The sequence below is a fragment of the Ailuropoda melanoleuca genome, chromosome 9, assembly GCF_002007445.2.
Source record: "Ailuropoda melanoleuca isolate Jingjing chromosome 9, ASM200744v2, whole genome shotgun sequence".
Lineage (NCBI taxonomy): Eukaryota > Metazoa > Chordata > Mammalia > Carnivora > Ursidae > Ailuropoda > Ailuropoda melanoleuca.
In genome coordinates, this window is record NC_048226.1 from 69814792 (window position 1) to 69886880 (window position 72089).

General features: G+C 44.3%; 1 protein-coding gene and 1 pseudogene across 1 annotated transcript in view; both read left to right on the forward strand.

Annotated features, from left to right (window-relative positions):
• The first annotated feature begins 16132 nt into the window (after positions 1-16132).
• On the forward strand, positions 16133-21634 carry LOC117803797 (annotated as a pseudogene).
• Positions 21635-65627: 43993 nt separating this feature from the next.
• Positions 65628-72089, forward strand: part of ODF1 (outer dense fiber of sperm tails 1) — an 8698-nt gene continuing 2236 nt past the window's right edge. Inside the window, exon 1 of the mRNA XM_002922605.3 lies at positions 65628-66069. Coding sequence (XP_002922651.1) covers positions 65753-66069 — 317 coding nt within the window. The 5' untranslated portion in view covers positions 65628-65752. The remainder of the gene's footprint in view (positions 66070-72089) is intronic.

Sequence of the window (72089 nt, forward strand, 5' to 3'; positions counted from 1 at the left end):
TAAAGATTTTATTTATATATGTGACAGAGAGACAGCCAGCGAGAGAGGGAACACAAGCAGGGGGAGTGGGAGAGGAAGAAGCAGGCTCCCAGCAGAGGAGCCCGATGTGGGACTCGATACCGGAATGCCGGGATCACGCCCTGAGCCGAAGGCAGACGCTCAATGACTGTGCTACCCAGGCGCCCCAGCATTATAGATTTTTATTATTGTCAGTCCCAGTGACAGAAATTGTTATTTACCCCCCATATTCGTTTTCCCTTCCCTTCTGAGTAATGGAATGGAGAGTTATGTGGGCACTTAGCTACTCAGAATAGGAACAACCTTACCCAGCCTCCCCTGCCACTAACTGTAAGCCTGTAACCCAGAGCAGGCCAGTGGGAAGAGGCAGTCCTGACTTTGAGGAAGTCTTATTACAGGAAAGGGTGTGTCCTACTTCTCTCTGAACCACAACCTGAAAGCCATATGTTGAGCAAGAAGATGAAAGGTGTGTGAGTCCCTTCAGCAGACTGCCACTACACCAGCTCTGAACTGCCCTTTCCGATTTTTATATAAAAGAGAAATAAATTACTATCTTGTTAAAACCACTCTCTCTCTGATTTTTGTCTCATTTGCAGCTTAGTCGAATCCTCTGATAAAGTTCCCATCTTTAGAATGAATATTCTGGATGAGGCAGAAAGAGCTCTTCTCCCTTTCTTTCTAATGCAGAGTCTATCTGCACACGAGATCGGAATGGGGAGGTTAGAGCCAAGACCTTCAATGCGATCAATGACTGGCTGAGATCTACTTAAAACTCTCTCTTTGAGGCCACTCACTAATGAATTGTTGATAACCAAAAATCAGTTCTACGTGCAGAGGGTCCTGGTGAATGTGGCAGATACTCTCCAAATACTTATGCTGACAAAGACTGATGATATACATGTGATTAAAATATCATCAGATTTGAAGCTTATTGTAAGTTTCTCATCATTTAAAAAAATAGAAATTATAAATCCCAGTGGGAGGATGTGGGTCTGGTTGTCAGACACAGTGACGAGTATAGAATCTAAGGACAGTTAGCAAAGATATAAGCTTGATGACTGAGGTCGTGGAGACAAAGATCCTGCTTGAGATGCGGGTGACTCTCACTGATTTACAAAACAAGGTCACTTCTCAGCTCTTTCCCTGACTGGAACCTGGTATTGTACCTCATTTCAAATAGCTGCTCAAAAACTTCGAGCTGAATAAACGCTTGGAGGAAATTTCCAGCCCCCAAAGTTACTTGGAGGACCACCTGGAACAGCTGGCTCAGGTGATTATTAGCCAGGCCACTTTCATGAATCCCATGGATACGCTGCTCTCTGGTATGACCCAGAGTGTGGGTCTCTCTATTTTTCAAAATAGCCATCTAGGAGCTTCTGCTGCTGGGAAGATGGAAAAGATATAGATATACTTCTTCCCACTAAGTCCAACACAAAACCCTGAACATTATGTATAAAATAAACATAAGAAGACTCAAAGGTGGGGAGAAGAAGGCAGACCAGCTAGAAACACTGAGGCCTGAGGAACAGCACAGTTGTGAGTTCTCTGAGCTCTTTGTTTGCCTTGTATATCTCAGATTTGGAGCTAAAGAAGACAGCAACCTAGAAATGCCAACAAACTAAAAAGGAAAAAAAAAAAAGCCCCAACAAAGCCTGCTCTCTCCAGCCAAAGGGACAGAAAAAGGGCAGCCTAGCAAGAACAGAACACTTTTGGCTGGAAACTGCTCTACAGTGGCCAAACACCATAGAAAAACTGTGCCCACCCCCACCAATGCTAGCAAAGGTTGCATGGGGAGCCTAGATGTCCACCCTCATGAGACTGTAATGTAAACTGTGAACGTAAAATGTTAAACTCACAGCCAGGGTGGTGTGAGAGAGGGCAGAATAGAAGCCAGGAATTTCGTCAGCAATGGGCAGTAACCAGACCCCAGGGAGGGAGCCTCACTTACACCTCTGCCTACAACGAGGTGCCACCCCTTTCCTTCTCACTGGAGTGATATTGGGAGAGGCTTAGTGGGGAGTCAGGACTTCTACCACTGCTCAGCTGGAATAAGGCCACATGCAGAGCAGTAACAAGGCACCCCTAACTCTCCCAGCCAGAGAAGTACCAGTGCAGGCCTAGTGAGAAGCTGCGACTCCCATCCCGCTCCAAGCAGTAATGAGGAGCACGCCCCGCCCCCCCATCAGGTGTCAGCAGAGCTGAGACAGAAATCTGGATTTCAACCCCTACTTGGCAGTAATGAGGCAGCACCCTCTTTCCCCATAAAGCACAGTGTCAGAAAAAGCCAGCTAAAACAGAAGTTTTTAATAAGGTCCAAATTCTCATAATATCCCAAATTTCAGGTTTAAATAAAAACTCACCATCCCACCCAAATCCACAAAGAGCACAAACTGAATGGGAAAAGACAATCAAGAGTTGCCAATATCAAGATGACAGAGATGTCAGCTCATCTAAGAAAGATTTTAAATCAGCCATCATAAAAAGGCTTCAATGAGCAATTAAGATCAGCCTTGAAACAAAACAAAAGAGACTCAGCAAAGAAACAGAAAAGTCTCAGCACAGAAAGAGAAGATAGAAAGAAGAACCAAGTAGAAACTTTAGAACTGAAAAATACAATAATGGAAATGAAAAACTCAGTGGATGAGCTCAACAGAACAGAGGAGACAGAGGAACAAACCAGCGAAGTTGAAGACAGAGCAACAGAAAGTACCCAATCTGAACAACAGAGAGAAAGCAGACTAGGAAAGAAGAAGAAGAAGAAAAAGAAGAAGAAGGAGGGGGAGGAGGAAGAAGTGGAGGAGAAAAGGGAGTGGAGGAGAAGGGGGAGAAGAAGAAGAGCAGAGCCTCAGGGACCTGTGGTTCTACATCAAATGACCTGATGATATTTCTGTCATCAGATTCCTGGAAGGAGGAGAGAAAGAGGATATAGTAATGAAAACATACTGGATTTCTTGAAAAACAAAAACAACCTAACTATACCTAGAATGAAAAAGATCACTTGAATAGCATTGTAACTATTAAGGAAACAGAACTTTTAATTAAAAGATCCTATAAAGAGACCTCCAGGCCCATGGACTTTCTTTTTTTCTTTTCTTTTCTTTTTTTTTTTGGAAAGATTTTATTTATTTATTCAACAGAGATAGAGACAGCCAGCGAGAGAGGGAGCACAAGCAGGGGGAGTGGGAGAGGAAGAAGCAGGCTCATAGCGGAGGAGCCTGATGTGGGGCTCGATCCCAGAATGCCGGGATCATGCCCTGAGCCGAAGGCAGACGCTTAACCGCTGTGCCACCCAGACGCCCCCAGGCCCATGGACTTTCACAGGAAAATTCTACCAAACACTTAAGGAAAAATTAACATCAATTCTACACAATCTTTTTCAGAAAATATAACACTTTCCAATTCATTTTATGAAGCTGATATTACTCTGATATCTACGAGGGATTTGAAGGATTTAAGGGATGACCAAGGAAAAAAAGATATAACCACAAAGGAAATAACATGCACACTTCATTGGGCTGTGTTTAGACAGTGTTACATATGAAGGGAAGTCTGTTACAGGATAAGACCATCCAGAAGCTTAGGGCAAAAGGGCCACCATCCAGAAGGGGAGGAGGACAGGGGAACTCCCAGAGAAGTTATATGTCCCTAGACACGTAAGCCTAGGTGATGGTTCTTAGCAGCATGGTAGGGAATCTCTGAGTCAGAGAACTCTGAAAGGCAGCAGCTTGGTATCTTACAACACATGGCTCTATCTTATCAAAGACCAGGAGATGCTGGATTAGGTTTTGTGGAATACACAGGGCAGGCAAACCCAGAATGGCTAAACATTTGCTTGTTGATACTATTGTTAAATAATTAGATTTTGGATGTGCAAAAATTTGAGTGCCAGTGAACTAATGGGTCTCAGTCTGTAGTGAAGAAATAAACAACCTAGAGGCCAATACATAGAGGCTATCTTTGACTCATTTATATAACAGTATACATCTTCTACGGGGTTGTAGTCTCAATAAACCCATTGTAGGGGTGCTTGGGTGGCTCAGTCAGTGAAGCATCTGCCTTCAGCTCAGGTCATCCCAGCGTCCTGGGATGGAAACCTGCATTGGGCTCCCTGCTCAGTGGGGAGCCTGCTTCTTTCTCTCCCTCCACCTGCTGCTCCCCTGGCTTGTGCTCTCTTTGTCAAATAAATAAAATCTTTAAAAAAAAATAAAACCTTAAAAAAAAACCATTGTAAGTTGAAAATATCATAAGTGAAAAATGCATTTAATACACCTAACCTACCAAACATCATAACTTAGCCTAACCTACCTTAAATGTGTTCAGAATACTAACATCTCCCTACAGTTGGGCAAAATTATCTAATACAAAGAGTTAGATATCTCATGTAATTTATTGAATACAGAAAGTGAAAAAACAGAACGGTTGTATGGGTACTGAATGGTTGTAAGTGTATTGGTTGTTTACCCTTGTGATCACATGGCTAACTGGGAGCTGTGGCTTGCTGTTGCAGCCCAGCACCATGGGACAGTATTGTACCATTTTTGCTAGCCCAGGAAAAGAGTAATATTCAAAAATCAAAGTACAGTTTCTATTGGATAGTTATCACTTTTGCACCATTGTAGAGCCAAAAAATCAGAAGTTGAACCATCATTAAGTTGGGGACTGCATGTACAAAACTAGACAAAGACAGTACAAAAAAAGGAAAAAAACCTACAGTGAGATATTCCTCATAAATAGAGTCAAAATTCCTTAACAAAATATTAGTGAAGAGAATGCAGCTATATACAAAAAGAATTATACACCATGGTCAAATGGGGTTATACTAGGAATGCAAGGTTGGTTCAATACCCAAAAATCAATGTAATCTACTATATTAATGGTTTGAAAAAGAAAAACCACTTGATCATATCAGTTCATGAAAAAAAAAATTTGACAAAGTTCAACACCCATCCATGATAAAAAGCATCCAGGAAAAAAAAAGAAAAACAGGAATACAGGGGATCTTTCTCAAACTGATGAAGAACATCAACAAAAGACTTCCAGTTAACATTATACTTAATACTGAAAGACTGAGTGCTTTTCCCCTAAGATAGAAAACAAGGCAAGGACTTCTGCTTTCACCTCTTTTATCCAACATAATGCTGGAAGTTTCAGCCAGAATAATAAGAAAAGGAAAAAGACATACAGATTGAAAAGGAAGAAATAAAACTGTCCCTATTTATAGATAACATGATTGTCTATATAGAAAATCCTGAGAAATTATCCTCACCACACCAAAAAAACCCTAGAAATAATAAGTGAGTTCACTGAAGTTGCCAGGTGAAGATAAACTTGTAAAAATCAATTGTATTTCTATATACGAGTAATGAACTTGTGAACACGAAAATTTAAAAATATGATCCCATTTAAAGTCACTCAAAAAATGAAATTCTTAGGTTATCAATCTAACAAAACATGTATAGGGGCGCCTGGGTGGCTCAGTCAGTTAAGTGTCTGCCTTTAGTTCAGGTCATGATCCCAGCGTCCTGGGATTGAGCCCCGTATTGGGCTCCCTGCTCAGTGGGGAGTCTGCTTCTCCCTCTCCCTCTGCCCCTCCTCCCTGCTCATGCTCTCTCTCTCATGCACATGTGCTCTATCTCAAATAAATAAATAAAATCTTTAAAAAAATACATATAGAACTTGAAAGCTGAAAACTAGAAAATGCTAATAAAAAGATCAAAGAAGATCTAATAAATATAGACATATTGTATTCATGGATTAGAAGACTCAACTTATTAACATTATTAATTCTCAACAAATTGATACATAGGTTTAATGCAATTCCTATAAAAACCCCAAAAAGATTTTGTAGACATTACTAGATTAGATTATTATAACATTTTTATGGAAAGATAGAGGGAACTAAAACAGCTAAAACCATTTTGATAAAGAAGAATAAAGTGGGAAAAATCAGTCTACCCAATTTCAAGACTTAACTATATAACAACAGTAATCAAAACTGTGAGGCACTGCAGAGGAATAGACTTAGATCAACAGAACAGACTAGAGAACCAAAAAATAGAACCAAGGACGCCTGGGTGGCTCAGTCAGTTAAGTATCTGCCGTCGGCTCAGGTCATGATCCTAGCATCCTTGGATCAAGTCCCACATCGGGCTCCTTGCTCAGCAGGGAGCCTGCGTCTCTTTTCCCTCTTCCTACCACTCCCTCTTTTGGTGCTCTCTCTCGCTCTCTCTCTCTCTGCTTTCTCTCTCTGACAAATAAACAAAACCTTTGGGAAAAAGCAAAAGAAAAATAGAGTTGGACAAATATGCAAAAAAAAAAAAAAGCCTCAATCTAAGTATCATACCTTATACAAAAAATTACTCAAAATGGATCACAGACTTAAATGTAAAATGTAAAACTATAAAACTTATAGAATAAAAACAGGAGAAAATCTTCAGAATCTAAAACTAGATAAAAGTACTTAGTCCTGGGGTGGCTGGGTGGCTCAGTTGGTTAAGCAATTGCCTTCGGCTCAGGTCATGATCCCAGGTCCTGGGATCCAGCCCCACATGGGGCTCCCTGCTCAGCAGGGAGCCTGCTTCTCCCACTCCCCCTTCCTGTGCTCTCCTGCTCTCTGTCAAATAAATAAATAAAATCTTTAAAAAAAAAAGAAAACTTAGTTCTGACTGCAAAACCAAGATGCATACAAAGAAAAATTAATAAATTGGACATCAAGGGGTGCCTGGGTGGCTCAGTCGGTTAAACATCCCACTCTTGATTTCAGATCAGATCATGATCTCAGGATTGAGAGAACCAATCCCAGTCAGGCTCTGTGCTCAGCACCCAGGCCGCTTAAGATTCTCTCCCTCTCCCTCCTTCTGCTGCTCCCACCCACTCATGCTCTCTCTCTCTCAAATAAATAAAATCTTAAAAAAAAAATAAAACCGCAATGAGTTATCATTAATACCTATCAAAATGTGTAACAAAAAATAGTGACCATACCAAATGCTGGCAAGAATGTGGGGGAACTGGGTCACTCACATATATTGCTGGTGAGAATGCAAAATGCTACAGTCACTCTAGAAAGCACTTTGGCAATTTATTTAAAACAATGAAACATGCAACTACTGTATGACCCAGCAATTGCACTCCTGGGCATTTACCCCAGATAAACGAAAACTTATGTTCATACAAAATCCTGAACACAAATATTTATAACAGCTCTATTCCGAACAGCCAAACATTGGAAACAACCCATTTGTCCTTCAATGGATGAACAAACAAATTGTGGTACATCCATACCATAGGAAACTTCTCAGCCATTAAAAGGAACTGAATATTGATAGATGCAACAGCCTAGATGAATGTCCAGATTACGTTGCATGAAAAAAACCATGATTCCATTTATATAACACTCTCGAAATGACATAATTACAGAAATGGAGAATCAATTACTGGGTGCCAGGGGTCACAGAGTGATGGGAATGGGAGGGAAGTGGGTGTGGCTATGGAAAGGTTTCATGACAATCCTTGGGGTGATGGAAATGTTTTATATCTTGACTGTATCAATATCAAGATCCAGGTTCTGATCTTGTTCTACAGTTTTACAGCATATTACCACCGGGGGAAACTGGGTAAAGGGGCACAGAATCTCTCTACACTATTTCTTACCATTGCATATGAATCTACAGTTATCTCCAAACAAAATGATTCATTGAAAAAAAATGGAAAACCCTTTCCCTTGCCTGATAACAGATTTATCAACTTATTAGATCTTCTAGGCAAAAGGTGGCCATTTTTTTAAAGAAATCTTTTTTTATTTTTAAAGATTTTATTTATTTATTTGACAGAGCGAGAGAGCACAAGCAGCGGGAGCAGTAGAAGGCGAGTGAGAAGCAGGCTCCCCACCGAGCTGGGAGCCCCATGTGGGGTTTGATCTCTGGACCCTGGGATCATGACCTAAGCCGAAAGCAGGTGCTTAACCATCTGAGCCACCCAGGCACCCCGAAAAGGTGGCCAGTTTTTATGTAATAAAACATAGGTCTGGGTTTGCAGGCCAGTCCTTAACGTGAGCCAGGGGTTTTAGGTATAACTGTTCTACTATAAGCCACTAGTAGATTCTTTGCTACCTTGAAAAGAAATCTGTCCATAACAACATGAATGGTGGTTCCTAACAGGCTTTTCCTTGGGCTGTGACTTTATGGACTTCAAATGGGTCCGGCTACGTTGCACGACCCCTGACCAGTGATACTCGTAAGAACCTACACCATAAACCACCTTGAGCGGCAGAATAGGAAGATCAGGTAAGAATCACTAATGGGATAAAACTGGATTTGCTTTGGCTTCCCCTCCTTTAGCCTTAGACTTCACCTAGATCACAATAATGTTCTTACTACTTTTGGGTCAGCTGGATGCCTAACTTCCTGTAATGGAGAATAGAAACACACGTTCTCTTGTATGCAGCCTACATATGTGGATTTATCGTGATCTAAGGGTGGTCTTAACAGGCATTCGGTCCTAATGGCTAATTACTGACAAATAGAACAGCTTCAGGTCAATTATTCAAAAGCCAAATTCACTGTTTTGTTTTGAGTAGCTATCCCTCAACTTTTTACTAGTTTGTCTCGAATAATCCCGTAAGACCAGTGAGCTCATCTGTGATCTGAGATTTATATAGAAAAGGAAGAGGGACACGATCTGCCCATGTAGAAACGAGAGTGTGCTTTTGCAGGGAAGGTGGTCAGACTGATTCTCAGGAGGTCTCAGGTGACACCTGTTACCTTTGGCAATTTTCCATGGTTTCCTGGGTGGTCCTTGGTCTTATGAGCTTAGAAACCTAGTTTTGTTATGCTCACCGTTACCAGCCATATGAGATTAGATACAAAACCCAAACACCAACGTAGTCATGTATCGAAAGGCGTGTTCCATACATGCTTTCATCAATGCTTTGAGGTTACAAAAAGGGTGTTCTCTAAGAACCATGAAAAAAGGTGTTGCCCGCTGAGACTGAGGCCTACAAAATCAAAACGTAATGGAGACTATAGACTGGAATACCCAAGTGGGCACGAGCAGCCCATTTTCTCTCTGTAGTTAAGTTGTATGAGAAGCCAAGTCTTAAACTGAGTAACAATTAAATTCATTTACCACATCAAAGATAATTGTTATGATGGGAATACATGGTGCCCATATTCTCCATACAAAATTCCTCCATAGGGCCACTGACATGGGAAACCAGAGTAATCAAGACACTGCTCATAAACATGGAAAGAGAACAAGAGCAGTGGGACTAATTGAATGTTTAATGGTGTCAGGCACACCCAGCGTGATCCACCCAGCTCGCATTGGGGAAGTTCTTGTCTAGGAATCTGAACATCTGTGGTCACCTGGTGACAATCTCCTGCTTCTTCCCCCACACGGGAAATGGCCTTTCCAGGCAAAAAAAAAAAAAAAAAAAAAAATCAAGATTCAAAAGTTGTTGACTAAGATTTTCTAGTTTCCTACACAGCGCCCCATGCCTGGGCCATGCTTGTATTTCCCTCCATGCCAACCCCCATCTGGGCAGCATTCTCTGTCAGTGAAAATTTCCACTTCAATCCACTGTGTTTTGATTTTATAGTTTAGCTCTCAGAGGACCATCTTATTCCAGACGCTTGGGATTCAGCTCAGTACCCGACAAATACTGACAAATATTTTGTGACTTGTTTATCTGGGAAACCACCCCAAGAAGTCGTGTGGCTCAGATCAATAAAGATTTCTCTTTTATTGACCCAGGTGGTCATTGGTATAACTTCTCTAAAACCCTTCAAGGTCAAAATCATTTCTGTATCTCTATGGGGGTGGAGGGTTGAGGCTTTTTCCCATGATCTATATTAGACCAGGCCCCAAATAATTTTCTAAGTCATCCTTTCCACCCTCAGTAGGGTGTAAGTAAACAAAATAAGGTAACATTGAATCTAAAGCACGTAGGTCAGTAAGCTAAATATTACTTCAAAATATTCGTAGTCTTTATAAGAACTGATATATATACATGAAAATAGTTCTTTATTCCTCCTTATAAAGAGTCTGCATTTGTCTGTTTTCCACCAGTGGTTCTGATAGCTTACTCTTGTCATGGGGTGACACTGGGTGACAAAGCAATTCATCTGCCAGAAGGAAGCCCTTCTCGTGGCTGGGTTCATAAACATTATCTATTCATGCTGCTGACAGTAATTCCTCTTTTCAGCCGTGACACTGCTAGTGAAAAGTGCTTACATTGACTGTGGAATTTTCAGCCCAGAATTCCTCTAAGTGGAATAATAATGGATCTCGGTTGTTGTACATCCTTAATGGGCAGGTGGCTTTGTTTGAGAGTTTATCGTTGGCGGCGATACACACACACACTGGTCTCTTCACCTGGGTCTCTGGTCCAAATTAGCTTGAATGATGGCACAGTTCTGTACCACATCCTCCACCAGCTGTCATCAGATAAAAGAACCTGGACCGGGGATTCAAGTCCAGGTGCCCTCACCGCCAGAAAGCTGCGGCCAGAGGCATCCGAGCCCGGAACTGAATCAGGGAGAGCCTCAAATTATGGCAGGATTCGGCTCCAGCCGCTCAACCACGTGGAGAAACTGGTGCCCTGAACTGTGCACGTTAACCAACCATCCACTCGCTGGGCCTTTCACAGTGCGCGCACGCCTGGCAGAGACCCCCGCTGCAAATAAAAGCCTACGGAGTTAATATACCCAGCCCTGGCCCTCCACCCCTCCCAGATTCTTAAGGGTCTGTGATGATGAGACAGACCAGGTAGGTGCAGGTGGGCTGTGCGATAAGGGCATTCACATACAAGTTTTTGTCTCATTGTGACCTTCATACTTTCTTTGAAGTTCATCCATCTAAAAACGCTATATTTTTCCTGGAAAGTTATGCTTAGAAACTTGCCCGACTGAAGCTTCTTCACTCTCTGACATTTAGTTTTACTAGCAACTAATCATCAGTTATACTAATATATTAGACCACTTGGCTCTCTATGGAAATGTATCCACATACTTACGTTTTCCTTTTCAACTATCACTAATACATCTCATGGCCTTGCAAAAATAATTTGGCTTTTCTGTTCCAGGTAAGTCCTGTCCAGTGGACATCATTGCATAATGTGGGGTTATAACAATAAAACTAACACCAACCACCATCACCACCAAAATAATAACAGCATTGATGGCTTGTGTTTTCAGCACTGTTCTAGGTACTTTACATATATTAACACATTTCATCTCACAGTCTCATGAAGTAGAAACTTATTATTTCCATTTTATAATGGAGGAAACTGAGGCATAGGGAGGTTAACTAACTTGCCTAAGGTTATACACATGTCAAAAGTAATGTAATTTTTCTTTAGAAAGTAATATTTCTGTTTTTACTCTATAAAAAAGATGCATGCTTATGGGTTTAAAAAAAGAGACTTATTTATTTGAGATAGAGAGACAGAGAGCACAAGCAGGAGGGGGAGAGGGAGAGAGAATCTGAAGGAGACTCTGCACTGAGCACGAAGCCCAATCTGGGGCCCGATTTCACAGCCCTGAGATCATAACCTGAGTGGAAACTAAGAGCCAGACGCTTAACCAACTGCACCACCCACGAACCCCTGCTTATGGTTTAAAAAGTTCTCATAAGACTGAGAATTACACTTTTTAAAAGTAAAAAAAAAAAAAAAAAGCACCAAATTCTACCACCCAGAATTAACCACTGATAATATTTAAGTGAACTTTCTCCAAATATTCCTTCATATATTTATATAATTAGATCATATTGATTTATGGCTATCATGGCATAGATCGGATCAAGCATGCAATATTTCTTCTGTATTTTACTTTTTCGGCTCTATCACATGACCTGGATGTCAGCAGCCCTATATAGGCTTCACAATGTTACGTACATCCCTCCGGGTATTAGAATGATTAAGGCTGATGTGATGGGAGCCTCCCAGGCGGATCGGAAGGGAGGACTCCAGATCAGAGCGTCCCCAATCCCTGAAGGACTCTTGCCTTACTTCATAGCAGATTTTACTTTAGTCTGACGTTAAACATAGCCATCCTTCAGCACGCCACAAAATCCTTTTGAGAATGCAAGCCTAGAAGTCCTGCTGCCCAGCGACTCAGACCCAAGGGCCTGAGCCCCAGCTCTTGGGAGAATAAGGTGGGCTCGGGGCTGATGTCATGGGCCAACGGGCACCAGGGAAGCCCACCATGCAGACACACACCGTTGGTGAAGCTAAGCTGACAGCTGTCGTGGGTTATGTTATCTCAGCAGTACAGTGACATGGAACGGGCTAGTGAGGGGAAAAGTCCGGATCTTTCCAGAAAACCATGTATATTGTATGATGAGGGCTGCTCCCGTGTACCACGTTAGGACACACTATTCTCATTGGTCTATGTGGTCAAAAGCTTGAGTTTACGGTGCTACCACCTTAAGGGTCGGCCCCACAGCCTGTCAGCTGGGGCTGGGCCTGTGCGACCGAGCTCTATCCTGCGGCCAGTTGAAAGAGAATCGTCCTTCTAGAGTTCCCAGTGCAATGCTGATGCCCTACAGAATACCCTCGCAGCTCTGGCTCCCCTTTTACAAAATCTCGCTGAGGGCTCAAGCTAGGAAAGAGGCAGTGTGAGCGGACGTGCCTAAACGGGGAAATAGACGTCTAGGCTGACTTCTGAGGGAGAGAAACCCGTGAGGCAGACACACTCATCTGGTCATTATGCTCTCTTCAGGGCAGTCGGTGTCGGTCGATGTAGGAACGATGCCAGCTCACCAGAAACACTTCTAGCACATTTTAAGAAATGCTTTAAATTCTATCTTCAGACTTAAATGAAGCAAGAAAAGGTGTGAAAAAGAAACACTGTCCATGATTCTTTCACCTTCCCCAAAAAATAACCATGGTTAATATTTAGGTCCATTTCCTTCCAGCTTTTTCTACTCAGCATTGGTTTGTTTGCTTTGGTTTCGGTTTTTTCTATTTAGCATTGTTTTTAAAGAGACACAAATACCTATCCATACAAGTTCACTCAATATTTTATATTTCTCATTATCATTTAAAAATGCTACATAAATATGAAGTGTAAGGGCTACACAATATTCCATTATCCAAAGTTCTTTCCAAAGTTCTATAGCCACCAAAACAGTCCTTTTTTAAAGCAATGGTATTTCTTAAAGAGGATGTCTGGGAACCAATGCTTACTTAGATCATTTCTTCCCAGATTCCTTACACACTTGCCTAAAATATTATCCAAGTAGCTCTGTAGTCTGGGAGGGTGGCGTTAGTGAAAGGACGTTCTTCTTGCTTTCATTTTTAAATATTTTAAATTAGGGACGCCTGGATGGCTCAGTCTGTTGAGCGCCCGACTCTTGGTTTTGGCTCAGGTCGTGATCTCTGGTGGTGAGACAGAGCCCCGCACCAGGCTCCACACTCAGCAGGGAATCTGCTTCTCCCTCTCTCTCCCTCCACCCCTCCCACTTGCACACACTTGCACGCACTCTCTTTCTAAAATAAATAAATCTATAAAAATAGATATTTTAAATTAATTCCTATATTTGGTAAACAAACAACCCCCAACAAACTTCAGAGTGTTAAAAAATATATATATTAAAGAAAAGTTTCAGTTCCCTGTCCCAAATTCTCCTCCCCAGATGTGACATTTCTGTCAGCCTCTTGGGCACTCTTCCAAAGACATACTGTACATATGCAAGCAAGTGTGTAATAGACATGCCCAATTTTTAAAAATTTTATTTATTTGAGAGAGAGAGAGCACGGAGCACGAGTGGGGAGCGGGGGAGGGGAGAGGGGAGGGGCAAAGGGAGAAGGACAAGCAGACTCCCCACTAAGCAGGGAGCCCAATGTGGGGCTTAGTCCCAGGTCCCTGGGATCATGATGTGAGCCGAAGGCAGACCCTTAACCGACCGAGCCACCCAAGCACCGCTAGTCATCCCCAGTTTTGTTCACACGAAGGACAGCACACTCTACACACTGCTCTTGCCTTGCTTTGTGCCTTTAATACAGAGAGTGTGGCCTAGTGGCTAAGAGTACAGGACTTGGCAGCCAGACTTCCTGGGTTTAAATTCACCTTCAATTAGCTGTGTGCTCTTGACCAAATTACCTAACCACTCTGTGCTCCCGTTTCCTCCTCTGCAAAATGGTACTAATAATGGTACCTACCTCACTGGGTTTCTGCATGGTGTTATGGGTTGATGGTGTCTCCCCAAAAAAAGGATATGTCGAAGTCCTAATTCTTAATACCTCAGAATGTGACTTTATTTGGAAATAGGGTATTTTGAGAGGTAATCAAGTTAAAATGAAGTCATCAGGGTGGGCCCTCATCTAAAAGGACTGATGATCTTATAAAATGGGAAATTTGGACACAGACGTGCACACAGAGAGAAAGCCATGTGAAGGTGACAGTGATGCTGCCACAAGCCCAGGAACGTCTGGGGCCACCAGAAGCTGGAAGAGAACAGGAAGGACCCTGCCCTACAGGTTTCAGAGGGAGCAGGGCCCTGCTGACACCTTGATTTCTGACCTCGATCCTGCAGAATTGTGAGAAAACAAATTTCTGTTGTTCCGGCCACCTAGTTTGTCGTACTTTGTTTCGGTGGCCCTAGCCAACAAACTCACGTGGATTAAATGCTTACTATGTGCCCAGACTTTCGACTATGCCTGATACTCATCAAATACCACATAAGTGTCAGCTGTCATTATTGTATAGATCTGCCTCATGCTTTTTAATGACTGCATATTTTTTCCTGTGGTTTTGGCAAAATTTATCATTTAAATATTTATTATCAAGCTCACAGCATTGTTTAAAAAATTAGTACTTAAAGGCTTACAATGAAAAATAATAGCACATTTCTTTACTCATCTTCAAACCCCCAGTCTCACTCCCCAAAGGCAAACATTTTGAATCACTCGGATCTTCCATCTGGTATTTATCTCCACCTATCTTTCTTTCTTTCTTCCTTCCTTCCTTCCTCTCTCTCTCTCTTTCTGTTATGTTAGTCACCATACAGTACCTCATTAGTTTTTGATGTAGTGTTCCGTGATTCATTATTTGTGTGTAACACCCAGTGCTCATTGCAACAGGTGTCCTCCTTAATACCCATCACTAGGCTAACCCATCCCCCCACCCATATCTCCATATTTCTAAGTAATGTGCTTGTACTGTTAATTCTTGATTTATCAGTTTGAAATTCTCTCTTCTGCCTTCCTGTTATGATAAATGAGGATTTTCATTTATGACAACCCCTATCCCTACATACACACACACCCTCTTGTTATCGTCACAATTTGATTATATAACCATTTTTTGTTATGTAATAGGTTGTTAAAATAGATTTTCTAAGTCTCTGAGACTGAACTGAGGCTCCAAAGATGAGCACAATAGGTACAGAGCGCCCACACTCCAACTAGGGATTCTACACAATCCATGCAAGGCTTGCAAATCAGGTGGCCCCAAAGTGATTCTTCCAGCCTTAGCCACTAACCCGCTGCGGTCTCAAGAATTAACTAAGCGGGGGGGGGGGGGGGGGGCCCGNCAGTCGGTAGAGATTGCAACTCTTAAACTTGGGGTCATGAGCCCCACATTGGGTGTAGAGATTACTTAAAAATAAAATCTTTAAAAAAAAGAGAGAGAGAATTAACTAGGGGGTTGAAGTGGCCTGTGTCGGAGGTTACGTTGGATGGAGTCAGCAGCATTGTTTTCCACCACATCCCCAAGGCAGGATGGGAAGACTCCTCCCATTCATCCTAAACTTGGTAAAGGGGATTTCAAGAGGTTCCTCAGAGAGAACCACAGGTGTTCCCTGAAGTTTGAGGAGGTAAGCACATACTTGATGACTGACACCTGAAACAAAGTTGGCAGGCCAGAAGCTGGCAGGAGCAGCCTTCCCAATAGCACGACAAAGTGTCAAGGTTGGCCAGCATTTCTGAGGACTGGTGGAGCAAGGATGCGGTTTTCTGCAGGCCAGACTGGATTCTGTGGAGGAGAGCTGCCAATAGGTGGCTTTCAAAAGTTTCCCACCCAATAGTACCATACGGAAGGATAAAAAAATGACTCCCACAAAGAGTGGACAACCAGAAGCCAGGTGCCAACTGGACAGTTGTCAGTGGTCAAAGATGGAGGTGCTCCCATGGGTAAGCCTTGGACTTAAGACATATGAGGAGGTACCCATCATGGATGACAATCCTGCAGGCCAAGAGTATCCTTCCTGTCCTTTCTACCCCTTCCATGTCTACATCAAACCCTAGAGGAGCCAGAGGCAGCAGAGTGAGCAAGACAGAATAAAGTGATGTCAATCCTCTACCTGGGGAGGCCAGATTTAGCAAATACAAGTACAGAATACCCAGTTAAATCTGACTTTTAGATAAACAATGAATTTTTTTTTTTAGTATAAGTATACCCTATACAATATTTGGGACATAATTTTCCTAAAAGTATTTGTTGCATTCTGGAATTCACATTTAGCTGGGCGTTTTGTGTTTTATTTGGCAGCCCTGCCTATACTTCTTGCCCACTGCAAATTTCAAGGCTGCATCAGGCCCAAGCTGTGGGAGAGGAGAAGTATAAACTGGATAAGAGCTAGCTGTCTGATATCAGATTACACTGGACTTTGGATAACCTGAAAAAAAATTGAGACTTTTCATTAATAACCTAAAAGTACTTAGAAAAGTGATAGAAATTGTCTGATATTCCATCCATGGAGCTTGAAAAAATAAGATAGCAGAGGAGCCTTCCAAGCCCATCTTGTTCAATAAGCTACTTACAAGTATATTAAGTTCAGCATTTAGGTTATTATTTCTATGTAATTTATTGCTGAGCCAAGTTGTGAAGGAAGATTGCATCTCTTGTACAACGTTCTATTTTTTCTTTGAGTTAATAATTGCCTACTTAAAGCATTTTTCCTATTTAAAAGACATTTCTTTCTCTGTGAACTGCACGTTCATGTCTTCTGTTGAATTGTTGTGCTTTCTCTTATCAATTTAGAAAAGTTTATTTATATATTAATAAAATTAACCTAAAAGAATGCTTTTTTTTTTAAAGATTATTTATTTATTTATTCGACAGAGATAGAGACAGCCAGCGAGAGAGGGAACACAAGCAGGAGGAGTGGGAGAGGAAGAAGTAGGCTCATAGTGGAAGAGCCTGATGTGGGGCTCGATACCATAACGCCGGGATCATGCCCTGAGCCGAAGGCAGACGCTCAACTGCTGTGCCACCCAGGCGCCCCTAAAAGAATACTCTTTTACAACATTTGTGTTGGGAAGCTTAGATTTTCACTATGCCCTGTTGTTAATATCTGGTCTTGCTCTTCCAAAACAGTTTTTCTCAAATCAATAGTATGACTTTCAACGCTTCCATGCTCAATTCTTGGTTAAAATTTTCCCAAGGAGATGTATACAATTAAGACACAGCCTATTAGCATTCTTCTCCTTCAGACATGATCATTCATCCTTAGGACTTATTTCCAAGAAGTTAACCCACACCAGGAAAATAGCTCCAAATACCACCTCACGGAAATTACAAAAAATTTCTTTCTAGATACTTTACTATGTGGTTGGAACACAAAACACAAAGATTAAAATCTCAAATTTGTTCCTTCCTCTGTCCATGATTTCATGATTCTGATTCTAATCTCATAACAAATCTAATTATTATTTTCAGTTTCTCATTAGAAAATCAGGACCTTGCTGAGATTTTGTCTCTGAGCTATCTTTGTAGTAATGGGAATTGTATGATAAGGTAAACGTGATATTCTAGACTACCGCCACGGCACAGAAATTTCCATTGTAAATGGTTGCAAACCACTCAGCTAATTTTCACATATAATTCTTTTCCAAGAATTCTTTTGTTCTTCAGGGAAATAAAACATTCTAAAAAAAGTATGTTAAAATATGAATTCAAGGGGCGCCTGGGTGGCACAGCGGTTAAGCGTCTGCCTTCGGCTCAGGGCGTGATCCCGGCGTTATGGGATCGAGCCCCACATCAGGCTCCTGTGCTGTGAGCCTGCTTCTTCTTCTCCCACTCCCCCTGCTTGTGTTCCCTCTCTCGCTGGCTGTCTCTATCTCTGTCGAATAAATAAATAAAATCTTTAAAAAATATGAATTCAAAAATGATTTTAGAAAACAATAGACAGAAAAATTGCATTTCAGATTAGAAGTCAGTGAGTCCCAAATTTATCAATAATTCCTCAGAAGAGCCTAGGATGAGCTCCATTTTCTTATTTTTATTATAAATTCAATTTTAAGACTGCAATGAGGCATGCTCATCCTCCTTTTTCACTGTCTAATTAACTTATTTCTCTAGAATGAATGACAGGCAGGAAGGGCTGGATTCCAGAATCCCTTGGCCCTGGAATAAAAAAATCTTTGCATGTCTTACAGATGCCAGCTCTGTTTAGTCTCAGTGGTATCATCCTCAGCATATGTCATATCTTGCATTCCTGTTCTGCTTTTCTCTCTATATTCAATGTGAAACTAGCTTCTTAAAAACCCCTGTCTTAAAAATTGACAAACGTTTCCTTACTTTGTCCCTTTGCAGCATACAAATTCATCTATCAGGTTTCGTGTTCATTTGACAGAGTAACAAGATAAAAAATCCAATCATGCACAAATCAATCAATCCATCAAATGTGGCTATCAAATGCAGGATAGCCAAAGCATTGTAGGAAAAAACACGAGTGTTTGCTGAGGGACCATCATCTTCCTGGCATATACTTTCATTTTTGCGGTTTTCTTGAACTCTCGCAATGGCTTCCTCAAAATAGAAGAGAAATCTGAAGGTCAAAAAGTCAGTTACTTACTGAATACCTCCAGCTTATAAATGTCAAGGTTTTCCCACTGCTCCCTACCTCACACCCAACACTCCGGCCATGCTGAACTGCAGGCAGTTCCTAAACTGATAATCATTATCCAAATGTCTCTAGTTAGTTCGGGACACAAAAATCATAATAGGAATAACCCTGATTCAGGGTTTCATGAAATTGATGGAAGTGACGTTGGAGAAATGCTAGAATCAGGCAAACACTGATAAATAAAAGTCTTGCAGGGTTAGACCATATAATTAAAGAGGAAAAAATGGACATAATAGGATCATCAAAAGAGAAGCATTTGAAGATCATAGATTAAGGGAGGCAGCTGAGAAAAATGAAGGACTTCAACACATCAAATGTGCTACTAGATATGTTTTGTTTTTAAAAGTAGATTCCCAAGCCCTAAATCAACTAATTTTGTTTATTCTGAAAAATTAGGACAGACTCACAGCCACTACCTAACTTCTGTTAAATATATATGACAGTATAGATTATATTTATAATTTTTCTTTTCACTTTCCAATATCAAGTTCTAATCAAAATTTCCCCTATCTTATATGAAATTTTTATGTTGGGTTCCATTCACATCTTCCTTAGACATTGTCTTTGACTGTGAGACTTCCTGTACTTTGTTTTGCTGTTTCAAGCTCTGAACCTTTGTCCATGGTGTTTCATCTGCCTGAAGGACCTTTCTCTGTTCTGCAAGGAAATACCTCTTCACTGCTCTCAACCTTCTCCAATGTCACCTCTTGTGTGAGAGTTTCCTCTAATCTTTCCTGGCCCCTCAGCCAAATGAATGAATATAGGAAGAAACATATAACTTAACAGAAAAGGTAAGTTACAAATGAACTAATTAATTATTTGGTGTCAGGAGGTAGTTTTCCTATGGTGGTTTAGGGCACAGGCTTAGGCAACAGGTTTCTTGGATTGAGCACAGATAAAGAACATTTCTGCTATCATAGAAAGTTCTACTAGACAGTACTGGAACACAAGCAACAGATTTTAAAAAAACAACAAAACACAAAGAAAGGGATTCTAGATTTCTTTTAAGTAATGGTAGTATTGCAGGAATGACTACAGCCCTGGGACCATGTTGGAGGGGCCCTTACCAATGTGAGAGGCTGGATGAGGAAATGATCTTTAAGTTAAGACTTGAGTAGGAATGTGTGTTTGGGAGGGTGGGGGTACTATGGATTGGTTTGGTAAAACAGTCCCAGGGAGAGGGAACTGTGGGCAGGGAGAACCTGAAGAGAGAGGGCATAGGATACCTTTGAAAGAAGAACACGTACTCATTAGGCTCTAATTCTGCAAACAAATTCATGGGTGACATTGTGCCTATATTGAAAAATAAGAGTATGACCTAAATGTGAATTAAGTGCCATAGGAAATAAACTCTCCTGGCTATACCAGGTCAGGATGATCAGAAAGAATGTGTCAGGAGATTTCCTATTAATTCCTTATTTTCAGTATTTGTTCATTTCACACTTATCACATGTCAAATGGTGGTAAGAATTCTATTAAGAAACTCATTGAGGGGCGCCTGGGTGGCACAGCGGTTAAGCGTCTGCCTTCGACTCAGGGCGTGATCCTGGCGTTATGGGATCGAGCCCCACATCAGGCTCCTCTGCTATGAGCCTGCTTCTTCCTCTCCCACTCACCCTGCTTGTGTTCCCTCTCTCGCTGGCTGTCTCTATCTCTGTCAAATAAATAAATAAATAAAATCTTTAAAAAAAAAAAAAAAAAGAAACTCATTGAATGCCCCAAATAGACTAGAGATGTTACATAATGAATGGAAGTTCATGATCTTTTTATCTTCAGAAGGTTTTTGTTCCAATTGAACTCACATCTTATTGATGGACATAGTAATTATGAGTAGAATATCAGATTTGGTTTCCACTGCAGTGTGTCTAACATGTGGCATTTCAGAAGCCTTTATAATGCTTATTAAAAATGCATATTCCCAGGGTGCCTGGGTGGCGCAGTCGTTAAGCGTCTGCCTTCGGCTCAGGGTGTGATCCCAACATTCTGGGATCGAGCCCCACATCAGGCTCCTCTACTGGGAGCCTGCTTCTTCCTCTCCCACTCCCTCTGCTTGTGTTCCCTCTCTCGCTGGCTGTCTCTCTGTCAAACAAATAAATAAAATCTTTTAAAAAAATGCATATTCCCTCTTTCCCTGCCATCAACAAACTGGGCAGAGGCTAAGGTCCATTCAAGATCTGGCTTCACCCGTAACGCACCGCCATGGTATTGCTACTGGAGGGGTAATGGACAGCAATACTGCTTTATAAGAGGTGCTGAAGACTGCCCTCTTCCACCATGCTCTGGCACATGGAATTTGCGAAGCTGCCCGTGTCTTGGCACCAAGCCCATCTTTGTGTGCTTGCATCCAACTGTGATGAGTCCATGTATGTCAAGTTGGTGGAGGCCCTTCATGGCAAACAACAAATTAGCCTAATTAAGGCTCGTGACAATAAGAAACTAGGGGGATGGACAGGCCTTTGTAAAACTGACAGGGGAAACCCCGAAGAGTGGTTGGTTGCAGTTGTGTGGTGAAGCGCAAAGGCACAAAGAGTCTCAAGGACGTCATGAAGAGTACTTCAAATGCAAAAACGGAACAAATAAACTTGGCACTTGTTTTAAAAAAAATGTCCATCTCAAGCCCACTATGAACCCACTTAGAATTTTTGTGGTGGGATCTACAGAGCTTACAAACTCCCTGGGTGGTTCCACTGCACACCAAGGTCTGAGAACCTCCACCGTACTGGGTAACCCTAAAGTGCGTTACGGCAGCCTGGGGCCAGCTGGCTGAAGAAGAACTGCTTGGAGATTTGTTTTTGTTTTTAATTATTAACTTAATTCTATACTTGATGTGGATTTCACTGGTTTTTCCATCAATATCCTTTTCCTGTTCCGGGATCCTATCCAGGAGACCACATTACATTTAGTCATCGTGTTTTACAGTCTCCTCTGGTCTGTGACAGATTCTTAGGGTTTCCTTGTATTTTTATGACCTTGATAGCTTTGAAGAGTCCTGGCCAGGTATCTTATAGAATGCCCCCAACTTGGGTTTGTCTGATGTTTTTCCCATAGTAATACCGGGCTTATGGGCTGGGGGACGAATAACAGGGGAAGTATCCTTCTTATCATATCACATCAAAGGTACTACTCTCAACAAGACTTATCACTGTTGATGCTAACCTCGATTATCAGACCAACGTAGCGTTTGCCATGTTTCTCCACTGTAAGTACTTCTCTATTCCAACACTGTTCTCTTTGGAGTCACAAAGCACAACCCACAACAAAGGGGGAGGTGGGAATTGAAGTTCACTTGCTGGAATGGAGAGTTGTCTACATATATTATTTGGAACTCTTGAAATTCTTTAGTAAAGGAGATGTATCTTTTCTTCCCCATTTATTTATTTACTTATTTAATAATTTATGTATACCAATATGGGCTCATGGGTATTTACTCTACATTCTAGGTTATAATCCAATACTATGTTATGTATTTTATGCTCAAATTTTCCAGTTTTGGTCACCTGAAGCTTTTTCAGACTGAGTTCTGTGTCCCTTTGACACACCCCACCCTTTGGTTTTTTGCGCATCTTAACAAGGTGCTCCAAGCTCATCTTGTATGTTTCCTACCCCAACTCTAGAATCAGCTATTTCTCCTAGTAGAGTTCCTTTTCTTTTTTTTCAAGATTTTATTTATTTATTTGACAGACAGAAAGCGCAAGCAGGGAGAGCGGCAGAGGGAGAGGGACAAGACTCTCCATCAAGCAGGGACCCTGATGTGGGACTCGATCCTAGGCCCTGGGATCACGACCTGAGCTGAAGGCAGATGCTCAACTGACTGAGCCACCCAGGTGCCCCTAGAGTTCCTTTTCAAAATATAAATTCCTGCCTCCCAACCTCAGAAACTAAAATCCAGTTGGTCTAGGAAGGGAGCTCAAGAATACTTATTTATTTTTTAATTAAATGAAACAGAACACGCTCAAAGTAAAAATTAATTCAAACAATGCAAAGGGTGTGTTTGTGTATGTGTGTGTATGTATATATGTATGTATGTCTATATATAGTGAGAGTCTATCAATCTTCTTACACAAAAGAAACCTAACGCCAGTTTCTTGTAACTCTTTTCAGAATAATCTACACATATTTCTGAATATGCATATATGTATACACATATGAAACACCTATATTTTTACAGAAATGACAGTATGCTACAACACATTAATGCACCTTGCTGTTTTCACCCAACAAAACATCCTGGAGATTGTTACAGGATCACACAACAACATCATCCTTTTCTATAGTGGCAGAGAGCTTTGGGGAATGGCCATGGCATACTTTATTTAACCCATTGTTTATTGATAAACATTTAGATTGCCCCTGCATTTTGCTATCACAAGCAATGCTGCTATGAACGTCCTGTATGTACGCTTTCATTCATGTGTTAAGATGTCACTATGCTGAACTAGTAGCAGCGAAACACTGGGCCAAAGGGTATATGCCTGTCGTATTTTCCTAGACTGACAAACTGCCATCCAAAAAGGTTATAGTAACATGTACTCCCACCAACAATGTATGAGAATGTGTTTTCTTCACATTCTTGGCAATAAATTGTTAATACTGTTAAACATTTTTATCTTTGCCAGTCTGATATGTGAAAAATGGTAATTCAATGTTCATCCTTCATGAGTGATATCAATTGCACTTTCAGGTTAATATTAGAATTTTTGTATATGTATGATCTCCTTAATCATACTTTTTGTCCTTTTTTTTTTCTATCAAGTTTTTAGTATTTTTCTTATTGATTTGTAAGAACTCTTTCTATATTAAGAAAACAAGCATATCCTTACTTTCTGTGTTGTAGGTATTTTTTCAGAATACATATTATTGTATTTCCCTGGGTGATTCTGAGGACAGCCAGGGTGGAACCACAGCTAGGGAATTATATATTAATTAGGGTGAATATGTCATACAAAAGGTAACTGATGCCTACTAGATGTGGTCTAAGGATAACAAAAACCTCTGTGCAAAACCATCTCAGCTACTGAGAGGAGGGATTCCCAGCACTAAATCCACCCTTTGAGGGGTAAGGCAGCAGCTACCAGGGAGATCAACAGCACACTGATCCATTATTGCGGGACAGCAGATGGCCCCTCCCCTTTCCTGGAATTGTCCCTAGGATTGGATACAGTTCAGTCTAAGATAACAGACTCTTTTACCGCAATAACCACGGGTCTTCCATGGCATTGTTAACCGGGCAGCGTGTCAGTTCTGATTATCTTATACACACATCCTGAGGGCAGAAATGATGGGATGCCTCTTCTCCCCTCTTCCGTCTTGTATTCCCCAAGTCCCAAAGCCTTGTGAGACCAAGATGGAAATGAACAAGGCACAGCCGAGCAGAAGAAGTGAACCAAATGAGGGGCCATGTGGAGAAGGGGGACATGACAGGATGTCTAGAAGAAAAGGCTCTTCCTCCAAAGGGAGGGAGCTGCCACCTGGGTGCCTAAGTTTCGTAGGGAGGCCCCTCCTTAGTGAGAGAGTCCCAAGAAGGGCCAGCTGGTGGGCGTGAGCAGAGAGGCTGCTCCAGACTCCCTTTGTGATCTCCAGAATGGATTAGAATGTTCTGCTGAACATAAAATGGAAGAGCTGTTTTATACATAACTTTGGACTCTGTCTGGCTAACCACACCTGCACTGCCCTTCCTTCCAAGACGTTTGTGTAGAGGAGGGCTGTTTGTTGAGGGCTACACTCTGGGACTGGACCCAACCTGAGGAATTAGGGGCACCTCAGACGAAAAGCACACACCAGTGGTTCTCAAAGTGCAGTCCTAGGACCAGCAGCATCAACATCAACTGGGAACTTACTAGAAATGCAAATTTGGGGACCCCATCCCAGACCTACTGGATCAAAAACCCTGGGGATGGGGCCTAATAGCCTCTGTTCTAACAAGCCCTGCAGGTGATTCTGAAGCTAATGTTTGAGAACCATGGCTCTTGCTAGGAGCCGCTGACATCTGCCTTGGCATCCAGGTTAGCAGAACGGAGCCTGTGAGCAAAAAGAAGGCACCACGTGCAGGAGGGGCACTCAGGATCTTCTCTCTGGGGTAGAGGCACATGGGGTACCGCTGCCATCTGGCTCCCGGCACTTCCAGGTGCATGTTTGTTGGGAGTAAATACTTGCCCCGAGAGCTGGCACAGGGCTGTGTGCGTACTTCCCAGATGGGCTTCTGAACTAGAGCCTCCTACACAAGGTTCCAGGGGAGGCCCTGGGGAACCGGAGCTGGTCTACAGGGAAGGAATTCTTTAAAATCCGCCCCCACCTGCGGAGGTGGGGTTCTGAAGGAGAGTCGGTTGCACTAGGGATGGGGAGGCCAATTCTTCTGTTTCAACCAAAGCGAAGTGAGGGCTCTGCGTGAGCGGCCCCAGTCACACTGCTTCTCTGGATTTCAGAGTGGAGCAAACTGGGCTTTATTCACCCAACTCAAGAGAAGTTCGCCTTGGCAAAATGAAAGAACAAGATTTTATGTATATATCTTGATAGATTTTTCATGGCTCCAAAATAATTCTGGGCCTGGACCATCATGCCAGTTGTCTCTGTCAGCAAGTAACCTTAATGAGTACCATCTTGTGATTTATTGCCAAGTCACATTTTTCGCAAATATTTTCCTATAAAATATTTAAGGCTACATCTGACTTTGGGTCTTTGGAAGAGATTAAGTTTCCTCTAAATGTCTAATGCATTCTCTAGTGTTTTGGCCACAGTGATGCCACTGGGAATGCAACTGTCGGGAATCTGCCCTGGGGTGTTGGGGGGGACTGGCACCTTGTCACCCTCCGCTCAACAGACCTTCATATCAACTAGGAAAGATGCAGCAGACCTAAAATTTTCAAATTATTTCTCAATTATAAGCCTCTATTTCAATTCCTTTGCTAGAAGTCAAATTCAGAAACTCCAAATACCAAAATGATTCTTTAAAAAACGTTCAGTTTCAAAAGCCATCTTAGTCCCCGCCTGAGGTCAGGAGGCAAAAGGGGTTGCATGCGCGCTTCATGGGAAGGCTCCATCTCATCAGGGATATTGGGTGAAAGCTGGAGGCCTTCCAGCAAGGGGCAACAGAAGCTGGCCGTGCGGCAAGCTGGACGTTGTGTGGTCCCTGCGGGAAGAACAGACACCACTGAGACCAAACAGGTCTCTCTAACCGTCCTGCTCCAGGGTGAGAGAAGCAAATTCCAAGGCCCCGGATGCTGAGATGCTGGGATGCTGGCATTTACACTGGCATTACACTTCAGGACGCAAACGAAGAGCTCTGGAGGAGCTGTGCGTATTTCCTATAGGGTTTCAGTAGCTTTCACACACACACACACACACACACACACACACACACTCTCTCTCTCTCTCTCTCTCTCTCTCTCTCTCTCTCTCTCCCTCACTTCAAACTGTCTTTCTGCAAAGACAGCGTCATATTTATATATTATGTTAACAAGTCTCTCTGGTCTCCCTGACATGCATTTCTAATAGTGGTTCTGGAGGTCAAAAAAAGCCAACCTCTGGATCTCCCGCAGTAGTGAGGATTCGACCCAAAGCCTCCAGACCCCACAACATGATATGCCAAATTGTGCGTATGAATATTTTTACCCCTACAATCAAGAGGACATAACTTTCATCAGAGAGTCACAAAGGTCCATAGGTATTTAAGTTGTTCACATTTAAATGCCATGGCCATGATTAATTTCTGTTGTCTGCGCGTGGACATTCCTCAAGGACCACGGTGAAAGTTATTCACCAGGACCTCCGCATCCAACACAGCACGACTCACCACACAGAGACCCCATATCAGACTCATTGCCATATCTTTGTTTTCTGAGGAAAAAGGAATACTCTCACTTAGAATAGTGTTCTTATACCCCAAACTTCATTCTAAATTCAGTTGTTAATATTTGTCCTTTAAGGTTTTAAGGTTTTGTTTTTTAATTAAAAAGAGAAAAAAATATTATAGACAAAATTTAAGTCCTCTTGATTCCTGGTCTAATTCCTGTTTCCAAAAGTAACTACAATGATGAGTTCAGCTTGCGTCCCTTCAGCCCATTGTTTAAAGCTTGTACAGATATGTATCCCTGAACAATATATACATCGCTCTTATATATTTAACATTCTGAGCGCATTGTTCTGCAACTTGTTTTCTTCACTCAAAATTATACTTTTGGAACTTATCCATATTGATATACAAAAATCTAGTTCGTGCCTTCCCATTTGCTATTTTCTATTTTAATGTTTAAATGCACATTTTATTTATTCATCATTGATGGATACTCCTGGACTTTATTAACGTCTCCTTGAGCGAGTCTCCTTGTGAGAGCGTCTTCCTAGGGCGGAGACCTAAAAGCGGCACTGCTCCACAGGCATGTGCATCTCCGTATTTAATAAATACTGCCAAATGGATCTCCGAAGTGGAGCATATCAATGTTCCCTCCTCCAGCAGCATCTGAGACTGGGGCTCAGATGGGCATGTACCTGATCTGAGACCTCCTGCCTCCTTCCACTTTCTGTGTTCGGGTAGCTATTTCTCTGAGCACAGAGATGACAGCCCTCCAAATAAAGGCTTGGGAAGGGAATCGTGGCCAAACTGCTTTCAATCCATGAGGCACTGGTAACTTCCTGTGGCCTACACCATCGGGTTGTGTCCCAGCCCAACTGTTGAGATTCTTAGCTCTTATTTTTCCTGACTTGATAAAATAAGTGGAAACTCTTCATCCAGTCATCCCTGTGTTGTAAACTGACCCCACCCAGGGTCCTGATACTGACCAGGAAGGGACCAAGTATCACCTTGGTTTGACCTTAGGTTAGGTAAGGCCCATGTGGCTGCTTGGCTTGGCTTGTCCATTCATTACACAAGTATCTCCTGAGCGCCTGAGTCAGGGGGTGCAAAGGTCAAAAGGACAGTCCTATAGTCGCCCCCTGTAGAGGATGTGCACTAGCAGCTCTGGTTCTTATCTCCACCAGTCCTTCCAACGCGCCTGTAAAGTAGGTACTATTATTATCTCCATCTTACTGGGCAGGAAACTAAGGCTTTGAGTTCAGGATGATCTTGTTTTCCCAGGCAGAGCTAAGGTTCCAGCACATCTCTGTTGTCAGACACAACGTCTAAATAAATTATGTATTTTAATGGGAAATGATGGCGGGAAGGGTAGAGGATGCACAAAGGCATGAGGTGGGAAAGCACAGAACGCGAAAATGAAATTGTAGGAGTGGAGGAGGACATAAAACAGAAAAACCAGTTGGGATCAGATCACGCAGGGCCTTGAATGTCAGGTGAGGGCATTTTAACCTAATTCAGTGGAGAGGATGAGTCATGGGAGGCTTTTAAGCTGCAGAGTGATAATAATCAGAGCCAGAAGCAATGAGGACAATGGAAATTGTGGGCAAGAGCAGGGAAGCCGGAAGTCTAGCTAGGAGGTGAGGGAGACCGTGAGGTCTGGCATGCTCGACATCCATGCTAACCTGTACCCCTAAGGTTGGTAAGCTGGAAACTATAATTTACAGCCCTCTTTGTAGCTGGGCTTCTGGACAAAGATCCATGTTGCGGACATTGATGATACAGAGGGAAGAAGGTGCTGGGATAACCCGCTTTCTAATTTGAGGACTTCTATAGAGCCAGGAGTCACTTTCCAATTGTTGACAGAGGTAGTAGGATTCCAAGGGTTGGGGGTTGTTCTTGGAAGCTCTGTTTCAAATGCCTTCTGCAGATTTTTCGACAATTTGTTAGCTACTTAAACCTGAGATGGTTTTTTTGTTTTTTAAGATTTTATTTATTTATTTGACAAAGAGAGAGAGAGAGAGCACAGGCAGGGGGAGCAGGAGAGGGAGAAGCTGGCTCCCCCACGAAGTAGGGAGCCCGATGTGGGACTCGATCCCAGGACCCAGGGATCATGACCTGAGTCAAAGGCAGACGCTTAACAACTGAGCCACCCAGGCGCCCCTGAACCTGAGTTCTGATCAAACCAGCTTGAGTGGCTTCTATTCTGCAAATCAACCCTAAATGAGGGGGCAACAGAAGGAGTTAGGATTTCAACTTGGTTGGAAGCAACAGGGCTGGAGGGGAGGAGTGGATGCATACATTTCAGAGGTAGAAAAGTGCAGGATGAGGCAGAATTTGGGATGTGGGATGAAGGAAATTGTCACAGCTGATGCTGAGGTCTTACACAGCCATTATGTGGGGGGAAAACAGGGTCATTAATGGGCACAAACAGTGGATTTTGAGAAGCTGGCTTTAATCTAGAAATTTGGGGAAGGCCTACATTTTGAGAGGGGGAGAGAAGAGTCAGTTATGATGCAATTAGCTATCTAGAAGCCTCTTTCCATTGGAAGCCAGGGCTCCATGATGTCAAAGCCTTTGCTAGCTTAGTCACCATCATGAACTCTAGGCCTGGTCAGTGCTTGACATATTGTGGATACTCAAGAAATATCTGTTGAGCAATAAAGTCAGGGGTCCAACATACAAGAAGAATTATAAAAGGAAACACATTTTTAGAGCCAGAGGGTAGCAAATAATGTAGGAGGGATAAAAGAGGTAAAAAGTAAGAGAAAGACTACTAGATATGACAGTTGGTGATAGATAACACAAGACATTTTAAAAGTTTTTCAAAAAATAAGCTTTTGAAAAAATTTGAAGTAAAACATACATAGAGAAAGCATACATATCATACATGTATAGCTTGATGAATTATCAGAGACTGTAACCAACTTCCAGGTAAAAAACCGAATATTCCCAGCTCATCCAAAGCCCCCCCCCCATACCTCCTCTCAGCCATTAAACCCCGCTACCTAAAGGACACCACTCTCCTGACTTGTGGCATGATAGGTTAGTGTTATTCCTTTTGAACTCTATATAGCCACACACTGTATATTCAGTTGTGTCTGGCTTCTTTTGCTCAAAATCATGTTTGTGAAATTCATCTGGGTTTTGCCTGGAACAGGTGTTCATTTCATGGCTGTATAGTATTCCATACATGTACCCACATTTATTTATCTGCTCTTTGTAAAACAATTTTTTTAAAGATTTTTTTTTTAAATCTTTTGAGAGAGAGAAAGCACATGTAAGCAAGAGCACGAGCAGGAGGGTAAGCAGGAAGGCGGGGCAGAGGCAGAGGGAGAAGCAGACTTCCCGCTGAGCAGGGCGCCCGATGCGGGGCTCGATCCCAGGACCTGGGATCACGACCTGAGCTGAAGGCAAACGCTCCACCGACCAAGCCACCCAGACGTCCCTATCTGCTCTTTTGTTAATGGACATTTAGCTTGCTTCCTGGTTTTGACTACTAATAAAGCAGCTATGAACATTCTTAGATAAATACCTTGATAAACCTACACATATATTTATATTGGGTACACATCTAATATAGGATGTGAATATATTCAACTTTAGTAGACACCATCAAACAGCTTTCCAAAGTGGTTGAATTAATTTACACCCCATCCAACAATTGTACTTTACAATTGTTCTGTGTTTTCTTCAAAAGGGATTAGTGCTTTTTGGGTTCTATTTAGGAAATCTTACCCAACTTGGATAACCTGTCATGGAGACAGTCTTCTTTTAAAAAAAATTTTTTTTGCATTTTAATTTTTATTATTATTTTTTTTAAGTTCATGCCCAACATGGGGCTTGAACTCACAACTCTGAGACCAAGAATCACATGCTCTACCAACTGAGCCAGTCAGGCACCCCAATAGTCTCCTATTTTATCTTTTCACAGATTTACTGTTTTATCTTCCACATTCAGATCTATAATGTGCTTAGAATTGATATTTATATATGCTGTGAGATAGAAAGTCAAGATTAATATTTATTCCATTTGAATATCCAATTGGTACAGCACCATTAATCTGAAAGGACTGTCCTTTCCCCCGCTGTTGCACAGAACCATCTCTATCATATATCACGTATCTATACACGTGTGAATCTGATTATGGACTGTCTGCTCTAAAAATCTGACTGTGCCATTCACCCAAATCCTATAACTTCTCCCTCTTTGTTCTTTACTCTTTGTTCCAAGAAGCAGATATTAGCAATCAGCCATTTTTCCAATTTGCAATGAATACTGAGATTCATAATGAATGTTTTGCTGGATTGTTCTACTGGGAACTGTTTCCTAGAATTCCTTTCTCTGTGTGATTCTGGGTTGAGTCGGCCAGAAGTGAAGTGGTACGAGATATAGAAAGCAGAAATGAGGCAGGTAATGTTACAGTCTAACGGTGGTCATTGGTAAGAGGTGGCGAGACGAATAGACATGCTAGCACATTCCAGTTTGCCTTCATCTTTCCCCACTCTGCATCCTTCCTGTCTGCCTGCTCTGCCAGCAGCAACCCCAGGCCTGCCAGCAGATGCTGTGCTGGGAACATACAGAGGAAGCCATCATAAAGAGCCAACAATCCCCTGTAGATTTCTACCCTGGCTCCCCTCCCAATCCTACTCCAGCAGCTGGACTTGCCTGGCTTCCACATTTCCCTGTAAGCCCGGTCTGGTTAGCGACTCTTCTCTGAATCTTCAACTCCTCTTTCCAGACCTTTCCTTCCCTACCTCTTCTCAAAATTATGTAAGGTCTATTTCCTATCATACATTCCTTATCCCATAACTCACAGCAGTTCTGCTTCCCTGATCAAGCCCTGACTGATACACACACGTTGAAATAATCAATACAGTGTAACAGAGGCCCTGAAACTACACCACGGTAAAATCTGCACCAGACGAAAACCTGACAAAAGAACTGCATAATGGTATTCAGGGCTGACAACACCGGCATCACGATCACCCTGCTGACTTTGAACTTAAGACCTTGAAGCTGGCGAGTGCACCTCTTTGCTCGTCCTTCCTCCACCCATTTCTAGCTTCCTTGGGTGACTCCCTTCCTATATGCCCATGTCTGTCTTTCCCTTCCGACTGTAAATTCATTTAGGGGCGTGCCTTATGCATCTGCACACTGTAATTTGCCCAAAGGGAAGTGTAGGTCCAGTGCCACAGGAATGCGTGGAGGAGGGAGTGATTGGAAGGACCCATTAGCTCTGGCTAGGAGAGCTCTATGGGGCTCAAAGTCTCTATGGGGAAGCTGGCACTTGATTTGGGCCTAAATGTCTGAACAGAACCTCAATAAGCAGGAAGAGCGGGAACAAATAAAAGCGGGTGGATCGCGCACCAAGCACTCTGCTAAGGACTTTACGCATTGACTTACTCATTCCCACATCTCCTCTATGAAGCAAGCGCTACAGTGTTCCCATTTAATAGGTGGAGAAACTGGGGATCAGAATAACTCGGACACTAAACCATCACCATATCTCCTACTAACTAATATCCAAACAAAAACTAGCATGGGAATTGATTTGTCTTAGAATTTAAGAAGAGCTTTTCCTTGGGGGTGGTAATTTTAAAACTTTAGTATGGTCCTTGAATATGTACAGGAGGCTCAGAAAATGGGAAGAACTGGGGAGGGGAGGGGTTGCGTAGTTTTGTTTTCTCCTAAGAGAAAAGAAAAAGGAAAAGAGAGAAGGAGAGAGAAGAAGATGGAGAGGAGGATTACATAACCTGGCAGAAGAATTGGTGAAAGGCTGTTTTTTGGTTTTGGTTTTTGATTTTTGTGTTTTTTTTTTTTTTTTTAAGATTTTATTTTATTTATTCGACAGAGATAGAGACAGCCAGCGAGAGGGGGAACACAAGCAGGGGGAGTGGGAGAGGAAGAAGCAGGCTCACTGAGGAGGAGCCTGATGTGGGGCTCGATCCCGTAACGCCGGGATCACGCCCTGAGCCGAAGGCAGACGCTCAACCGCTGTGCCACCCAGGCGCCCCTGTTTTTGTTTTTTTTGTTTTTTGAGAGAGAGAGCATGCAAACTGGGATGGGGGTAGGGGTAGGGAGGGGCAGCAGGAGAAGAAGGAAGAGAGAATCCCAAGCAGGCACCATACCCAGTGCAGAGTCCAATGTGGGGCTCGATCTCACCACCCTGAGAATATAACCTGAGCAAAATCCAGAGCTGGACGCTCAACTGACTGAGGCACCCAGGCGCCCCCATGGATGTTCTTAAGAACATGACCAAGGAGGCCATAAAGAATGAGTAAAGGAACTTGTTTGGCTTTCTGTGACACATAACTTTCCATCTTCCCGAATTTTTAGTAAAAATAAAGTCTGCCATCCATACAAAGATATGTCCATGTGGATTTACAGAAAATAAGGAAACGGCCAAGTCTCATATTTGGGTTCTACAAAACAGCAAGACAAGCCCTGAGGTGAACTAATTCATAGGAACAGAAGGTCAGAACAAGAGGTAAACCAGAATGTAGGTCCCCCAGGAACATGCACAAGGCACCAGGCTTTCCTAAGTCTATGGAATGGGGTACTTGAGACAATCTTCTCTGTGTCTTAAGGGATAAGAAGGCTCCAGCTGATGCATCCATTGTTTATGGAACTGGGCCAGTGTGCTGAGCCCGAAGGCAGGAGGTACTGTGAACCTGAAGAAGGTCAGTAACGGACGGAGAGTAGGGCCAAAGAAGCTGCTGTAGGGGCCTGAGATAGGAAAGATACAGCCCTATTCTCATGGAACTCAACATCTATTGGGGGACTCAAAATGTAGGGGTAAAGGTAAGGGAGAATAATATAAGCCAGTGTCTAATTCAGTGGGTGATGGAACTCCTTCAAAGTCTATTCACCATTCAGTTATTTTGAATGACCTTTGGTAGCAAGGTTTTTGAAAACAGGCCAAAGGATGTCAAAAAGCACTAACCTAAATGTGTGTATATAGCATGGACAGATGCACCAACCCTCCACCATCTTCGCCCACATTCCCCCCAAATCCCACCCTGGGAACTGCCCCCTCTGCCTTCCTGAATCTTGATCAAAATTGGTGAAGAACGAGGAAACTCAGGACCTTTTGATCAGGGGCTTCATTATTCCAAAGTATTTTTACCTTTGGGAATTCTCTAGAACTAGATCCTAATTAATCTCTCAGTGTTAACAATCTCTTGGGAATGCCCGAGTCAACAAATAGTTACAGTGCATAGACCATGTGGAGCACTGGGGTTCCAGGGAGAGCCAGGACCCTCCCTCAGTGGGCACAGTGACTTCTTACAAGAAAGAAGCCAGGCATGACTTTTTTTTTTTTTTAAGATTTATTTATTTGACAGAGATAGAGACAGCCAGCGAGAGAGGGAACACAAGCAGGGGGAGGGGAGAGGAAGAAGCAGGCTCATAGCGGAAGAGCCTGATGTGAGGCTCGATCCCATGACGCTGGGATCACGCCCTGAGCCGAAGGCAGACGCTTAACCGCTGTGCCACCCAGGTGCCCCCAGGCATGACTTTTAAATGTGTAATGACTGGGCCAAATAGAGTCTTGGAGAAATGGTCAACATTTGAGCTGCATGATGGTCTCTCCTCCAATTAATCCTCTTTCCTTTGGTGCCTCTCCTTGTGAAAAGGGTTTTTGTTAAATATCAAAATATGAGGGATGCTCTTCAAGAGCTTTTTCAATAGGGCTTTATGTTTCTCAGAAGAAAGGAGATGTACAAATCCAGTAACTGTAACTACATGAAACAGAATGATGGGCACCATAATGTTGACATCATGCCTGAAGTGGAGTGATACTGAATTTATCTTTCAGGTTTAATTAAGGCTGAAGCCCCCGAAATAGCCCATCTCCAATCATTTTAGAAGAGGGGAGCAGATGACTTGAAATAATGAAGAAAAACTACAAAATGGCATCTCAGGATTTTGTCAGAAACCCTGAATCCTCCCAAGAGAGTTCAGAGCGAAATTAACCCCAAGGAGCTAGTACCCATCCTCTTGCCTGAAGCTGCTCTTGGAAATCAGGACGGGCTCTGCCCTCCCAGGTGAAGCCCTCTCGCTTAGCAACAACTCCAGAGCGTGGCCCGCCTATTGCTTCTTCACATGGCCTCCCTTTCCAAGCTCATGCAAATGTCATTGCTTTGCTCAAGATTTCTGAGAATTCCCAGGGGCCTTCTGGCTTCTAGCATCTGCTTCTGTAACATAGCGTAAATTCACAAATCGGCTTACTGTCCTCAAGTGTGGTCCCTGCTTAGGCTATGAAACTGTTGTTCTATAATCACCATTAAAAGCCTCTCGCGGGGCACCTGGGTGGCTCAGTTGGTTGAGTGTCCCGCTCTTGATTTTGGCTCAAGTCAAGATCTCAGGGTCATGAGATGGAGCCCCGTGTCGGTCTCCGACCTAAGCGCTGAGTCTGCTTGAGATTTTCTATCCCTCTCCCTCCCCCTCAGCCCCTTCACCCCTTCTCGCTCTCTCAAATAAATGAATAAATAAATAAAATCTTTAAAAATAATAATAAAAAAAAGCCTCTCACACAACATGGTGTGTGTGGGACACCTGGGTGGCTCAGTCGGTTAGGTGTCTGCCTTCAGCTCAGGTCACGATCCCAGGGTTTGGGGATTTAGTCCTTTGTTGGGCTCCTTACTCAGGATGGAGTCTGCCTCTCCCTCTGCTTGCCTCTCCCCCTGATTGTGCTCTCTGTCTCTCTGACAAATAAATACAATCTTTAAAAAAAAAAAAGAGATGGTGTGCGTGTGTTTAGAAAAGTTTATTCGTTTGGTCAACATCAAACATATTAGCGAGACCTGTTCTTACAAGTCTTTGCCAGGCTCATGCTCCCTCTCCTCACTTCCTGTCTTTCCTTCTTCCCTTCTTTTGACCTAATGTTCAAATCTTTCCATTTGTTTATGTAGACTAATTTAGCTCTCCTCAGCTCCTTCTCCTAAACCTATGCATAGCTAACTTAGTTTAAATAGCCAGGTTAAGTTCCTCCATGAAGGCCATCTTCCTCTCATGGAGTGTGGTAGTTTTAAATATGGCCACAGATAGGTCTTTCAAAGCTGTAAACACGTCTCTGACATGTCTTTCAAAGGGTGATACCAAATTCGCCTCCCCTTTAGTATGGGCTGAATTTAGGGACTCACTTCCAACAGACTCATGTGGCACAAGTGATGTGTGTGACTTCCCAGGTGAGCACATAAGTGGCACCAAGACTTTCTTCTCTCAGGTCACTCACCCTGGGATAAGCCAGCTGCCATGTCACCAGGACACTCAAGCAGGTGTGGAAACCCAGAGAAGCATCTGGCTTTTCTTTCTCCATTGCTAATTATTCCCACCAAACCCAGTTCTGGGTCGGAGCGCAAAGTGTGGTGGGGTGAGGGGAAGGTGCCGGGTCACAGCAGAGGAGCAGAAAGACAAGCAGCACTGAGGTGATCAAGTGCAATGGAGAGAGGCGCAGGCTCTGCGATCGCAAAAACCATGGTCTGAGGGCCAGCTCCCCTTCTTACGACCATCCCCTCGCCGCTCCTGAACCTGCAGCTTGCTCATCTGTACCGCGGGGTGTCATCTCTTTCACAGAGATGCCGGCAGGAGTACGTGGGGTGAGGCAGAGAGAGGCTTGGTGTCAGGCCTGGCCCAGTGTAAGTATTCTTTCAGTGATAATTATTTTCTCTGGTTGAGCACCTACTGTATGTCAGGCTCTGCGAGAGCCGCACCACGTGTATTATCATATCATTTTTTTAATACTCACACAGCAACTCAACAAGGTCGACAGGTTGTAATCGTGGCAGGGGGCCCCCAAAAGATATGCCCGAGTCATAATCCCAAGTCCCTGTGAATATGATCTTATTTGGAAACAGGGTCTTTGCAGATATAATTAAGTTAAGGATCTAGGGATGAGATCATCATGGATTTAGAGGAGGCCCTAAATTGGATGACTTGGCGACCTTAGGAGAGAAAGGAGGACACGAGACAGGAGAGACACAGGAAAGGCCACGTGAAGCTGGAGGCAGACCGTGGGAGTTATGTTGCCACAAACCGAGGAAGACCAGAGCTGGAAGGACTCTCCTCCAGAGCCTTTGGTGGGTCTGACCTTGCTAACACCTTCATTCTGTACTTCCTGTCTCTAAAATTATGAAAAGAATCAATTTCTATTATTTTAAGCCACCGTGTTTGTGGTCATTTGTTACAGGAGCCCTGGGAAACCAATACATATGCTTTTATCCCCACTTTATAGGTAAGGAAATGAAAGTGAACTCACTTGCTTGGGGTCTGTTTTTATGCAAAGAACCGATTTATGCTACATAAACATAAAGCTACTGAGTGCCCATAAGAGAAATGATCAGGAACCAAAACAGGAAAATTAGGACAAACACATAGCTCCAGGTATCTACAGGAGAAAAGGAAAATGAGTGCACATCATTTCACTCAATGTGCAACTTTGTGCAAATACCAGAGCTCACTTAATTAGGCCAGGAGAAACCCTCTTGGAAGGAAAAAGCCAGTAAAACAGAACTCAGGGTAACGTGTAAAACAGCTCAGCACAAGTCTGTGGAAGAGACCAGACCAGCTAGAACCAGCCAGAACCAGCCCTGAGGACCTATGATTTAGACTCGGGGGAGACTTTGAACAGATTAAATTAATAGAGCAATTAGGGGGCAGGAAGCAGGCTAAGCCTCTTAAAATCTAGGAATCGAAGGGGAAATTTTCAGAACAATTTGGTTTGTAGGAAGCAATCGAATCTTGCACTTTAATTTCTCTTTGTTTGGTTTCTTTTTAAGATGCTGAAATGGCAAGTCTGAAGAGCAATAAATAATCACAGATTTCTTATGAAATTCAAACAGTGGGGAATCATTAATTTTAAAGGTCTACCCATTTCCCAAGGAGCCAAGAAGCCGTGCCTAGTCTTGAGGGTTTAATCTACTTACACACTGGGGACAGATTTCTCCTAACCTACACCAACAGCATCCCAAGAGGCTTCACTTGCCTTTCTTTTGAAAAAAATTTGCATTTTCCATAGTTGCAAAAATAACAAATGCTCAATGTACAAAACTAGGAAAAACTTGAAAGAGCACAAAAGAAAAAGTAAACACCATAATCCTACCTCCCACGTATTGAAATATTTTCCTCTAATATTTTAGATATAGCTATAGCTGCGTACATATAACTCAAAACCAAACTGCCTGTAGTTAACCACTCCTACATGTTCAGGGGAGGGGTAGGGTGAGACATAAAGCATAGTTGTGGAGAAAAATAAAATAAAATAGGTAACATTTAATAATATTTACTTTGAGCCAAACATCCTGAACACTCCATACATATTAACTCTAAGAAAATTTTGCCTACCACCAAATCCAAAGATACTCCATTTGTATTTAACTCATTTAATCCCCAGTTCAGCTTTATTTGTTAGTGCCATCCCTGTTTTGTAGATAGAGAAACTGACGCACGTGAAGAATTGTGCCCCAAATCACACTGCGGGCAAGTGCCGACCCGGGATTGGCTCCAGCCTATGCGGGAAGCAAGGGCTCAGCTGCTTCCCTTCAGAGACTAGCGTAGGGGAGGCACTCACGGTTCAGTTTCCCCCGGTTGGTCTTCTGTCCCAGAGTGACCTCCGCCAGAGTCATCAAGGAATCTTGGTTTGTAATCTTGTGGTGGACAGCACGAGATAAAGCGGGGGTGGGGGAAGCTGGCCCGAGGAGAGCCCAGAGAGAGGGCTTGGCCTAGTCTGGCGCCTAGCCTAAGGCTGGGTCCGTGGCCACACCCACCCACGGCTTTCCACGGCCACGCCCACCCACGCCCACCCCGTCCGACCACCCTTACAGCCGGCCCGCCCCCACTGTGGGCAGAGCCTGAGAGGTGGCGGCGCCTGAGATGCCGACAGCAGGAAAGGTAGACGAATAGTGCTCCGAACCTTAAGAAAAAGTCCACCACGCATACATTTGCCTTGTGCAGGCGGTTTTGGAGAAATCCCGAATTTCTCCAATTCCAGAGAAGTAGCTGAATCCCATGTCTGAGCTGGGGCAATGAAAGGGGGAAAGAAGCCTGGGTGGGCTGAGATTCTGAAGACAGCAGTGAGCCCCTGGGAATCTGGATGAATCTTGAGTAGGACATCGTACATTGTACTTAACACAAATATGAATTAAAGGATACAACCTATTCTATTTCAAGCCCAGAAGGTGAATGACCTCAGCCCACATCTGGAAGAGATATACATTCATGCATGCATATACACGCCTGGTTTCTATCACATGTATATTACGTGTTATGTTATATATAACACACATGACAAAACATGTACAAGTAGATACCTAGATCATTCTTTACAAAAGTGACATCATATACGATATAATAAATCTAAATAATCTACAGTATATATTATATAAATGTAACATGATTACATTATATAACATATGGTATAAAACATATACACAAATATTCACATTTTACGTGTAAGATATGCAAGCATATATTGATATATTTTTTACTAAAATGTAATATTATATATGGTTTTAATTTTTCCCCATTTTTTTCTTTATAAAAATGGGACATTATATATACAATTTTGTGGGGTTTTTACTTTTGGAATATACTTTTGGTAATATTCTTTTTTTTTTAAACAATTTTTTTAAACATTTATTTATTTATTTAACAGATAGAGACAGCCAGTGAGAGAGGGAACACAAGCAGGGGGAGTGGGAGAGGAAGAAGCAGGCTCCTAGCGGAGGAGCCTGATGTGGGGCTCGATCCTGGAATGCCAGGATCACGCCCTGAGCCGAAGGCAGATGCTTAACGACTGTGCCACCCAGGCGCCCCTACTTTTGGTAATATTCTTATACAATATGATTGTTAATATATATATATTTTTTTAAGATTTATTTTAGAGAGTGTGTGTGTACAGGGGGAGGGGCAGACTCCCCTCTGAGGGAGGAGCCAGACATATGGCTCCGTTCCAGGACCTGAGCAGAAATCAAGAGTTGGACTCTTAACCCACTGAGCCACCCAGGCGCCTTGATTGTTAATATATTTTTATGTTCTATGTGAAGGCACCATTATTTGCGTAACCAGTCTCCTGTTTTGGTTATTTGGGCTGTTTTGAGTTTCCGTTATAAATAATTCTGCTAATGAACTTTCTTATAAATAGATCTTTGATCCGACACACACTGCCAGCATAAGTCAGGTCTGACAGGAAACAGGTGGCACACTAAAACTGGGTAATGAAGGGACATCTAATAAAAGGATGGTGTACAAAGGTGCGAAACCAGCTAGGGATGGTACAGTGCCCAGGGAGATTACCACCCCTAGACTGGAGGGGGCAAAGAGGGAGCACTTACCAGAAGCTGGACAGGGTAACTTATGGGTAGGGTCACCTGAGAGGAGCTATTCCCTGTGGTGCGGAGATGCAGCAAGCTTAGGCAGCAGAGGAAGCCAAGGAAACAGTATCCTCACCCTCTTCCCATCTCCCCAGGCCCTTCCCGTAACTCTCACTAGCAGGGCTCAGCCAGAGGCCAAAGCCCAGGGTCACACTGGTCAGCCCCCAGAGGCACAGAAAGATGGAGAAGGGTAGAAGAGTGCATCTGGAGAGGCAAACTGAGGTTAGTGTGCCATTAAGAAAGATGTTAATTTCACACCCAATTGCAGTGTGAAAGAGCAGCTATTTCTTTATAATACCTGTATAGATATTCAGCATTACCACTTTTAGGAAGCTGTATAATGGTTCTCAACAATCGGGTCCAAATCCTTGGACCCTCTTAAGTGTTACCATATACTGAAGATGTGATTAAGGATCCGTGTGTCCTACATGCAATCACAAAGTAACCTTATAACACAGAGGCAGAGGGACATTTGACCCAGAAGAAGGCAACGTGACACAGAGCAGAGAATGGAGTCATGTAGCTACAAGCCAAGAAATGCCAAGAGTTGCCAGAGGTTTGCATTTGAGCTTCAACACTATAAGCTGTGTGACCTTGGACAAGTTCCTTCACCTCACTAAGCTTCAGTTATCTGTTCGTAAGGTGATGATAGCATCTGCTACCTGCCTGTGCTAATAGGATTAGATGAAACAATGACGTCAATGTGTTCAAGGCAGTACCTGGATTCCTGCTCTTCTTGGATCTAGCAGGGGTCAGCCCACTGTTCTATAAAGGGCCAAACTGTAAATACTTTAGGCTTTGTAGACCACAGTCCATGTTGGAACTACACAGCTCTGTTGTTGCAGTCCCCAGTCATAGATGATACATCAATGAATGAGCATGGCTGTGCCTGTAACAGTTTCCTTACAAAAACAGGCAGTGTGCAGGATTTGGCCCAAAAGCCCTCGTTGGTCAATCCTTTATCTAAATGAGAGAGGAGCCAGCCAACTATGGCCCACGGGCCAAATCTTGCCTGCGTTCTGTTTTTTTAACTTGTGAGCTAAGGATGACTTTTACATGTTTTTAAATGAGTGGGAAATGAAGAGAAGAAGAGGACTATTTTATGACACATGAAAATTGTAGGAAATTCAACTTTCAGTGTCCATAAATAAAGTTTTATTGGAACACACTTGTTTTTTTAGACGTCAGCCATGGCTGCTTTCATGCTACAAAGGCAGAATTGAATAGATGCCACAGAGACCGTAAGTGGCACCCTCACTGATCTGCACATCGCTCAGTGGCTATTGTGTACTAAAGATGGTCAGGTCTCTGTTCCTGGTTCCTGGAAGTTACCCTCTAAATTCTTGGAATTTCCCAAGTGTTAGGAATGTTTTTGTTATTCATGGTGGGGCCTGATAGTTTATGCTAATGAGATGGTACGGATTGGGGACAGGTCACATCAGAAAGGCCAACCATGTGATTAGAACCATTTGACCCACGTGATATCAGTCTGACATCTGGGGAAGGAAGGGTGGCTGGAGATTGAGTTCATTTGCTTGGCCATTGATTCAATCGTGTCTATGTAATGAAACTCCAATTAAAACTCTAGACACAGGGGAGCCTGGGTGGCACAGCGGTTAGGCGTCTGCCTTCGGCTCAGGGCGTGATCCCGGCGTTGTGGGATCGAGCCCCACATCAGGCTGCTCCGCTATGAGCCTGCTTCTTCCTCTCCCACTCCCCCTGCTTGTGTTCCCTCTCTCGCTGGCTGTCTCTCTCTGTCGAATGAATAAATTAAATAAATAAATAAATAAATAAAACTCTAGACACAAACCTTGAATGAGTTCCCTGGTTGTGGAACCACATCGCAAGGGTGGGAGGGTGTCGCATCCTGAGAACATGAGAAGTTTCACTTTGGGGAAACTTCTGCATCTCTGCATTCGGCTGGTCCTGGTTTGTATCCTTTACAGTAAAACAGTCATCAGAAGTATAGCACTTTCCTGAGTTCTGTGAGTTCTCCTAGTGCATTCTTAAACTTGAGGGGGCAGTGGGGGCTTCTAAATTTATAGCCAGCTGGTCAGAAGTGTGGATGACCTGGAAACCCCAGGGCCTGAGACTGGTGTCCAAAGTGAGAGGAATCTTGCCGAGAACTGTGCCCTTATCCTGTGCAATCTGGTCCACCTCTAGGTAGTTGGAGCCAGAACCGCATTGCAACAGCGCCCGACGAATTGCAGTGGCACAGTTGCAACTCAACAGTGTGTTCAGGGTCAAATCACACTGCAATGTGGTGGCATTAAATGTATTTTATTATTTGATACACAATATGTGTATATATGTGTATTCCAGTCCTGTCAAAATAAACAAAAAAAAAAAGAAAAGTGGACTTGAATGTCACATCTTTTAGGGTACAGTGGAGTGTGGGTTATTGTTGAATCTGATGGCAAAGCACATGATCACACCACAGCTCTGCCCAAAAGAAGACAGTACACGTCAGCAGTGCTAGATTAAGTACTCATCACAGTGCTCCCACTCACAGGAAAGCAACAATCATCTGAAATGGCATATCTCATGGTAGTAGAATTCTTTCACAAACATAAAAAATGAAAATGAAGCCACAACCAAAGTGGCTCATTTTTGAGTGGCCCATGCTTAGCCAAACAAGGAAAACCAACTATTGATAATGGGTTAATTAAATCACATTTGATCACAACAGCTGAAGAAACAGGTCCAGAGAAAATAAACTTATTTATTAGATTTTCTTCAATTGCTTAAAGACTTTGAGGACTTTGAGGGCAACATAAATAGTCAATTAAAAAACAAAGCAAATAATATTGAGTGGTTTTCTGTGGCCCTTGCTGAGATGATAGATGTTACTGATACCAGTCTACTGTTTGAGAAGTCAATGCCAAGTTTGAAGTGGCTGAGGACTGAGCCTCTATGAAGAGTGTGCATGGAACAACTAGAGTTGAGAATATTTTCAAAGAAGTTAATTAATTCAGTACAAACTGAAGCGGAACCTGCTGAGATGTATTACAGCTGATGGTGATAAAAAACAGGTGTGGAGCAGAAAGAGAAAGTATTAGTTGGAAATTTTTACAAAGTTTGTGGAAATGTAAAATATTAAAAACCCGTGGTTATTCATTGTATTATTCATCCGCTGGTACTTGGTAGAAAATACTTCAATCCATCATGTGGTATTGAACTGGTAGTTCATCTGTCGTGTCGTTGTCAGTCTGTGGATTTTTGTCCCAAATAGAAGCTGAATGCCCTGACTTTCACTACTACACTACAGTTCTGGGACTTAGCACTGGTAAAGATTTATAGCAAATTTTGAACTTGGGCCTGAGATTCACATTTTTCTGAATGAGAAGCATTTCCCTTTATTATCTATTTATCTTTATTTATTTATTTAGCAATCATTATTATTGAACGCTGAATGGCTTTGAAAATTAACTTCCAGGCTTGATAATGCTTCTTAAGGAATTCAATCTAAAATTAGAAGACTACACTGTGTATGTACCAAAGTTATACACTGCAGTAGTCATTTGGTGATGCCTAATGTTGCTTGAATCACAAGTAGTGTCAAGTTGATTTCGAAAGTTAAAATGAGAAGAGAGCCCTCCAGTCCCACATAGATTTTCAGGTGAGATATTTTCAGAGCTCAAACTACGGTTGCAGCAGGATTTTTTGAACCTCCATGGAAGTATAAAGGGAATTTCGATATTAAAATCTAATTGAGGAACTTCCACATAGCCTTCAATTGGAAGAGATTATTGCATTGTAATGATAGGTGAACAGGCCAGTAGGAAGAGAATCTAACAGATTTCTAACAATGCGCTCAATTAACATTATATGTTTGTGGATTGATAGCAGTACTTGGTAGTACATAGCTGTGTGAAAAGACATTTTCAAAGATGAAATACACAAAATCTCATTATAGATCAGTATTAACAGATGAACACTTGCAACAGATTTTGACAAATGCTAGTGAGAACACTAACTTTGAACTCCAATTAAGCAAAACGTTAGTTTAAAAAAAAAAAGAATTCCATTCTTACCATTAGTAGACCTACTTTACCAAAAATTATCTGTAATTGTTATCGGTAATTATTTGCGTTGTTATTATTATTGTTGTTTCTTTTAAAGATTCATTTATTTATTTTAGAGAGAGAGAGACACAGTGCAGGAGCCGGGGGAGGGGCAGAGGAAGAGGGAGAGAGAGAGAGAGAAGGAGACTCCCCCTGAGCGCAGAGCCCTGGGCAGGGCTCATTCTCAAGACCCTGAGATCATGACCTAAGCTGAAATCAAGTCGGATGCCTAACCAGCTGAGCCGGCCAGGTGCCCCTATTACTGTTGTTATTGTTATATTTTGAATTTTGTCAGTAAGAATTTTAGGGCAATTTGTATTCTCTCGTGTTGTACAAGTACCTACATAATATCCTCCATTTTAGCTCTTGGCCTATGAAGCCTACAATATTTCCTGTCCAGTCCTTAAAAGAAAAATTTGCTGAGCTTGGATCCAGAGGATGTATACCAAATTGTTAACAGTGGGCTTTCCTATTTAGATTATGAATATCTTAATTTATTTCTTATTCTTGCTATTTGAATGTTCTCATTTTATTGGCGATGAACACGTATTAACTATGTAACCAAGAAAATAAGCTATCTATGAAATCGGTTCTATAATGAGAAACTATTCCTCCAATCAAGCTGATAAATGTGTCATTGGTAGAAGTATTCTGTTCCATTCTTGCCTGGCAAGGAGGCTCACTTTTATGAAATTCATTCTTTCTCATTAGGAGCAGAAAACAGCTTTGACACTGAAGACTTTCCATGAAGAGAAGCCCTTGTGTTTTCCTCAGAACCATATTGGAGCAGAGGATTTCCAGGATACTTTCATCCGCCACAAGGTTGAACCAGACGTTTCAGAGGCCCCGCTCTGCCTTGTGAGGACAGGCAGAATGAGTGGCCTCTGGGGTGACCTCTAACCACAGCATCTGACATTCTGCCACTTGAAATACTCTAGAGCAGATTGCACACTTGATTGGAAGTAACTATCCCAAGACTGGATCCATGATCACAGGGTAGAGGAGATCCAGGCAGCTGAACAGAGATGAAAAATGAACCCTGTCCGTTTTGCCCAGTAGCCATCTGGATGGATGGTGGTCTGGCAAACCTTTTGTTTTCAAAACAAATTTTACACTGAATTCCAGTATATATAAACCCAGTTTTATTTTTTAAAAAGATTTTATTTATTTATTTCACACAGAGAACACAAGCAGGAGGGAGGGGCAGAGAGAGGGGGGGGAGAAGCAAACTCCCTGCTGAGCAAGGAGCCCACTGCGGTGCCTGATCCCAGGACACTGAGATCGTGACCTGAGCTGAAGGCAGACGCTTAACCGACTGAGCCACCCAGGCGCCCATATTTTATAACTTCAAATAGCAGTATTTACCACTTATAGTAATCAAACAACAAGGGAAATGGGCTGTTTGGTTAAAAATTAAAATTGAAATTAGGTTTAGATTATGTTTGTATTATGCTTCTGTTGCATGGAATCAATAAAACCCTGATTTCCACGTGTGTGTTTTTGTAAGTGGTAACAGCTTTTAACTGCCTGCTTTGCAACCTCGGGATACTCTCCAATTAAACTGATCTAAAAGCTTGAAAGAAGAATAGCAGAAACTTTTTGTCTCAAAAACTGAATCACTAGCATTCTCTTTTAACTGCTAGTATTTCTTACCATGAGTAAAAAAGGCAATCGGATATCATCCAAAACTATAATAAACATTAAGATGATTAATATGGTGTGTTTACCACCTGAAGTGCCAATTATTGCACAACTCATTATGATGTCGGGTTCAGTTTTAAGTGAATGGATATGCACGGAATATTCTTCAGAAATGAAGGTAAAACTATGATCTTCCTACTCAATGTAGTTATATGAAGGTCACAGAAGCATGTAATACACAGCCAATAAACATATGCTAACTGAATGAATGAATGAATGAATGAGATTTTCTCTACAGAAGGGTTAGTCTGGAGCACAAGTTTGTGTGAGGGTAGTGTCCACCATGTTGAAATCTGATATGGAATGTTTGGGTGTACGTGTGTGTGTGTGTGTGTGTGTGTCGGAGCTTTTAGAGACACTCTAGTGAAGTAGTTACAAACAAAGGCTCTGGAGTCAGATTCCCCAGGTTCGAATCCCAGCTCCACTATTTACTAGCTACATGGCCTTGGGAAAATTGCTTAGCTTCTTTATGCCTTAATTTTCTCACCTGTAGAATGAGTGTAACAATAGCACTCACTTCATAGGGTAGTTGTAAGGATTAAATGAGCTATTCATGTAAAGAACTTGATAAAACCTTGCTATTTAACACCAGTAAAATAATTAAAATATACGAAAGAAATGGAAATCGAAAACAAATTTAAAAAAATTTAAGTAATTTCTACACCCAATGTTGGGGCTCAAACTTATAACCCTGAGATCAAGAGTTGCATGCTCTACTGACTGAGCCAGCCAGGCACCCTAAAGCAACTGTTTAAAAAATTCTCCAAGGAACCTGAAGATTTCAGGGAATAGAGCTTGAAAAATAGTTGTTGGAGGTGAAAATGAGTGTGTGTTTGTGCATCTCAAAGCAAAGTGACCTCCTCCTTTCAGTTCGGTTGCTCAATTTATCCCTGAGGAACTCTCTGGTGCGTTCCCACAACCCTGCTTTGACCTCATTCCCAAATCTTCATTTCTATCCTATGCATAACCAAATTTCCTCTGTGAGGAGGATGGTGTAATAGTTTCTTGGGGCTGCCCTAACAAACTGGCACAAATTGGATGGCTTAAAACAACAAAAATTTATTCTTTCACAGTTCTGGAAACTAGAAGTCTGCGATCAAAGTTTTGATGGGGCCCTGTTCCTCTGAACCCTGTAGGGGAATCCTTCCTTGCCTCTTTCAGCTTCTCGAGGTGTTTGCCAGCCACCCCCAACCTTCCTTGGTTTGTAGACGCGATGCTCAAGTTCCCAGTCTTCACTCAGTGTTCCCTTGTGTGTCTTCACTTTGTCCTCTGTGTCCACAGTTCCCCTTTAGAAGGTCACCAGTCCGACCGGCATATGGCCCACTCTAACGATCTCATTTTAACTTGATTACCTCTGCAGAGAGCCTATCAGCAAATAAGGTTACATTCGGAAGTACCGGGGGTGGGGCTTCTACCTATCTTTTTTAAGGGAGACATGATTCAAGTCATAACAGATGGCAATGAAGACAGTCCAAGCTGCTAAGCTTTGGAGGATGACTGCTAAGCGCCGTAGGTGTCCCCGAGGGACTGACCAGGCCTTAGGCACATGGAAGGGTTCGAGTCTGCTCCTCGCTGGGAAAGGGACCTAGCGTATGTTGAGTGTTGCTATGTGCACGGTGTTGTAGTAAACACACTGCCAACATCACCTCTTAACTCCACACTCTCCCCTTGTGATGTAGGTGTCAGCATGACCACTTTACAGATGAGGAAACTGAGGCCTGGTGAGGTCTGTAGACTAGGACTTGATCAATCTGGGATTCTAGTTGTGGTCTACCAGAGAGAGTGGGGTTTGCTGCCTGTGGCCATGACTACGTCACTTCCATTCCTGGACTGCAGGTGGGTTTAGAATCTAGTCAGTGATTCTGGAGACAGTCCCCCATCTCTTCATTTTAGACATGACTCATTGAGTCACATCCTTTATCTGGATTTAACCATGAGCATCGTATGAAAGTAGAAGTGAAACATTGTGCTTTTTTTCTCAAAGGAGCTGCAACTCTCAGAGTTTTATGACCAGGCACTGAATTGAAATGCTGACTTTTGATGGCCCCGCATGTGCTGGAAGATGTTTTTAATTGAAGAATAACCAGAAACTCGACGCCACTGGGACCTGTGTCAGAGATGATACCGAGAATCTTGACTACGTGCCAGGCCCCAAGTCTAAGTGTGCACTTATATTTTCTGACTTACCTCACAGAAAAGGCCCAATGAGATTGGTATTCTAGCCTCATTTCCAGATGAAAAAATGGAGGCCCACTGTCTAATTGAATCTCTTATAAGTGGAAGAGTCAGGATTTGTCTGATTTGATAGCCCATGCTCTGAATCATGACTGCCCCCCAGTTACACAACACACACACCCCCACACACACCTATCACCACCAACAACAAACACTCAGCAGAGTTCAAGTTTAGGGAGATGCAAATATCTTCACCTTGAGAGTGTTCACACCCTGCTCTCCAGAACCACGAGAAGGGGCCTTCCCCCCACCCACACGGTCCTATAAGAACGGCTCACCCAGGGGCCCTCTCCCCTCCCCCGGAGCAGGTGGCTATTTCTCGTTGAATGTCAAAATGCAGAGACTGAGGTTTCTCTTCACGCGCATTTCCTTTGTCTCCCCCACCCACCCTCTCACTTTGTACTTATTAACACCGCAGGCTTACCCAGCACCTTTTATTTTTAGGATCTCAAAATGTTGGAACAAGACAGTTTTATTATTTTCCTGTGCTCATGACTAGGGAAATCGGAATCACAAAGACTTTTAGGATCGTGATGACTTGGACAGTCATGCAGCAAGCAATGCAAAAGAGGAAAGCACTGGGTGGGGGCACAGATCTGGCTCAGCGCAGGGGGGCGGGGGGCACGGATCTGTCTCAGAACCAGGAGCAGCCACACTTCTGCTGCTAAACCCGCTGACCTGTCCCCAGCACTTGGGGCTTGCCAGTCTGCGCGAAGACAGTCTCTTCCTTCCAGGACCCTGTCTGCTGTCGCAGCGAGGGGCATTACTGGCAGGCGGGGAGGCCGACAGCTGGGCTGCCTCGAAGTGATGCTCACCCGCGTTAGCCATTTTAACAGTAATTTAAAATTCATTTCAAATACTAGAAATAGCAGTTTGTCACTTTCTCGGTTGTTGTTTTTTCACAGACATATTAATATGGATGCGGCTGGCAGGTTCCAAGCTTTGAATTGTGCTCATTAAGTCACAGCTGGCTGGGAATACGTGTCAATCTATGCCTTTATTTCTCAAGCTGGTTTTATAATGAAATTAAAATGGACTCCTCCAGACAGCCCCTTCCCAGCAAGCAAAGCAGCTTTACCCTCTGGGGAGTGGATACTGTGTTCCGATGATGCTCTTTTCTCAGAAGAAATGCATATATAATTTCGGTAATTAAAACATTTAATTTGGTGATTACCCTCACAAAAAGAAACCACTTGAATTAACCCTGGTGGGGGAACGTCGCATCCAGCTGTTACAGCCGGGGCTTTCTGGAAGGAACAGCCCACCTGCCTGGGGGGTGTTCCCGTGTCACTCACCATATACCAGTTTTCTGAGCAGACGTGTCGCTGGGCAGATGGCCCCCAACGTTACTCACTTTCTTCTGCTGGAATGCATGGCTGGATTTCTGAAACTCAGTATGTATTTTTAAAAAGAGCTATGGAAAAAGCTGATTCATTGTTACTCTAGAGGAATTCCTTAAGGGAAGATAATACCCTAAAGACTAGACGTTTCACGTAAAACTTTTTGCTTTCAATAAAACTAGCTACATCAAATAAATTCACCCACTGAGTTTGTTGAACAAGGGGATTCCCGGGTCCACGCTAGAACTACTGAAACAGGAACCTGGGCAGGAGCCTGGGATCAGGCTTTTTAACAAGCTCCTTGGGTGATTCATTAGCATCCTGAAATTTGGGAGTCACTGGGGGGGCACCCACTCATCATCAGTGCAAAAATTGGGGTGTAACTGTGAGTCATGGAGTGATGTGCCTGACCTTTGATTGGGTGCAGCTGAGCTCACCTGGCAGCCTCTGTGCTCCATTTGGAAGTGACAAATTAGAAAATGATGTGCAATTAAGCTTTTCAAGAGGCAGGTAATCAGTTCACCCCCTCCTGTACCGCAGAGCCAGTCTTTGTGTCCCTGGGTAATCAGGAAAGTCACCGAGACTCGCCGTGTCTTGTGGGCTGAAGGATGACAGAGCAAAGCTCTCAGATGTTGCCTGTCAACCCGGAAAACAGAACAGGCTGAGTGAGTCCTGCAGCCTCACCCCAGCTGGCTCCCCACTCAGAGGCTGCCGAGGAGCCCAGCATATTCGCAGATCTTTCTGCAACGGTTTCCGAATGTCAGCCCAACCCAGGGTTCTGGACCTCTGCTGGCTACACCAGAGCTACCTGGGGAGCTCACTGAAAATACGGATTCCTGGGCGCCAACCCAGAGCCACTGACAGACTGTCTTGGAGGCTGGGCCCTGAAATCTGTATTCATTGCAATCCTCCCTAGGGTTCTGGAACCTCCGTGAACAGACAGCACTGCTTGTTGGCTCATAGGGTTGTTAGAGAGAAACCCCCAGAGAAGTCAATGTAAAGAAAAGAAAGGAGATACCACATGGCAGGGGAACTGTAATTCTGCAGTCAGTGGAGTCTACCAGATGTCCGAATAAGGGGACAGCATTTGATGAGGCTTGAAAAGAAAATGGGCCCTTGCAAAGAGGTTGTGTAATTCACATTTGTTTTGCTCTCACATAGCACCGGGGCTTCCAGAGAGGTGGGGAGTGGCATGGAGAAGATTCTAATCGCACAGGCTCCTGGTTCCTCGGAGAGATTTCTTTTAAAGGGGTATTTCCAGGGGTGTGCTGGAAGTGGGTGCTCTGGGGAAAAAACGAATTAGTCTTGATCTGTAACGTTTGCTGGTTTCCCTGCGATAAATACTCCCTCCGTGGCCGATTTCAGGCTACCACTGCGATATCACTGAATGCGACATCGAGAGATGCACAGAATCAGGTTTTTCCCCGGCACACGCCTGCTCCAGCACACCTGATCCGGCAGTATCTGCAGCACCATCACCAAAGCGTGCTCTAGTGGAATCCCCACAGGGCAGACACAGGCGGGGTAATTGGGCCTGAGGGCACACGGACTGAGCCCTGCAGGTGCCCCCCCAGGAGCTGATGCCTGATGCCCAGGCACACACTCCCTGAACAAAAAGTCAGCCGTGTCTAAGGCAGAGCCCAGTGTTCTAGCGAAGTGGGGGGACGTGCAGAAGAAACAGGCACTCAGAATCTCAGGGTGGGGAAGAGGGGAGGGCGTTCTTTTGGAACTCTGCTAGTAATCACTCAATAAAGACTCCGAGTTCGCAGTAAAGGAAATGGGGGTGTTGCCAGCAGCCCTGGTACATGCATAAGCCGATTCTCCAACCTTAGCCACAGCCGCAGGCAGAGGTGGGAGAGCTCGGTCTAACACATTCTGTACAACCTGAATTGAAGTGGAATGGAAGATATCCAATTAATCATTCAAATTTGTGTCTAAGTAACCATGATGCTCAGTTATGAATTTCAAGTACTTTAAAGAACTGCTCTGGGGAGAGATGTGAAACCCAGGATGGATATAAAATTAGCACATATTTTCCCAAGTAGGCTAACATATGTTGGGTAAATAGTGGAAAAAAAAGCAGAGGTCTCTGGGAATTACCTCCTTTGCACGAGTGAAGAAACAAAAATGCAGATTCCTAGGCTGGATGGGAAATATCTTTCCCACTCTTGACACTTAAGGAGAACTGGTTGGCTCTGAAACAAAAGGCAGAAAAAAACCAAGGTAGCTAACTGTGTACAACTCTGCTCTGTTCCTGTGTTCGGTTAACATGCTGCACAGATTTGGAGTAAAAGATAAGGAGTCGAGGGACAGGAGAATAGATGGATCGCTTCATTTTTAAGCCACTTCCTGTTCTGAGAATCGGAGCTTAGGGTGTGTGTGTTTGGGGTAGGAATAAGGGAAAGCTCATAAAATACCATTTTTAAAAAAACAAGCAAATGAGATCTTGCCATACAATGAGCTACTCTAAATATTTGCTCCGGGGATTGGCTGACACATGCTGGAGCCACTGGCTGGTGAGAGCCAATGGCGTACGGCCTCTCGACCCAATGTGTCATCAGTGACGGCACACTGATAGCTTAAACTAGGCCCTAGTGGGAACATTTACACCACGGTAATTGGCAAATCCTACACATCGGGCAGATAGTCCCTGGGGAGCCAGCTGTTCCAGGCCTGCCGCTGCTGACAGGTTATCCCAGTGAGAGGCTGGATCATAATCATGTATGTTATTAGTCTGCTCAGGCCGCCATAACAACACACCACAGACCAGGTGGCTGAAACAACAGAAATTTCTGTTTTCACAGTTCTGGAGTCTAGAAGTCTAAGATCAAGGGATGGGCAGCGTTGGTTTCTTAAGGTCTCTGTCCGGAGCTTGCAGAGGGCCACCTTCTTCTGTCTGGGACCTCACACAGCCTCTCCTCTGTTCACAACCCTCATGTCTCTTCCTCTCCCGAGAAGGACACCAGTAATACTGAATTAGGGTCCCTCATATGACCTCATTTGACCTTAATTACCTCCTTAAATGGTCTACCTTCAAATATAATCACATTGGGAGTGAGGGCTTTGACACAGGAATTTTGGGGTGACAAAATTCAGTCCATTACACTTCTGACAGGCACTTGGGGTGGGTGGACTTTACTTTCAGGGCAGTGTAGGCATAGGGGTTTCAAGCCTGCTGGCCTGATAGACCACGGGAAGGGGGCTTTTAATTCTGTGGAATAAAGAAGCCTTCCATTCAGCAGTGGTACTGCTAGCAAGGTAAGTGTTAGGAAGCACTCCTCTTCGGAGCCCTGGGAGACCTTGGCGCCGGATCCTGCATCATTTACAACTTCGTGAAGTACAACAGAGGCAACAGGGCAGTGGCTATCAGCCTTGTTCTTAAAGATGGAGTCACAGAGAATCATAGACTTGGAAATTTCCAATTCAAGTATTTACTCGGGACGTGCTGAGCACTATCCTAATAGTAATGTGACATCAGCAGGTGCCACTAGGACAAAGCCCAGGACTCTGGTTGAGCGCTGTAGAGTGGACTCTGTTTCTCACCCAGGTGTAACTCAGGAGACATGTAACCTTGGTTCTTGTTATCAGCCATCCTGGGAGCATGAGGGTAGCAAGCCCGGGTATGAAGCCAACATGCCGAGGAGGGCACGAGGGAAGAAGCTCCGAGAAATGGAGCTAGAGCCTTGATCAAACCATGCCTACAGCTCTGCTGTGCACACAGGCAGGTTATATATGCTCATCGTGTCGGTTAACAAGTCCCTTTTATTGTCAGTACTGTTTTCCCTTTCACTGTGTTTTCTGTTACTTACAGTGAAAATAATCTTCTTTGGGGTGATAACACAAGAGTGTTCCATGTGAGTGGGTGGGAGGCGGTTCACATAACCTGTTTGTACCAGGTCGGTGTTTCAGTGACCTTATCATGCACGCATTCAAATCACTCGCTGTCCCCATCTCAATCAACTAATGGCTCCCAGGTGCATATGATGGAGGTGGCAGCACGGTGGGGGGAGCAGGAACAGTCCTGCGGGACAGGGGCTATGGCAATAGAACCAGAGGAAGTCCGCTTCAGCGGGGCCCTTGAAGCTACCAGCAGTGTGGGGACCTTAGAAACTCCCACAAGGATGTGCCCCAGCTGAGTCAAGAGGTGTGTTGGGAGAGGCTGATCTCATTCCATGGCAGAGCTTTGACAGCTCCAGGCCAGAGGGGTCCACAGCCAGCAGAGAGGAGAGGGTCCCAGGGGAGGGCGAGGAGCTTCTCTACCCGAGGGGATCTCCCGACGTGCCTCTGGCTAGGGAGCCCAGGAGCGCGAGTCTCTCTTCTGACCCTGACAGATACCCCTGCCTGGGCTCTGCCTCTCCGCCATCAGCTACAGCCCCTTGCGTGTTCTCTGGCAGGCCCTTCACCCCCAAACAGTCCTCTCCGTGTCTGCTGTGCGGCAGGCCCCATGCTGGGCGCTATGCACACAGACGTGCACGAGGCCGGCTGACTCTCTGGACATGGAAGCCCACGGTCACCCCTGTGATGTGTGCTTGAGACATAGCCTGGCACAGGAGGACAGAGGCGGCTGACCCCTGGGAAGCGGCGTTGGAGCTGAGAGCTGAAGCACGAGCAGGGTTAGCTAAGCAGCGGGGGTGACGCGTGGGGGACACAGCAAGGCCCTGAAGTAGAAAGAGGGAGGTGTGTGCTGCTGTCTGCAATTTGTGCTCCCCTTCACTTCGGGAACTTCTCCTGCCGCCCCTCACGCAGCTCAGATGAGCCAGAGCCCTGGCATGGTAGGGAGGTGGTGAGAGGCCAGGAAGAGCTCACAGGCTAGGCAGGGCGGGAGTGGGGGCAGCTGGTGGGATTCAGGAAAAAAACAAAACCCTTCAGTGTATTATTAAAAAAACAAGAAAGTTGGAGACTAAGAGATTATGTTCAGAAAGTAGAGCTTCTGGAATGAAGATCAGAGAGGTCACTGAAGCTGGAGGGACCCGGGCTGGGGCTGGGCCAGAGGTGAGGGGAAGGTAATGGGAAGCAAGCAAGTCAAGACACTAAGAACCTAGAGAGATGCCAGCCTGGGAGTTGGCAGGAGTTAGTGGGGGAGACGGAGAATGACCTGGCCGAGGAGAGGGTAGGATTGCTGGATGAAAAAACCATGTCTGAGACCACAGACCCTCCAGCCATCGCCATGGCCCTGGGAGAGCACCGGGAGGTTGTAAGGGAGGCTTCCTCGGCTTGTCCCTGCTTCTGGTGGTGGACTGCTCTGTTGTGGGGGGCGGTGTGTGTGGCATAATTCGGATCATAGTGAAAGCTGGGGTTTGGGGACAGACCTTGGAGAAACATCAGGAAAACAGCTTTATTTACATAAGAGATAAACATTTGTTTCCAAAAGTAGGAGTAAATGAAATTAAAAAGAAGAAACATAAATTCAGGGATTACTAGTATTCTGACTGTACCCTGGTTCTCTGGCCACCCAGAGGCACCCCTGGAAGGGTAACTTAAACAGCAACAAACCACATTTCTTCGGGTGGCGCCCACCCATAGTCGAGCACCCCCAGCCTTCTGCTGAGTCTTTCCTAGTTATTTCTGGGAGCTCTGCACAAGTGTTTCCAGAAGCTCACAAATGGCCCTCTCTGGCCGCACTCGGAGTCTGCCACTCTGCCCATCTCCTGCTCCTGCTTACTCTAGGGAGGTTCCTGGTCCTCTAGCCTAGAAGTCACCTCTCCTGGGGCAGTGCTAGCCTGAGGACTCTGACATCCTAGCCAAGGGTGCCATCTCCTGGGACTCCCAGCACCGATGCTGCCTCCAGCAATTTCGTGGAACAGCACTGCCCCTGGACGCCTCTGTTTGCACCGCTGGCACCTCCCCTAGGCCAGCTCTGGACACAGCTAGGGCCGATGCTCGTGAAGGGTGGAGGCGGCAGAGCTCTGCTCTGCATTTTGGAGCCTTGGACGCAAGAAAGCCATCTCCCGCTACATGTCAAAATGAGGAGACTCTTTCCCCCCTTCTTGTGTGTATGACCACAAGTCAGCTGGGACCCCTCTGGTTCTGGCTACTTAGAGGCTGGACCCCTCTGTGCATGCCCAAGATGCCCTCCAAGAACGCTGTAGGGGGCTGGCCTTCTCACAGCCACGTCCGGGCTTGGGTGTCTGGTGTCACTCACAGCCCGTGCATCCCTCACCAGCTCCCATGTGATATTTTGTGCTTTATACCAGTGTGGCCCTGCCATGAACCTCAGCTTATTCTTTGATTTTTGTCAAAAAACCCCACCCTCCATTCATAGAAGTGATCTGTGTGATGGGCTAGATATTACTGAACATTGAGGAGGAGATAGAAGTTTCTATCCCAGCAGCACAAATTCATAAAGAGATTGGACATTCCTTAGTCTTAAAAACAACCCACTACCGATTATAGAGAGGCATACACACGTTGTGAAACTGTTCAGCAGTGTCCAGTAGTGTTTGAACACATGCCTACCCTGCACCCTGACCCAGCAACTCCATTCCACAAAAACGCCACGAATGTTCACCAAGATGTGTGTGAGAAAGACCATGTGGCCTTAGTCCCAACAACAGCCCCAGATGGAGAATGCCTGAAGTCCACCCAGGAATGTTCATCCACGTGGAAAGCATAAGCAGGCTGTGGCATATAGGATCACCACACAGCAGTGGAAAGGGGGAAAGCACAACTGCAGACGCCAACAGAGGTGAGACTCACAACTAGACCGTTGACGGAGACGAGTGAGACATGAAAGGGAGATTTTTGTATTTTTCCAATTTACAGAACATTCAAAACCAGGCAAGATGAGTTTTTGGCACCTGGGAGCTGGCGGGGAGGCTAAGGCCGGGAAAGAGGCATGGCCGGGACTTCTGGCAGGATCAGAATGTCTTTTCTCTTGAGGTAAGTATGGGTTCTGTGGGTACGTCCACTTTGTGAGAATTCACCTCTTGGTGAATGCTCGTGATGTGTCACTTTCAAGATGTATGTTATTCTTCAATAATGGGTATGTTAAATAAAGTCCTCCTGCCATGGAGGGATTTTCTATTGGCTATGTTGGCATCTCATCTTCCTCCTTCTCCTCTTCCTTCCCACTCATGTCTTGGAACCTGCAAGTCCCATTCATTGGTTTCTCTTTCTTTCTTTTTATTTTTAAGCTTTATTTATTTGAGAGAGAGAGAGCACACACACATGTGCGTGCAAGGGTAGGGATGGAGGGAGAGACTCTCCAGCAGACTCCCCACTGAGCACAGAGCCTGACACAGGTTTTGAACTCATGACCTTGAGATCATGACCTGAGCCAAAATCAAGAGTCAGACGCTAAACTGACTGAGCCATCCAGGCACCCGTTTGTTGGTTTCTAAGGCACAGGAAGTGAGCTGTCTCGTTCCTGGCTCCTGACCCCTCAGGGTTCACTCCCCTGATCCCCTTTCCACCTCCCCTTCTTGAATAGAGAGAGTTTTTCCCTAAGGGAAATCCTTGTGCCAGGTTCTAAGAATACCATTTCCTCACTGAAGGTGTTATGGGGGCAGCGGCTCTGGGGGTTATGTGGGACTTGTCAGCTGAGCATTCTTGCCCTGTGCTGCAGATCCCTCACCTGTGACATGGTGATAATAGCAGCACCCACCTCCAAGGGTTGGCGGTGAGGACCGAATACACAAACACGTGACCAGCACCTCAAATATTGCCTGGGATGTAGAGCTATCATTACTGCTTAGAGCACTTATCTTACAGAATAGCTAACAAAAAAGGCCTCTTTTCTGTTTGTTTGTTTGTTTTTCTGTCATAAGCCCTGGCTATGTCCTCACACTTGAGATTGCAACGTGAATCTCTGCAGGGGAGGGATTGGACGTAGCACAGGGCTGAGAATAGAATCGGGCCATGGACTCCATGCTATGCTATGTCCAGGATTCCCTCCAGTCTGGGCTGTACTCTCCCTCTTCCTTTAGGCAGGTTCCTTCTCAAGAAGCAAAGGGACACTATACCATTCCAGCCCACGGATGAATCAGACCCAACCAAATCCCTAAAGGGGTTACAACTTGGCTGAAGCCAGGATCCTGCTGCATACATTTTTACAATTTCACTTATAACTAATGAACATCTCTCCTCTCTCTTTTACACACCCACAGTTGCACACACACACATTCACACCTGGATTTTGAACTTTTAACTCTTCCTCCTCTTTTGAGATTCACAGTTGCTATTGACCTTTGGATGTTTGCTAGAAGAACAAATAAATGGGATAAATTAGCAATGTGTTAAAACAGGAGCCTCGTCATTGGGGAGATATGAAGCAGGATCTAGAAGCCATGAAGAACCAAGGGCTCACAGCTAAGGGGATTGACCCACAACGGTAGCCTTGATTTCTGAGTTCATACTCCCTTAGTCCACATTCCCAAATGTTCAAGTCCCAGAAGAAAGAGCCTGGCTGACTAGCTGTGGTTGGGGACATCCTTTGGTGCAGAAATTTATACCTAGGGTGGGAAGCAGGTCAGGTCTTAGAAGGATTATTGCCAGGATTCCCCCAAATCTTCCCCCTGATGGGTGGAGTGGGGTTCAGTTCTTAGAGAAGGGGATCAACAGGTAAGCACATACCCCAAAAGCTCTACAGCTATGTTCTACAAAGCGAGGCTGCATGGAATGCTTTAGGGAAAGCTTAGTTATTGTGGCTTTGAGGGGCCAGGGTGCCATATAACTTCCAGAACTGCAAGTAAAGCAGCGATTCACAGCATATGATCCCCAAGACCCTTTCAGGAGAATGAGATGTTCTTCCTCTTTCAACTGTACATATGTGGATGTAAAGCTGGATTCTCTCTTATACTTAAAGCATACATACTGCAACAAAAGATGACATATCTCAACAGACTGGAAGGCAGAAGGAGATATTTCAGCTCTCTTCTATAAAGCCAGACATTAGAAAGATTTGTAAAAATGTAAAATAATGCCCCATCATTTTCATTTTTTCTGTTTGGAAACAGAGTTCCCATAAAAAAATGTTACCTATATTAACATGTTTACTATTGCAACCTTTTTTTAAAAGATTTTATTCATTTATTTGAGAAAGAGAGGCAGAGATAGTGACAGAGATGGTGAGAGAGAGCACAAGTGGGGAGGGGAGGGAGAAGGATGTGGGGCTCAATCCCAGGACCCCGGGATCATGACCTGAGCTGAAGGTAGATGCCCAACCAACTGAGCCACCCAGGCGCCCCCTATTGCTCCTTAAAAAAAAAAAAAAGATTTTAAGTATTTATTTGAGAGAGCTGGCTCATGAGTGGGGTGGGGGTGGGGCACAAGCAGACTCCCCGCTGAGTGTGGAGCCCAAAGAGAGGCTTGATCTCAAGACCTTGAGATCATGACCTGAGCTGAAACCAAGAGTCGGACACTTAACCGACTGAGCCACCCAGGCGCCCTATGATTATTTTGAAATGACTGCACAGTCTGTAAACTTCTCAGTTTTCATATCTAATACGGTGCATATTGATAACTAAGACCCACATAACCATTTCCTCCTCCTTGGGCTTCCTGTCCCACAGCTCAAAGGAACCCCAGGTCTTGCCTCTCTCCAGCTCTGGCACCAGGGTCCCACCTTGTTCTCTCTCTGCTGGGCTTCCGCAGAGACTTGGGAAGGAGTCAGGAATCTGAGCATACTTCAGCTCCCGGGCACTTTCCCTGGAAAGCTGAGTCAGACAAACATGAGGTAAAAAGAGTGTTTTGCATATCATGTTCTTTGGTTAAAAGCAGCCCCAGCGAGAGGTAGCAAGTCCACTGCGTGCAGAGGCTGCTGGCAGAAGATGCAGCGTCTGTTCTGTGGGAATGATGGGTTCTGGATGCATCTTCCTCGGTACGAGTTGACAGAGTTCTTGCTTCTCCACAAAACAAGCTACGTGCGGGAAGGAGTGCTTGCTCAGAGGTATTCTTTTGGGAGAGAGGGAAACGGTTGTTGACAGTAGAGAAACGGTTGTTGACAGGACTGAGTCCCTGAAGAGGCGCTCGGGAAGCAGCCTCACCCACGGCAGGGTGACCGCAGGTGGGACCCAGGGGTGCAGCAGCACAGAAAGGCACATGACTCCATTTGAACAACTCAGTGTGCGGCAATCAAGCCACAGGTGTGTGGATAATGACAGAAGCAGGAAACCCAAAAGTCCTAATGTTCAAACTGAATTCCTCTTTCATCTTTAAGGTGAAAGGGAAGAGACATCATCTTTTATTTTTTTTTTTAAGATCTTATTTACTTATTTGAGAGAGAAAGAGCGTGAGAGAGAAAGAGAGCGTGCGTGAGCTTTCATGAGCAGAGGGGACAGGCAGAGGGAGAAGCAGACTCCCCACTGAGCAGGGAGCCTGACACAGGACTTGACCCCAGGACCCTGGGATCATGACCTGAGCTGGAGGCAGACACTTCACGGACGGAGCCACCCAGGTGCCCCAAGAGACATCGTCTTAAGGGCCACTGATCTTTGAAGACAAAGACACTGGAGGCTGACTGCCTGGGCGAAACCCTAGCTCTGCCGCTTGCTGTGTGAGCTCTGTGCCTCAGTCTCATCTGTAAAATGGGGATAAACAGTCTCTCCTTCACCGGGCTGTTGTGAGATGAGCCTGACACAGGCTCAAATACTCATTAAATGGAAACTATCATTACCGTTCAAATAAGCATCTGTTAGGAGTTGGGCGGTCCTGAGGTGGTGGTTGGAGAATAAACATTCTTGCCCTCCTCGAGCTCATCGGGACACCGTCTGCAGGAGAAGCAAGGCCTTCTGTTTCTGGCAGGGGGACAAGGAAATGTGCTCCTACGTGTGAATGATTCCAGTGTGAAGTTCAAGGAAGTGTTTTGGTCTCTGTCCTCATCAAGAGCAATCCAGATTGGAGCTTACAATTTTTCTTGGAGAATTCAAGGGGAGGGGGAGGAGAAGGGACAAGTGGGTACCTGAGGGGGAGGGGGAAAGAGGAGTCAGAGCCCATGGATGTCACAGAGAACCCAGTGCTCAGAATGAGGTTCCTTACTAGCCTTTAAAGCAGAAAGACAGGTCTGGACCCCATGGAAGCCAGTCCCATCATTTAAACTGGGCACATTGTGGATGGACCCCGAGAGGCACTTTGTACTCCCACCTTCTTCTCCTGCCTGCATCCCCTGCCCCAGCTTTGACATTGAAGTCCCACATCCAGGAGAGCATTCAGTCCCAGGCAAAGCAGGACGGTGATCACTAACACCATGTCCACTCCTTAGGTCTTAATGAGGAAATTTACTCGTGTATATATTTGGCCTATAAAATTCCCATGCCTCCTTCCCAATAACTCCTAAATGATCTTATTTGCCGAAATAAAAGAAGGAACTAACTGCTGAGATACTTTTTCAGACCCTGTCAGCTAAGAGCAAACTCCCTCCCAATTTCACTCCTGTTGGAAGTAGCTGGAAAGCTAGTGACAACATCCTCTTCCTTGTCATCCCTCCTCACGTTATTTAGCAGGAAGATATTTGTTAAAGACCTTGTAGGACTGGGGTGAGGGGATAAAATTATATGAGCCAATATGGTTGGTCATAGGAGTCCTGGTCATCCTAAACCATTAAGGGGACACCCCATTCCATAGAGAACCCCCAGTTCTTCCATGCTTCTCTGCCTGAGGTGCTTGAACAGAGATTCCTGACTCAGTAGGAAGCGGTTCTGGATGACTCCAGCTTTCCAAAGCTGAAGTTCTGAGGTTCTGACCTCAGTGACGTCTCTCTTGCCCCAGAGAGTGCCCGTGGATGGGCCTTCCCAGGTGTTTCTAGACATTTCCCTAGTTTGAATCACCACTATTGGTCCATTTGCTCATCTCCTCCCAAGCTCCAACTGTGGGTCATACAAATAGCAGATTCTGGGAGCCTTCCATGTTTGCTCTCTCCCCTCCTTAGCTTCTTCCCTCCCAGATGAGAGAGACAGAGAGAGAGAGTGAGGAGAGAGAGAGAGAGAGAATTGGTTTTTATGAATCAACATTTCTTAGCAGCATCAGGTTTTGATTCATCAGTGGTCTAAAATGCTCTCGTGCATTTACTTAGGGCCTTTAGCAATGGTGGCTACCTTGATGCAGCTAGTTCTGAGTTAAGAGGAAGGAGCTGGGCTAGCACGGGACCACATCCGCTGGAGCAACAGGTGACCTACAGGTTCAGCTTGGAGTGGTCCTCTTTGGACAGGTCCGGGGGAACAGGGTGTCGTATCAGTTGTGTTCTTCAGTTATAAGTAACAATAGTGACAGAATAACTTAAGAGAAACAAGAATTTACTGGAAAAACATGGAGAGTTCGCAGACTCAAAGCAAAGCTGAAGAACCAATTTGAAAACAACAGAATAGGGCGGGTAACTAAGGTATCATCTCTTTAGGGTCTACTGTCAGCTCCAGCTGTCGCTAGTCTCCCTGTGAAAGATCAGATTCTCAGAAGAGAGCTGGATTGACCATCTTTGGTTGTGTACCTCCCCTTGACCGGGTAACTTTACTGGTAGTACCTAATGGTAGAGGGCAGGGTAGGAGGGGAGATAGTTAGTTAACCAAAAGAAGGTGCCCTGGATGATAGGCACCTTCAGCCAAACACTGGATGTCCATTATAGGAAGACTTCCTGGACAGCAACCCTCGGAGGGTGGTCCTGAAGCCCACTTGGATTTTAGAGGCAGAAGCCAGAGGTTGGCTTAGCAATTCAGTGCAAAGCTGATAGTGTGACAGACAGTACACTCTCAAAAAGTTTCATTCTAAAATTGGCAATATCCTCATTGAAGACACTTAAAAAATCACCAAAAAAGTCTAGAAAAGAGAATTTAAAAAGTCATCTATAATTCCACTTCTCAGAGATAACCACAGCTAATTTCTGAGGGGTTTCTCACCTTCTATGAATTCTTGTTAACTGGTTGAAAACTCATCATGTATAGGATTTTGTATTCAATGTGTAAGTATCGCATATCAATCAGATGATTGACAGAGGAGCATCTTTGTAACAAAGGCCCATTGAATGGACTTGACCTGTAACTGTCCAGCTGGTGGAAGAGGTAGAATGACCTTCTTTGCCTTATAGTTTCACCGACACTGAGGACCAAACATCCACTTTGCCCAGCCTGGGAAATTGCCAAGGCCTGCTTTCCATCCCCGAGGTGGTTCTATCTGGGCATGAGCCAGGGGGGATGGGAGCCTCCAGAGCTAGAGTTCTATGTAAGAAAGGGCCCCTATCTCCATGTTAGAGCCCATGGAAGCTCCTTGTGTGTACACTTCAGGGGTCAGTGACTGTAGATCATTCCTGTGGGTTTCTGTAGAATTGGTGAATTTCTACAACTCCTTCTGACATGGATAGGTCACATTTCTATCTGATCTTTAAAGGAGATATTATCTTTGTTAAGTCACTTGAAATGATATCAAGAATATGCTTTATGGTGAAGAGTAAAATCACTAGGAGGAGAGGATCATGGAAGAATCTAGCTAAAATAAAGCTGTAACCTTCTGTGTAACATGCCATGTATATACAGATGTGTGTACTTAAATTCTTGAACCTGTGTATTTAAGAGTCTAAGACCAAAAACTTGCTTGTTTTAACCTTTGCTGACATTTGCTAAGGGATAGAATTCATCGTGATATAAGAGTTCAGAAGTCTGTCACTTGGAGCTAAAGAAATCTGTATAATTCCTTCAGTGAACTCTCAGGAAAGAGTGGGCTATATTCCTATTAACAGAGTTTGCTCTTCAGAATTGGGTGGGATCACTCTTGAAAGACGTAAGCATTTGTCTATAGAGAAGGATGATTCACTTTTGCTTTACCATATCCCATGTGAGTCAGGGGCCAGCCTCCCATTCTAATACCTCCAGGGAAACTTAATTTCCGTACAAGGACACCTCATCAGCACAGAAAGGGGCCCCCTGGGTCCCAGCTGGGGAACACTGGGGAATACTAGGCTTGGTCTGGTCACAAGAGCCTGTGGTGCAGGAGGCCCCCACCTCTCTGATTCCTCCTTCTCTGAGTAATCATGAGCCCCTTCACTTCCTCCATTTCTTGTTATTGTTCCTTGGGATTGTACCTGAGCCCTCTTCTTTTCTGAATCTATTCCTTCTCCTGAATGATCTTGTCTATTCCAGCGTTCCAACGGGGTATGGACTTGCGGCTCCTGCGTTTATATCTCTGACCCAGCTTTCTTTTGAATTCCAGACCCACTTATCTGCAGGCTGTTCAACATTTCCACATGAAAGTTGTCAGTAATACCTCGTATGTAGCATGTCTGCTAAACCTACTCTTCTTCCTCAGTCGATGGCAACCATTCTGCCAAGTGGAAACCTAGGAGGCATTACTGCTGCTTGCCTCACTTCACCTGCATTCTGTTGACTAAGTTCGGTTTAATTCAGTCATTTGTTCACTGAGTGAATGACTTTTAAGCCCCTATTATGCTCCAGGCATTGCATTAGGTATCTAATGGTAAGCAAAAACAGACAAGGTCCCGCCTCCATAGAGCTTACAGTCTAGTTGGAGAGACAGACAAATGATGTTGTGAAAGGAATATGCAGTTATAAAATGTGGTCAGGTGGACCAGGAAGGCTTCTCTGAGGAAGGGACATTTAAGAGGAGATCTAAAGAATGCCTCAGGAGTTAACTACTACTAGATCAAGGGCACGGGCTGGGGAGTTCAATTTCTAAACAGATGGAACAGTGTGCACACCAGTCCAGAATGAAGTGAAATGATAAGACTTTGAGAGAGGCCATTGTGGCTGAAGCATCATGAATTACAGGAATAATAACAGGGGAGGAGATGGAGAGGGAGGCGGAGGCCCTATTGTTCAGCACTTTATAAGGATTTGGGTCCTTTTTCTAAGAGGACAGAGAGGGTGGGGGGTAGGGGGTGACAGATTCATACATGAAAATCACTCTGGCTGCAATGTGGAGAATAGATTGGATGGGTCTGAGTGAATGTAAGGGGAAGGGGATCCCACTGGGTTCCTTCTTGCCATCCCTACAGTGATGACCCCATTCCAGTCTTTGACTGTCCTTTCTTTCCCACAGAAGTCACCTCTACTGTTGTCCCCTTACAGTGCTGGGGGCTGTATGTATCTATCTATCGGACTTACCTTTCAACTTCTCTCAACAGAAAAGAAAATTAGTGATTCTCCACTGTGCTCAAAATAAAGTTCAAACCCCTTAGTTGGCCCACAAGTCCCTTCAAACCTAGCTCTTGTCTCATCTGGTGCCACATTCAGCTGCTTGTCCTCAAGTACCCTATGCCTTATTCCACAAAAAGGGGATTTGAGAGCCGGATAGCAGGCTGAAGGGACTGGCCGGGAGCAGAAGTGCCTGAGCCAAGGCTGAGGCTGAGCCCCAGGTCCAGCATACTGATCCAGCTGGGAGCACAGGAAACTGGCCTAGGTGAGGATTTCAGGTAGTTGGCTTTAAGCAGCTTCAGACAGTTGGCTGTCAGAGTATCAAGGAGCAACACTTGAGAAGCACTTGGGGACAAGGCCTCTAGAGGTTTGGACAAAAGACCGGAGGTGAAATTGCTGGGAGGAAGTGACCAATAGGACCCTGAGCACTGGGAGATGGGAGCTTAAGAGCAGGACTCCGGGCACTGGAGAACTGAAGCTCCAGGACAACAAGGATGCCGGATAGCAAAGATTGGGCAGGACGCATCTGCCTTCAGCTCAGGCCGTGGTTCCAGGGTCCTGGGATCGAGTGCCGCATCGGGCTTGCTGCTCAGCGGGGAGTCTACTTCTCCCTCTCCCCCCCACCCCCTGCTTGTGTTTTCTCTCGCTATCTCTCTCTCTCAAATAAATAGATAAAATCTTAAAAAAAAAAAAAAAGAGTGGGCAGGACTCAGAGAGTTGGAGCTAAGAAGGTCAAGGACTGAGGCTGACTTGAAAATGACTTGGTAAGAACACAAGGAAGCTCCGTAAAGAAAGAGAGCTTTCTACATATAGACTAGGAGCCAGAATGACTCCTGACTCTGAGTAGAAGGGGCAAGGCTAAGGGTCAAGGCAAGGCTGGAGCCGGGAGAGCTGGAGAGCAGCTCCTTCCATCTCCCCACCCTGAGATCTTGGCAGTCACAGCCAGTCCTAAGGACATACACAGGCCGAGGACACTGAAGGTTGTGACCGTGAATCCCAAAGAGCTGTAAATGCTCGAGGGACCCCCCCGACTTCAGGGTAAGTGAAATCTCAACATTAGTACGGCTCTGAGAGTAGCTGGGTGACTCTAAGGAGGGTCTCTGGAGACCATGACTGTGCACAGTTCACGCGGTAACCAGAAGACTATGACATACTTGGAGGGTGGTGAGGTCATAGAACCCAAGCTTTAAAGTAAGTGAACCACGTGTGCCTCATTTATTTTTAAAAGAAACTTCTGAGAAGAGCTTAGAACAATTTTTTCCCCCTGAGTGCCATTTCCCAAAGGTACTCAAAAAACAATAAGGTGTGACCGTAATGGCTGCACTGAGTTGTCTTTTGGACAGTGTCAGAAGGGACATCAAGAAGGTGGACCGAGAACTGAGGCAGTTGCGATGCCTTGACGAGTGCACGCGGTGTCTGTGCGATCTTTACATGCACCCCTACTGCTGCTGCGACCTGCACCCCTACCCTTACTGCCTCTGCTACTCCAAGCGGGCGCGCTCCTGCGGCCTCTGCGACCTCTACCCGTGCTGCCTGTGTGACGTCAAGCTCTACTGCCTGCGACCGTCGCTCAGAAGTCTGGAGAGGAAAGCCATCAGAGCCATAGAGGACGAGAAGAGAGAGCTCGCCAAGTAAAAGAACTTTTTAAGATTTTTAGAGCCGCTGTATTAAGCCTTATGAGTCGAAGTGGGGGAGGAGACAGAGCAGTGGATACTTGAACAAAGATGGAAAGGGCTCCGGATAATGACTCTGGTGACTTAGCAAAGATTTAAGAAAAGAAGAGTAAATGGGTCCATGACGGGAATTGTGAGATTCTCCAAAGACAGTGTAATGATGTCGAATGGCAAGGTGGTTGTGGGTTTGTAGCAGGAGTGCCAACATGATAAATAATGTGGCTTTAATGAGGGAAAGAAATAGGGGGTGTCATTAAAAAGCTATTGGAAGAAGCAAACTAAACATTTTTTCTGGTTATGAGTAAAGTGATTTGAGTATATTTGGGCTTACAGAAATGACTACAGGAGAAGCAATAACAATTGATCAAATCCTTAATGTTTGCCAGAGGCTTTAAGAGCAGGGGAGCAAACTGAACAACAGAGGCGCTCCCTGGGTTTTGTAGGAGAACCCTTCTCCCGTTCCCCAACTCCAGGCAGCTTTAAAAATCCATCTGGGGTAGGGCCTGTTATGTCGGCCTCCCCCTCGAGCAGCAGCAAAGGTTGTGCCCAGGAACCTTAGAACCGAGAGTCGCAGCTTTCAGAACAGAGTTGAGAGGGCTTTAATTGAATTGGGTAATTTTAAAAGCCCCTTTTTACAATTTTGTTTGATTACATTTCCTTTGATGGCCTGGAGAAATCTTTCCGTTTCTACCTTTCCACTGTATGCCAGCTAGTCTGGTACAGTTGATGAAAACATTTGTTGAAAGAACTGTCCTCTGGTTAAATACATTTATTTATGATAATAAATAAATAAACCATACACTGGGACACTAGGTGGATGTAAAGCAGAATGATGAAGCATTTTATGCGTCGATGTATTGAGTGAGAGAGGCAAGAAAAACGACTTAATATGCTACTACTTTTAACAAGATGGGCACAAATGGATGATAGATTTTTTTTATCGAAATATACTTGACATATACCATTGTGTAAATTTAAGGTATATAGTGTGTTTGATACATTAATATATTATGATGATTGCCGTTGTAGTGATAATTAGCCCCCCCATCATGTTCCATAATTATCATTTCTTTTTAGTGGTTAGAATAATTACATTCTAGTCCCTTACCAAGTCTGATGATTATAATATAATACTGTTGTCTATATTCACTATACTGTGCATTAGATCTCTGGGACTTATTGCAAGTTTCTATCCTTAAACAACATCCTTCCTATCCCCCTGGTAGATTAATAGATCAAATGGGTAGATGGGTAGGTGGGTAGGTAAATAGGTAGGTGGATGGATGGATGGGTGGATGGATGGATGGATGGATGGATGGATGGATGGAAAAATAGAGAGTTTGAGACAGAGACAGACACTTGATAACAGTTCTAGGATATTCCACTAGAAGAAGCAATAGGGCAGCTATCGTCCAAGTCATCGGTCACCAAAGGTCAGGAATGAACCTCTCTCAATAGTTTGGGATGGGTATTGCCTATTAACTCATCTACACTCATTTTGAAAGAGTTTTTATTTTTACCCCTCAGAGTATCAAGTTATGTAAGTAAGTTTTGCCCACTGAGTCAGGGATTCCTTTTTTAATTGGTCTACGTGAAGAGTTACTTGTGAGCAGGCCTATATCCACTGTCCCTGTGCCTCTGAATCCTTGAATACCCTTGATCCAAGTCCTTCCAGCCTTTGTCTCCTGGCTGTCCCTCCTCTCCAGACTCTCCAAGGAAAATGCCTCTCTGTTCTTCACCCTCCGGGCACCCTCCACCAACTCCAGGAGTCCCTATTTCTTGTCATGCAGTCGACCCAACCTCAAGCTTAATTCTCAGCAGTGTGGGTTATACAAGAGATATTGCTTTCTATGGGTTGTGATATTTTTCTCAACAATGTCTGGATTTTTGCTGATTTTTTTCCCCTCTGCCTGAGGCCGTATATGAAGTTGGTGATGTCTTTACGTGGATTCCCCCTCTCTGAACTGAAAACTCTGAGTCCATTCTGGAGATGACCTCAGGCTTACCCTCTTGTGCCTCCTCCCGGCCACTTTCTTCCCATTCATACCACCTTGTGAAACCCTCCTATGCTCTATTTCTGACAGCTTGACATTTCACTATCTGGGAGGGCTTAGTGTCACCTGCAAATTAAATATTCAATTTTCCTGACCGTGGATGAAAATGTTAAACCCTGATCTAGCCCCAGTCCCGGAAGACTCCTACTGTTAATATTTTTTATTCCAATGAAATGCCTCTTTTTCCTTATCCCTCACCTAGCTCCCAATCCATGACTAAATAGATCCAGAAATATCATGTTGATTCAATTTTTTTAAACAACCTTTGGTGTGAAAACTTGCCCGAGGCCTTGTGAGTTTAGAAATCATATTCACATGACCTTCTACCCCTTTAAATAATCCTACCAGTTTTGTTAGGTAGGACATGTCCTTTCAGATGCCAGGCTGTTTGTCCAATGGGAAAAATTCCCTGGTCTATAGCTGCCACAGCCCCATTGGAATTGTTTCTCTGTGTGAGAGTCAATCTGCTCTTTTAATACTAGTAAGAAGGCTTGGCTGACATTTCTCCCCTAAGTTGCTTGAGCATTCCTGAGTGTATGTAATTTGATCGATGTATGTGTGTGTTTTTAGACTAGGTGTAGGTCCAATCCATTTCCATTGTGTACCTAGCAGCTGCTTCAAAAGACACCTTGGCGGTAACTTCCTTAGCAGAGATTCAAGTAAGTACTTCTGTTTTTTAGCTTCTTTGATATTATCTTTTCCTCCCCAAATTACCCTTTGCACTGTAAGCACCAGCGGTCCCCCTGACTCTTCCTTCCTCTTCTGGATTTAGAGGGACTGCGGGAACGGAGTCTGGCTTCCTTTGTAAGAGGCCCCACCACTGGCCTGTCTTTAAGTTTGCCCCTGACTCACCACCATGCTTTGTGGCCTTCCCGATCCTCAGTACAGAAGGGGCATAAACAAACAAAAGCCAGTCCCTCCCAGGCCCTGCGTTGAGGAGTTGGTTATCTAAGGAACGGATGCTCCTTTTTGGCTCTGCCCCCGCCCTCCCGCGGCGGCGCTAGTCCTTGCAGACAAATGCTTGATTTAAGCCATGCTGTAGGGGTTCACTGGGCTCAAATTCACACCCGTTACTAATTAATACCTGGAGACTCAGACTGAGACTGTGCTTCCCTTCACTCACCCAACTATCTATGGTTGGTCTGAATCTCAGTGAGAAATTCCCTCGAAAATCCCCACACAGGAGGGGCACCATCTCCTACAAACTTCAAAAATCTGCCCTCTCCTTTCTTTCCTTGTTTTCCTTCCTGCTCTAAGACTAAGGTTTTCACTGACTTACTCTTAACTTGGTGTGGCTGATGACTGTCAGCCTCAGGGGGTCTAGGAGCACCTCCCCAGGTCTAAGCCCTCGGGAAATCTCTCCTTCCCTCCAAGCTCTGACCCACAGGGCAGGGCATAGCACTCTCCCCCTCAGTGTCCCTGCAAGAGAGGAAGTGAGTGTGGCCCCCTGTTCCTTTCTCCTCATAATCCTTTCCTACCCCCAGGTCTTGGAACCCAGTCCCCCCAGCGGGGCAGGGGTAGGCATGGCAGCCCAACTAAGCCAAAGCATGTCTATTATTTGGTTTGACCTTATTGTTTAATTATACAGGACTTGGAACTTGGTGACTTGAAGCCTCAGGCAACAGGGAAGTCGGAGTAAGGTGGAGCTAGGTCCAGCCTGATAAAGAGACTTACCCTTTGTTGAGCGAAAATTCGGTGCCACATTCCATCTTCATTTTGATCCTTGTAACATCTTGTCTGTCTTAGAGATGAAACAGATTCAGGAGCAATGTTCTTGACCACTAGGAGCTGAGAGAGCCAGGACTTGAAGCCAGGTTTGCCTGAGTCTGGAATCGTGCTTAACCACCTGGTCAGTGGTGCTCAGAGAGTGGGCTCTGGACCAGCATCACCTGGAACTTGTTAGAGATGCAAATTCTTGGCTGCACCCTCGGCCCACTGAATTGGAAACTGTGGGGGTGGGGTGCAGCCACCTGTGATCTAAGGCGCACCTCTGGGGACTCCAATGCACCTGCATCTGTGACTCTGCTCCCACCAGTGACAGCAACGCTGTTCTTTAGGAGCAAACAAAAGTCAGAAGAGAGACAAGGCAGGAAAGGGGAAGAGTGAGAAAAAAGAAGAAAAAATGAAAGATGAGTTTGAAAGGAAAAATGGAGTTTAGTGGGTCTTTGGAAAGGGTCTAAAATTAGGAGAAAAAGCCAAGTCCTCTAAGGACAGCTACAAGAAGACCTACTTCCCTTTGCTCCTGCGCAGAGCTAGGCGTCTTTGACATCTTCATTATTTTCTTTAGCACCAGGCTGGACCTCATTCATACCTTTGTGAACACAGCTGATGATCAAGCTCATCGTGGCCGTGGGCAGGGTGGGTCACTTTCAGGAGCTTGGTGGTACGTTCAGGAGAACTTCAGCTGCCCCGGGGAGGGCAGCGGGCATCCCAGACACAGACGCCGTCGGTCACTTGCTTTCCCTCAGCTTCTCTGGGAGGCTTCTGCAACAAACTGAGGGGCTGATTTCCCAACGTTTACTGTGGTCCAGAGTCACCCTCATGATAACAGTTACAGGGGGCGATCTCCCTTTGCCCAGAACACCACAGAGCCATGGAAATTCCCTTGAGGACTGATAGGTACACCGCCAGACAGGAGCCAAGCTGCAAGTTCAGAGTTATAGCTGAGGAGTAAAATGTGGCTCCTGCAATTTCTCCTAAACCTACACACCCCCACTGATAACCCCTGACCAAGAAGCCAAAGGAAGAAGATGCCTAACTTGGCCAAGACTTTATAGGCAATTTCCTGCAGACTCGCGTTGGCAAGACGTCTGTGCAGCTGCTGCAGGGGCAAAGGCGTGAGAGTGACAGGCCCAGAGGACGCGGGGGGATCTGAGTAAAACAACAGCAACAACAATGACAACACATGCAATTGCACTCCGAGACTTAGACTGCTGACAGGAGAAGGATCTGGAAGCTGGCTTTGGCTTGTAGAACTGGCTCTCAGATCCATCTCCTGTGAAGGGCAGGAGGCCTTTGACGGAATCAGTAAGGCAGTAGTGAGGTGTTCTAGCAATCCCGCTTGGGGTCCTCGGCCCTGTTTTGTGAGGCCCAGCCCCCTTTATGGCAGGGTGTGATGTTTTCATCTCCAGCGGGAAGGCCTGAACTGAACAGAACAACTTTCATTCTCAGCCCATGTCCACACCATGGGAGGTTCTTGAGAGATCTAGGTGCACCCATTCTGCACTCTGTTCCCCTCTTGGCTTTGCTGTTCAGGCTTCCAGGCCCTGAACCATCCAGAGAGGACACGGCCATCTCTGTGAGCTGTTTTCTGTGCATCCAGGGAAGATAGAGTGCATTTTCTCCTGTTTGTTTTCTTTTGTTCCATACAGATAAAGATTTTTTTTTAAAAGTCCGATTCTCTTCCCTTCTCCATAGTATGGCCTGTGGGTATCCTGGCACACTCCGGGCATGAGAGACATCGGTGCCCCATGCACCCCACGTTCCTTGGGGCTGGAGGTGGAAACGAAGTTGAGTGTCACAGTCCTCTGGGTGCCTTGCACAGTTTTTTCTGTTGGCCGCGACGTCTTCTAGGAGATTATTCTATTTAATCATTTGTAATTAGCCTCTTATGAGTTTTGATTTGTAACCTTCAGTATAAGGCCTCACACTTGTTAAACCAATCTTGTTAGGGATTATCAAGTGAAAAATACAAATTCAAAGCAGTATGTATAGCATGATTTCATAAGAACACACACAAGAATCTACATGTGTATGTAGAAATACAGAGAAGAAAATCTAACACCAAAATGTTAAATGCTATATAGAATTATGGGTATTTTACAAAATATTCCATCTTTTTGCCTATCTGTATATTTTCTAAGTTTTCTGCAATGAACTCATATAATTTAACAAAAAGAAGAGTATAAACAAAATTCAGCATAA